The sequence below is a fragment of the Dunckerocampus dactyliophorus genome, chromosome 3 (genome assembly GCF_027744805.1).
Source record: "Dunckerocampus dactyliophorus isolate RoL2022-P2 chromosome 3, RoL_Ddac_1.1, whole genome shotgun sequence".
Lineage (NCBI taxonomy): Eukaryota > Metazoa > Chordata > Actinopteri > Syngnathiformes > Syngnathidae > Dunckerocampus > Dunckerocampus dactyliophorus.
The window spans coordinates 6,991,687-7,063,775 of record NC_072821.1 but is presented as its reverse complement, the minus strand read 5'-3'; the positions used below and the strand labels follow the sequence as shown (position 1 = coordinate 7,063,775).

General features: G+C 40.2%; 4 protein-coding genes and 1 long non-coding RNA gene across 8 annotated transcripts in view; 1 reads left to right on the top strand and 4 right to left on the bottom strand.

Annotated features, from left to right (window-relative positions):
* Positions 1-41,294: 41,294 nt before the first annotated feature.
* Positions 41,295-48,465, bottom strand: LOC129178835 (uncharacterized). The gene is made up of 3 exons (XR_008569854.1): positions 48,241-48,465; positions 45,464-45,529; positions 41,295-42,164 (listed from the first exon to the last, which is right to left on the bottom strand). It is a non-coding gene; the product is annotated as an uncharacterized LOC129178835 (long non-coding RNA).
* LOC129178831 (proline-serine-threonine phosphatase-interacting protein 1-like) lies at positions 44,140-55,098 on the top strand. Of its 3 annotated transcripts, none has more exons than XM_054771429.1 (15): positions 44,140-44,272; positions 44,583-44,683; positions 45,477-45,551; positions 45,667-45,701; positions 46,273-46,379; positions 47,384-47,446; positions 48,776-48,859; positions 49,488-49,533; positions 49,623-49,702; positions 49,848-49,946; positions 50,051-50,147; positions 51,562-51,637; positions 51,708-51,790; positions 52,093-52,175; positions 52,266-55,098. In XM_054771429.1, exons 1-15 carry the CDS (start codon positions 44,240-44,242, stop codon positions 52,395-52,397), a joined length of 1,194 nt encoding a protein of 397 aa, XP_054627404.1. In that variant the 5' UTR covers positions 44,140-44,239; the 3' UTR covers positions 52,398-55,098. The 3 variants fall into 3 exon arrangements, with proteins under 3 accessions (XP_054627404.1, XP_054627402.1, XP_054627401.1); XM_054771427.1 differs by having other exon boundaries at positions 52,093-52,184; XM_054771426.1 differs by having other exon boundaries at positions 48,758-48,859; positions 52,093-52,184.
* LOC129178834 (tetraspanin-3-like) lies at positions 53,618-61,308 on the bottom strand. Of its 2 annotated transcripts, XM_054771430.1 has the most exons (7): positions 61,149-61,308; positions 60,001-60,192; positions 59,851-59,925; positions 58,775-58,876; positions 58,507-58,659; positions 58,336-58,419; positions 53,620-56,793 (listed from the first exon to the last, which is right to left on the bottom strand). In XM_054771430.1, the coding sequence occupies exons 1-7, from the start codon at positions 61,209-61,211 to the stop codon at positions 56,701-56,703; spliced, it is 762 nt and encodes a 253-aa protein (XP_054627405.1). In that variant the 5' UTR covers positions 61,212-61,308; the 3' UTR covers positions 53,620-56,700. The 2 variants fall into 2 exon arrangements, with proteins under 2 accessions (XP_054627406.1, XP_054627405.1); XM_054771431.1 differs by lacking the exon at positions 59,851-59,925 and having other exon boundaries at positions 53,618-56,793.
* Positions 61,309-64,531: 3,223 nt separating this feature from the next.
* Positions 64,532-67,039, bottom strand: nmbb (neuromedin Bb). Its single transcript, XM_054771647.1, has 3 exons — positions 66,809-67,039; positions 65,561-65,745; positions 64,532-65,486 (listed from the first exon to the last, which is right to left on the bottom strand). Exons 1-3 carry the CDS (start codon positions 66,972-66,974, stop codon positions 65,436-65,438), a joined length of 402 nt encoding a protein of 133 aa, XP_054627622.1. The 5' UTR covers positions 66,975-67,039; the 3' UTR covers positions 64,532-65,435.
* Positions 67,040-70,252: 3,213 nt separating this feature from the next.
* The window catches only part of sec11a (SEC11 homolog A, signal peptidase complex subunit), an 8,619-nt gene continuing 6,782 nt past the window's right edge, over positions 70,253-72,089 (bottom strand). Inside the window, exons 5-6 of the mRNA XM_054771646.1 lie at positions 71,013-71,070; positions 70,253-70,937 (exon numbers count right to left, since the gene is read on the bottom strand). Of these exons, the coding sequence (XP_054627621.1) occupies positions 70,887-70,937; positions 71,013-71,070 (109 nt within the window). The 3' untranslated portion in view covers positions 70,253-70,886. The remainder of the gene's footprint in view (positions 70,938-71,012; positions 71,071-72,089) is intronic.

Sequence of the window (72,089 nt, the reverse complement as noted above, 5' to 3'; positions counted from 1 at the left end):
TCTGTTAACTTCTTTTTATACTTGGGTGACAGTCAAAACATGACCAGTGAGGCCCATCTGCAACATGAAACACCTTTACAGTACAGCCTGGGTTCCCAAAGTGGGGGGTAAAAAGTGGGGTTCCCAATTGTCATAGCGGGTACGTGAATAAAAAATGAAAAACAATTAGTGCCTAACCCTCACAATTAACGCCTCATGGCGCAAGGAGACCGGAGCAGGAAGGAGACAGAGGGTCAAATTGTTTATTGCTTTGTGTGTATCATTTGATGATTATTTTGTGCATTAAGTGTGTTTCATCTTGAAGATTTCATTTATATTGATGTTCCACTTAATCCCCGCACGGTGTAGCGGTGAAAACCTGTCACTTTAAGAGAGGATTCACACGAAAATGAGGCCTTATCGTTGGTTGTATGTATTTTTGTATTTGGGATACTATTAAGAAGGGGTAGCGGTTGGGACACCATGGAAAGATTCCGGTCATTATGCAAGTGGAGAGGCTCTTTTAGCAATATATATAGTAGATATATATGCCTAGGGGAGTATGGTTTTGTCCAAAGGAGGGGATTGTGTCCAAAGGGGTGTGTGTATCCAAAAGGTTGTGTGTGGTCTTGTTGTGTCGCAAAGCGCACACAAATGATGGACACTTCCTACTTAACAAGCAGGATCAAAACTACCAAACATCTATCAGTGCCGAGCTAGCTTTTTTCTAACAATGGCGCATTCAGGTGCATCACGTAACTCCTAGGACACAAGTTGCTGCTCCATTCATGGACAGTTGGAAGTCACAGGAAACATGGTTGCCCCCATATTGTGATTTACACCATAAATATTAGCCCTACATTTATTTTATGTACATATTTAGATTCCTTGACCATAGTTATTTCCGTAATGGTGGTTTTCTTCTGGATCTCGCTCCGTAGCTTTTGAAGATACAACAAATGCACTGGCACACTCCAGATTCCACGGTGTCTTGGCTATGTATGATGGTGTTTGTTGCATGTTTATATATTCATTTCTTGTCTTCCTATGATGACCGTTCCAAAGGTTCCCTATTTTTTCATATTCTGGATCATAGTTTACGGAATTATTACATACTGTAATCTGGATCAGTGTTTGATATTTTGTAGAACCTGTTGGAAACGTATCCTGAATTTTTTTTCTCCAAGCGCTCTGACCATTTTTTGTGGCGTTACATGCACAAATGCAGAAAATGGTCCCATCTCACAATGTTAATGAATCCTTTAAAAAAATTCCTGAACCCCAAAATGTAATCAGTTTCTTCCACATCCCGTTTCCGACAATCCCCGAAAATGTCATGCAAACCCATTCAGAACTTTTCAAGTCATTTGGAAAACAAACAAACAAGCTGATACTGTAAAAGCCGGCGAAAACGTGACCTCTGAAGGCACAGTATTACAGCAGCGTGTTAAAAAACTTTTACCAGTGTGAAATTTACACCGTTTTTTTTACGATCGCATGTAGTAGCTCAGTGCAGGCATCCATTTCCAAATTAATTAACAAATCACCTCTGATCTCATTTCTTATTATGTCACGTCTGCGCTTGCGAGTGAAGATTAAACCAAAAAAAAAAGAAAACCTATTTTTCCCCTCCAATTAAAATGACTATGTATGGATAGGGAAGCTGTATTTGCAAATCATTTTAAATACCAATGACTGAGACATAACAGTCTGACCTTGTTAACAGTGACGCTTTATCCTGCCTCAGATTACATCACCCAGCACTCATTTACCATCACTTTTTACAGCTGGCAATTACTGTCCTTTTACTATATGCAAAATAAAACCGGCTTAAACCAAACTGTTGCACTTTGTCATCTTTATTCAAGTTCACTCCACTGAAACCCCCTCAGTACTCCCGGCTTCTCCCTAATAGAACGGGTTCCGTCTATGACACCGTGACTCACACGTATCTCCGCTAAAGCTTTTGTGATCTTCATTTCATCACCACCACTGACGTGCACAGACCCTCCACCCGCCGCCTCAGTGATGAGGAGTCAAATATTCCATTAAACAGGTGTATTTTTTTTAATCATGCTGCAACCAGTGCACCTTAGCCGGGGGTCATTACAGAATCCGGGTGGGGGACCGTCATGACCCTGGTGGGCCGGCAAGGGAGGAAGTAATGAATTAGAGTGGAGTTGGGAAGACATAAGAGATTAGGCAGCAGAGAGGGCTCCAAGTCGAGGAGCGCCTGCAAGGTCAGGGGTCAGGCATATACCACAGACGATTGTCAGGCAACCTCAGCATGTTTATTCAACGGGCAGTAAGATGTGCTTACTGCTGGGGAGGGATGGAGAAGAAATGACGAAGGTTTTACTGCAAAGCCAATAGCTTGTCCACTTACAAATGTTGCCTGTCCTCCACAGATGTGATAAATCACTTCCAGCATCGGGGAAGTTGTATCGTGTTGGCGTGCGCTCTCACTGGACACAACATTAGGTACAGCTGCACAATCCAATCAGATCCAAAACTTCCATCATAAAGATAATAATTAACACTGCCAGAGCTCATCATTGAGCTCATCAATATCTTTCATACTTCTGATATCAGAATTGTTCAGATATCAGATATTTTTCCAAAAAATAACGACCTCTCTGACACCATGTATTACTTAACCAGCGCAAAGTAGTTGTGGATCAGTTCGAGCTGATTTCCTAACCCCCCCCCCCAAAAAAAATCTCCACTGATGTGTTTAACGTTTAAAAAAAAATCTGTCCACATAAAAAACGCCATCACCGAGTATCATCTGCATTTTGGCCAATCAAAAGGCTGAAAGATCAACCACAGTTGCCTTGGTTGCATATTACAACGCCTCTGTTCATCAGTGTAGTCACATATTAGATGTACAGTGACAGACATTAATTACATGTTTTTTAATCAGTGCATCACCATGAATGTTTTTTATTACCCACCCGTGCGTGTTAAAAAGGTGCACGAGTGTGAGCCTACCCATGCACAAAATGAAAACAACACCCGCAAGTCAATAACTTCATGTTCTGTTATTAAATAAGGTTTTAAAACATGACATGTTGCGCATTTCTGACAGCACAAGCCAAAAAGCTCACTTTTACTTGGCGTGAGTTTCTGAAAATCTCTACTCTGGCTGGAGTTTTCCAAAAGTTCTGTTTTAGGGGAAAAAAACCTTTGTTTGCATGTGGATGAGAGGCCAAAACGCATAAGAAAATATGCATTTTTTAATTATCCATATACAGGTAGACTTGGCCTCAGTGACATCACAACCAAACAGCGGTGCGGCTACCTTGGTTGACATGTTAGGCCATCTAGTAACTGCGTGAAGAGTAACTGAAAAGCTGGTCAAAGCACATTTCCGCAAAGTAGGATTCCTTCTTTTTAAATGGAATATTTTTGTGGTTATGGTGTAGAAAACCTGCTTACAATCTTCCAAATACGTTTTTTATTAGGCCCTCTCGACATGAAATAACAACCATGTAGTCACCTTTACATTTGTATTACCCAATATAGTAGACATCATCGGGTTTTCTCCGGGTACTCCGGCTTCCTCCCACATTCCAAAAACATGCATAATAGGTTAATTGGCGATAGGTCTGAATGTGAGTGTCAATGGTTGTTTGTCTATATGTGCCCTGTGATTGACTGGCGACCAGTCCAGGGTGTACCCCGCCTCTCACCCAAAGTCAGCTGGGTTAGGCTCCAGCATACCCCTGGAACCCTAGTGAGGACAAGCCGCGTAGAAAGTGAATGAATGAATACTGTGCCTGTTGTGAGATCACTAAAACCTCTTGTTTTTGCAATCAAGTCTGGTGCTTGTCTCACCGAACAATTACTGACACCTAGTAACGAGTGTAGAATATTACATTCACAATTTCAATGCGCCTTCTGAATGCCTGATATTTACAGTTTAGTTCATTTCTTCACTATGCTTGAAAATGCTTAATTTAGAGAAAAAATGCATACAATGTGCTTAAATATGCATTTTTTGACTAATAATCATCATGATTTATTAATTAATAAATATTTGAAAAGCTGTGATAGAGGGAAGCCGTGAAATAATCTTATACCTTTTGTCCTATACATCAGATCCACTGAACTGGAGTAGAACAGTATCGGCCTATTTAGTCAGACGGATGTTCTGGATTGTTTGGTCTTGGTGGGAGTCTGCCAATTCAAATTCTATCCATCTTTTAGGAGTGTGGCTAAATTTCTTTGCACATTTATGGGGAAATTTTGCCTGAAAAGCTTCAAAACATGATTATTCAACTTCAAACATGTCGGTCAATCAGTTAACCGATTCATTATTAAAATTTCCACCCCATTTTTAACAATCAATGAAGGAACCTGCTGCATGATCAACTCTGCTTTTCAAGGCACGACACCGGCAGCAGACTGGCATCATCTCAAAGTGTTTACTCTAAAACCAAACATTTTCTTTCTACAGCTGGCCTATCGTGCTTGTCCTTCACGTGTTGATAAGTCAGTTCCTATAAATCCGCGATCTTCAAACGATGTCGAGCTTCCAGGAATCTCAGCCGCAGACTCCGATCAGAGAGACAAACAGCATCCTGACTCATGCTCAGTCAATAACAAAAGACCTTCACCGACGGTCCACTTTGTTGCGCTGACACATCCACAGTCTTAGTCATACGGTTGAAACATGAGCCCGCGCAACCGCCTGTCAAAGTCGTAAATAACACTTGTGGAGTCTGAGTAAACTTCCCACATGAGACACATTTGCTGTGATGTCATTTTGTTCTATGATGACCACAAGTGCGTATGCTCTCGATAACCTCATCTATCCTCTTTCTGGAAGTGTTTTTTTTCCTTTCGTTTTTTGACGGAGACTCTAATAAGGGTTATTCTTCTGGATATTCAGGTCACTACAAAGATACCTTCTCCAAATATACAGTATATAAATTGTATTAACTATTTACAGTCTTCCTCTCTCAACTTGAAAGTTGTGAGTTTCAAGATCAAGATCAAGAGAGTTTTATTGTCATGTGCATAGTAAAACAGCAGTTATACCATGCAATGAAAATCTTATTCTGTTCATTCTCCCAAGAAAAGAAAGAAAACAAATGAAAGAATAAGAACATAAGAAACATAAACACATAAACATAAATACCAATAAATTAAGCAACAACAGAAGAGACATTAATACAAGTAAATAATACAAATAAATAAATAAATAAAGTGCTATGAGTGTGTGCGTGTGTTGCGTGCGGCGTGTGCGAGTGCTTCGTTGAGGAGCCTGATGGCCTGTGGGTAAAAGCTGTTTGCCAGCCTTGTGGTCCTGGACTTCAAACTCCTGTAGCGTCTGCCTGACGGTAGGAGTGTGAATAATGAGTGTTGTGGATGTGTGCTGTCCTTGATGAGGTTGTGTGTTCTGCGTAGGACTCTAGATTTATAAATGTCTTGCAGTGAGGGGAGCCCCAGTTTCCGGTTTAACTTCCTCGAAGGTAGAAAAGCACCATATATTCGGCAGAGATCAAGTGAAGGCAAAATCACACATGACAGGAAGGAGGAAGTGAGAGAGCGCGGAGGAGTGTAGTGTGCAGAAGGTTACACAGAGAAATGTTTGCGCATGCACACGCGCACACATAAATAGTTCAGTTCCAAATGTGAAAATTGTAAATAGTTCATGGTGTTATATTTGTAAATAAATTTGTATTGTGATGTAAAACAACCCCTTTTTGTGTTGTTTATGTTGGAATAGTTGTTTAGATATTTCAGCTGTCAGAAAAGCAACAAATATTTGTGTCAGAGTGAAAGTTATGCATGAAATGTATCTTTTCACAAGAAGCTGTTTTTCTCCATTTGCTAGTCGGGAACTGGTATTTTCCTGAAACGTACCTGTGTTTTACTGCTGATTACTAAAGAACAAAAAAGGGTAAAAGCAAACTTTCTTTTTCTGATGAAAGACGGGAGTTTAATCTTTCTTCTGCTAGGTTCCATGTTGATAAAGCCATAGAACACAATATTCTGTGTGCCTTGAAAAGTCCATCAGAGTCGTCTAAATTGGCCGGTACTGAAGGGTTTGTCTGTTGAAAAATGTCTGGGATTGAATGAGTTAATGAAGTGACTTTTCTTTGCACTTGTCTTTATTGTGAATACACGAATTTTGCTGTGGATTGAGTGAGTGTGCCATGTTTTTACAGCGCCTTGTGTGATGTCACTTGTTATGAAGGTTACAGCTGACAGTGGTTAACTTCTTTTTGCACTTTAAGATGGTTAAGAAATGAGAGGTCCATCTGTGACATGTATTACGTCGGTGCGCCCGCTATGTGGTTACATTTTTATAATTGTATAACAGTTGAAAAGGTTAAAATGTTTTTGTAAAAATGGCCTATCCAGTGTTCCAGATGTTTGTTGTGTAGTTGGCTAACACCTGTTGACCAAACTCTCAGGCGCTAATCACAGTACAGTCACGGTATTAGTAAAGTTAAGTCCTTTCATCCATTATTTCATTATACATTTTTACATAATAAAATAATTTTTATTCAAACGTGAGCAAAATCATGTGATTTTACTGCCTTACGGTGCAAGGTGTATTTTTTAATGTCAACTTAAGTTACCAAATACAGTTTCTGATGCAAAATAAAGCTGAAAAGGAGACATCTGTTTGCCTACTAACTCAATCTCTGCACCAGTCTTTTGTTCTCACATGGTCATTTTTCAAAAATACGAGTCAAAACGCTGGATGGCCACATCAGGAGCGGCGTGACCTCTGTGCGAGGCGGCAGCTAATGTCAATTAAACAGAGTGGCTCAATGCCTGTGACCCGTAGATGATCTCTGGTGTCGGCTGTAGGCCAAGGTCATGCCACAGTGTTAACAAGATTTGATCCTGGGAGCTCTCGATTGCACTGTCCTCGGCTCTCTGCTTATCCTATCTATATTTCACTGTCAGTTTTTTTGAACTATAGACTCTCTTTGTCTCCCCATCTTCTTCCTGTGTGTCCAGGACGGCTTTAATCAACAAAATGCCTGGTGACATTCGATCACCCATTCCATTTTACTCGCTCTTAGATAAATGCCCACCATGTTTTGATTTGTAGCCCCTTGTCTCTCTCGTATGCATGTAAACCTCATTCATTTATCATTCTGCTCGCTTCACGTTGTCTTAAATGTACTCAAATACTCATTTAAATATGTGTATGCCAAAATCCAATATATCTAACTATAAATCACACTGCTGTTAGACTATGGATTATTATGCAACGACATTGTTTACCATTCATTCCAATTATCTGTAATAGAGAACATAATACCATGACAAACCGCACCTTCTTGTTCTGAGGCAACAACATTAACTCATGAATACTTCAAGTTGCTCTTCTTATTTTGATTATTAACCAATATACCAATAATGCTTGTTACGACCGGTATAAAATGTTTAAAATTAGGGATCCTCTGATCAGGGTTTTATGCTGCTGATTCCGGTAACGGTTATCCATGAGTGAGATCAGCCGATACCGATCACATGGATTAACTGTACGTTTTTCAAATTATTTATGAGTGCTACTGAATAGTGCCGTCATTAAATAATTCCAAGGGCCCATTGCAAATAGGTAAGTATTAATTTTTGCCTTTATTTTTGTACTATTTGACACAAACCTGAATTTAATTTGGTGCATGTTTTGGAGTAATACGAATACATGGGAAATAAATGGTTCTATAACTTATTTTTTAGTTCAAGATAACAAAATGAACAGAATAAAATAATACAATAAAATAATACAAATAAATTAAAACGTCAAACTGAATAAATTCAGTGTCCAGGTTGCAGGGGTTTTCAACTTTCATCACTATTTGAGCTGTCAAATATTTGTGTTTTATTTATGACTGGCAACATTTAAACTGTACACTAGTCTATTAACCGAGAATATGTATGGTGAAAATGTCATCTGCTTTTGGTCACATATGGACAATAAATTTTAAAAAGAATGTTTTTGGAGAGTTCTTGTTTTCTTTTGATTGTAAATTCTATAATAGTTTACATTTTAGGAAACAAATGTTTTGAGAATGAGTTGGAGAAATATTTGTCTTTTCAGTGGTTAAGATAAGTCTTTCTTTTGGAACAGTGATTATTTTCCATAGCTGGCCTTTGTACCATGCCCAATGCAACCGTATTCAATTTCCTGCTGGAACTATGATAATAATGAAAATAGTAAACATAATTCATACAATTCATTTTGTTTAAAAAAAATGGCTTTATTTCCCACTGAAGTCATTTTGTTTGACTTTGGAAATCAAGAACAGTACCTGCAGTCACTGAGCCGCCGTCAGGAAAACTCATTGATTTTCATCTGATATACATCCATCTCTTGATAAGTGATGCTTAGCTTATCACTCAAGCTCGGTATAATCACTACTCAGCTTAATAAAGACATTTCTATTCTGAAGAAGATGAAAAAACACATTGGCCAATAAAGCTGCAACCTGGACTTTACATATAATAAACTAACCAGCAGAGGGAGTAAGTACAATGTTGACACAAACAGAGCAGTACTGTAAGTAAGTATAGCAGTGGTCTTATCAACAGCATCAGAATCAGAGGCTGTGCAGGTCTCACTTGGATGATGTGATTATCTGCTCCACTGGCCTTGCTATCCTGACTGGAACACATTAGTAACCTGAATATTTCTGCCTGGCATGGCTGCCACTCGGAGGCTCTCTCATATGACCGTGAATGTGTGTGTTGATGCGTCTCTTATTGTGGAAACGACTGGGTTTGGACATCACATTCAAGTTTGACTGCAAAGACTGAAGCGTTAGTACACTTGCAGGCGTTTTGTCCCCGCAGTGGTACACAGTTTTGTGTGTCAGTGAGTAAATTGGTGGTAAAGAGGTGTGAGGTGGCATGTGTAAACTGTGCGGGGTTGCGTGCCAGTGTGCAGAGAACATTTTTAAATGTTCAAAATTTTTCACACATTTTCGTGAAATAGGGCTGCACGGTGGTCTAGTGGTTAGCACGTTGGCCAATACAGGAACAGCCTGGAGATCGGGAAGACCTGGGTTCGATTCTCCCCTGGGCATTTCTGTGTGGAGTTTGCATGTTCTCCCCGTGTGCGCGTGGGTTTTTTCCGGGTACTCCGGTTTCCTCCCACATTCCAAAAACATGCAGGTGAGGTTAATCGGCGACTCTAAATTGTCCATAGATATGAATGTGAGTGTGAATGGTTGTTTGTCTATATGTGCCCTGCGATTGGCTGGCGACCAGTCCAGGGTGTACCCCGCCTGTCGCCCGAAGTCAGCTGGGATAGGCTCCAGCATGCCCCCGCGACCCTAATGAGGATGAAGCGGTATAGAAAATGGATGGATGGATGGATTTTCGTGAACTAGTCGTGAATGCAGCGTGAAAGCACTGCAACTTCTGTGCAAACAATGCGGACGGTGCGTGTCTCATTCACATGAACGGATGAACTTTTCTACCACCTCTTGACAGGGGACAAGGCAGGGGAGAATTCCTAAATAATAATAAGTTAATTGGTTCCAGGCCCGACTGCGATAAATTAATTTTTGTATATTTTAATTTTTATAAATTAATATTTTCATAGTTAAGAGCACAGAAACCCTGTTTACAACCTTCTACATATGGTTTTTAATATTATTAGAGCCCTCTAGACATACAATAACACCCCTATAGTCACCTTTACACTCATATTACTCAACATAGTAGATATAATCAGAGAAAATAAGCAATTTAAGACATAAATAAGACTCATGCTCCTGTGTGTTTCAAGAAAATAATAAAAACCCAATGGAAAAAGAAAATTATGTTCAAATAATGAATTGTGTGATCTCAGGGGCTTTTGACTTTAAAGGTTCTTGCAGAAACCAGACAACCAGTTATAATTGTGCAACATAACCCGTTGGTCTTCCTAAAATTCACAAAGTTGTTGGGGAAAGCAGGTATCGCTGTCAATGGCAGTGAGCCCAGCATCCACCTGAGCCAGCTAGCTGCTGAATGAGCACTGTGTGAGCTTCCCCCGCCAATTATACGCCACTCAAGCTCCTGGACGGCCTCCGTTTAACCGCTGCTCTGCTGCTCTCCATGCCAATACAGCCTGTCAGCCTTAGTCGCTCCTCCCTGAACTGCTTTCACTCTTATGTACCGTTAAATTTATGGAACGACCCCTCTAAGGATTTCGAGCCTTGACGAGTCTGTCAGGCGATTGCCAAGGAGCCTGTTGCCTAAGGTGAAAAGTCCACACACTCGTCTTTTTGTCTCTTTCACACGTCACTTTGGCATTGCTTCATTTGTTTTGGTTTGAACCTACAGAAAACCATGTGGAGAGCAGTGAACACCACACATAAACCTAACAATATAACCCAGACCTTCCCTAAGATAGTCCAGCACCACGTACTCTGGAATTCAGCATATGTTAGACAGCAGATGGTATGAATTATTTGCCAGAGTTTTATCCAAGGTTTCTTGACATCTTTTTTAAGGTGAAATATTTATGAGGCCGGGACTAGCCATTGCAAGCTAGACCTCACTGTGTTTTTTATGAAGAAATGAAGATAGACCACAAGGGAGCAGGACTCTCCTCTAGATGGGATCTGACTGCTCCCTCACGGGGCTATCAGAGTCTACGTGTCAGCTGTAGTTATGTTACTTGTCAGAACGCTTTGGATCAGGCCAAAATGAGAGTCCCCCCACGCACAACAAGGGTAAGAGATAGGCCGTCTCAACATGTCGCAGCCCGCCATGCCTCCTATCATCACTGATGCTGGGGGAAACCTTATGACTTCATCATAGTGGTTTAGGATGGCGGCAAGTGGCTTAGTCAGTGGGGACTTGCTCTAAGGGCTTGGTCAGGGAGTGGAAGGTCGCTCTAACCCAATATGGAGCAATAAAGCAGAAGACCCAGAAAGAACAAGACCCCATTATCTGAAAAAATAATTAATAAGTACCACATTGCTTCCAAACTATGGGTGCAACATTGTTTCCTAACCCTTCATCTTTGACAATGTGTCATTTTTTTCAAACTTTGATTGTATTTGAAATAAAACCAGCCTGAATTCACACATTTATATGAAGCGTAACTACAGGATTTCTCTTCAGTCAGTAAAGAAAAAATATTACAATATTAAAAAAACACAAACTTGTCAATTTATCGAGGCGGGCAATATTATCGACTTTGTTGTTTTTATCGTTTGATTAATCAATTTATCGATTATCGTGACAGGCCTAAATTTATTACAATGGAATATATCACTGACGTCACAATCAGGGCATATTATGAAACAATGCAGCTAAATCTGCTGGAGGGGGGTGTCTTTAAAACCACTGTCACTTTTTAATTAAAAAAACTTCCAAAGTTGAATTGGAGGCTTCCTGTCTGAGTTTTGTAGCTCTGCTTTTGAAACGCATATTATCCTCATGTTGACAGACAAGACTGGAGTTGATCTAGTGCCAACGCCAAATTTTTGACCCCCCTCAGACCACAGCCCCACCCTCTGATCGAGTGTCTGCTAACGGTCAACAACAGGACCTAACGAGGCTGAGGAGAGACTGATCTACTTCAGCACTACAACTATTGAGGGTATGGTGGGAGGTCTCCAGGTGGAACCGGATGGCATTCTTGCTTTGTTTGAAGATAAAAAATTGTGATCAACCATCCAACATATATGATCTGAAATGTGATCTCTTACCTTGAGCATCTGGCATCAGAGAATCAAATTCAGCAGCAATAACTCTATCTTGCCTCTGAGATCGATCAACATCCGTAGCAATCTTACCTTGACAATACTCAGAGGCAAAAAATAAACAAGAGAAGTAAGTGGAATCAGTGACATTTCCAATACACAATAAATCTCTTTGGAGAGTAAACATTCCTTCCTCTTATTTTATTTTATATAAGTGTACTGTGTTTGGGTGGTACTTATGAGAGAGTAGGTACTTGACTAAAGACCGCTGGTGGGCCCTGGTCACCAGATTGGGTGTCTGAGCCCACACTGAGCGCACAGGAGCCTCCTTAGATTAGCATCAATCCCTGAAGGCTATTAAAAAGCCATTTGTCTCAATACAAATGGCAGCCAGTCATAGACAGCCCAAGTGTTGTCTGTTTTATTTTAACCTTCTGGATTCTTCTATGTCTGACGCTCTTCCTGGAAAACAAACAGGCAGAAAAAACTGTCAATTATTTCTCTTACTGTCCATCCGTTCATTCGTACATGAACAAAATAGTTACAGTGGTGCCTTGGTTAATGTCAGTAATCCGTTGCAAAAGGTCCAGCTCAAACCAAAACAGACTTTAACCAAAGCAAATGTTGTCATAGAAAATAATGTAAATGTAATTAATCTGTTCCAGACGCCCAAAAATGTTAACACAAAACACATTTTATAGACAATAATTATAGTTTTACATGCAGAAACGATGACAAACAAATGTCAAACATCACTTTTACCTTATTTTGTTGGAAAAAACAACACAAACCCATCAATTAACAAAATAACACAAGATAAATTTGTTATTCTGCTGCAACCACAATTTGCGAAAATGTAAAAAAAAAATATGAAAAAGTAATGAACATTCTAGAACCAATACACATGTAAACTGCTTTAATACATACAGAAAATAAAAAAAAAAACAACCGCAACCGGAAGTGCGCGGGTGATGATACATGTGCTATGTTTGACTCCCTGCAGCAAACATGCTACGTTAGTTGAATGCTTATGTTCTGTTGTTGGAACCAGAAATGAGTGTTATGGATGTAAAATGAGACAGGCAGAAACACAGAGTGTCACTCGCAAAGCGCCGGCGAGTTGATAGACTGTTACGTGGGAAATGGAGTTGTGTACGCACGTACGTGTGTGTGCCAGTGACGGAGCCACCTCTGAGCCATACCTCTGAAATGACGACGGTGTTCTCTTTAAGCCGTAAAATTCGGAGGTCTCGCTCCCTCGTCTCGGTACTGTCCATCGCCTTTCTCTCTTGTGCGGTCCATGTATCTCTCTCTAGCGCAGCAAATCTGATATAAACAAACACTGTTGATCTAAAATGGCACCCGTGGCCCACAATGCATTGCGCGATCACGTGCAAGTATTTCGAGATTTCGTCTTCGGTACGTGATCCAAGATGGCGGTGTAAAACAACCGGACGGTATTTTTGACGCTAAACAAGGAGGCGAACAAAAGCCAAGGCAAAATTTTACAAACAATTTGGATGTTAAGCAAAAAATGCGGCAACCGAGGTACTACTGTAACTGATTACCTACCTACCGGTCAGTCTTTCTGTCTGTCTGTCAGACCAACCTACTTACTCCAACTTCTTTTATTCTAGAAGGGTCCTACATAACTACCTCCCTACCTGTCTGTGGTTCTATCTTGATACCGGTTGGTTGGTCCGACCAAACACGCTGTCTTTTCATCAGTCAGCCCAACACAGCTACGTGGCTTTCTGTACATCTGTCTCATTTCCGACCTACCCTTCTTGTCTGTCTTTTCATTCAACTGTCAGACCAACTTCCCAACCTTCCTGATCCCTTACCTGCAAGTCTGTCAATGGGTTCAATTTTAAATCTACAGAGCTACCTGTCTGTCCAAGGTCTTTCACGCTACCCACCTGTTTCTTTATTGTCCGAGGGCCTACCAACCCATTTGTCCATTGGATACCCCAATCAAGTGTACCTGTCCTCTCTGTATCTGTCTCACTTAATATATTTCTTTGTTTATCTGCCAGTCCTACCTCCAAGTTTCCCTGTCTTTCCATCTGCCGCCGCAACCTACTTACCTTCCTCTCTTCCACCCTGTCTTTCCGTGGGTTCCTCCAAGTAGTGCCCATCAACCGTGTGTCCTACCTATCCATCTGACTTTTCATCCATCTGGCCATCAGACCACCCCATCTAATAATAATGGATTGGATTGGACACCCAAAGCAATTTACACTGAACCCATTATTCATTCACTCAAAAGTCACACACTGGTGGTGGTAATCTACTGTACATCTGTAGCCACAGCTGCCCTGATGGAAATGTGGCTGCCAATTCACACCAAGGGCCTCTCCAACCACCACCAAATATCCATTGGCATTTACTGTTTATATCAGTGTGGATGACACTGGAAGCATAGTAACTGAAAGGTCTTTCCCAAAAACACAATAGCAGTGCCTGGGATGTTCAAACGCCAATCCTACTTACTGGACGACCGGCTTTAGCAATGCCACCCATTACATCTGTCCCACTGACCTATCCATATTAGCATCTGTCTGTCAGATCAACCTACCATCTCCCGCCATTGCTATCTTTCTGTTGGTCCTACCTACCTATCTACCAGTCTGTCTTTTCGTCCCTTCTGTCCACCAGACCAACCCACTTACTTCTCCGTCTGCCTGTCCATCTGACCCACCTACTTACCTGCATTTCTGTCTCTGTCTGATCAACCTAGCAGCGCCATACTTTCTGTCTGTACGAATGTCCTACCTTCTTACCTATCATCTAGCTACTCTATCTGAGCAGCCTTTGTTATGACGGAGATGAGTGATGAGAACGAGTGCAAGACGGATGGACAGATCATAGGAAGAGAGTGACAGATGGCAGCAGTGAGAGGAGAAGAAAAGGAGATAAGGAGAAAGACAAAGGGATGGTGAGAGTATCGGAGAGCGGGCGGGTTGGAGCGTGCTGGACGGGCCCCAGTGGAGCCATCGATCCAGGCTGGTCTTACATCAGAGACAGGAAACCTGAGCCGCATGCTTCATCACCTTCCCCAACGGAGTCCTCACTCTCCTATCTCTCTTTCCTTTCCTGTGTGACGACTGTCTTCTTCTCACAGTCGCACGCTGACCGTGTTTCTCTGCTGTGGTCCAGAAGCTGTCAGCTGCTGCTACAAGCTGCTGTCAATTCATCATCCCGGGCTGCTCAGGCTGAGTAGCGGCTGCACCCTGTGCTAAGTGCACACTGCCATCCATTCACAACCACTCATTCATTATGCTGCCTGCGCACGTGTGTGTGTTTGTGGCTTTCTGTGTGTGCATACATCACTGTGTCTATAATGCACAAGCTGCCCTTACACAGAGGGTGGAGGCTAGCCTCATGCAACTTGGGGGTAACAAGGTTAGCTTATCGAATTTGTTTAGGCGTCACCGTCTCCGGCGGGAGACAGTACACTCTATCTCTCGCCCAGCTTAGTCTAAAATATGTTTGTGCCAAGAACCACTGTCTTGGAGCAGCTGCGGTGTTTGCTTATATACATTTCGCTGTAAGACTCCATTTACTTCAAAAGATGCTATCATTTACGGGCTGTAATTAGCCACAGCAAACAGTGGACCGCTAAAGTAGTGCCTTTGCAGTGTCTTAAATTTCACTGCTGGGTAATTGTTTGAAAACAAATTAAACAGTTTTACTAAAGGAAACTTTGATTTGACCACAGTAAGATTGACAAATGGCTCCAGGTTACAAGTTTGCTATAAAACAATTGCTTCTTAAACGAGGCGAAGCAAACTCGGTACTGTGCTGGTTTGACTACATTTAGTGTGGCTTCAAACCCACTTTATTCTGTGTCGGCGGAAAATAAATCCTTATGTTAACTAGCAAATTGTAATATCATCTAACCTTTTTGTTCTTTTTGCGACGATGGACATGATGGCTTAATGTTGGTAATAATTTAAATTAGCTACACAAAGCAATGAAAGATTAATCTAAACTAGTAGATTAGCAGGATAAGAAGCTAGCTAACATTACTTAGTTGACAGTCATCAGCTATTTTATTTTGGTAGGAATCATTGTAGTAGAAATTACCCACTGTTTCATAATGCTTTAAATGTAGAAACACTTAAAGGGACAGTGCAACTGGCTCAACTTCACATTTTTTTTCAACCAAAACCCACGACTACCACCACCGGCTAGCTTATGTTACCAATAGTGCTTTAACAGAACTGACTGAGCAAAAAATGTCTATATTTTTCACAATTATAAAAAATTCAGGTACAAGATGACTGCCACTCATGGCTGTCTCATTGAAACGTACATGCCCATAGTGTGTGAATGTACACAAAAGCAGTCTCAGAGAAGCAACCAACAATTTGCAGTCACGTTACAATGCATTCAATGACAGCTAACGTACAACACCTTATTCCAATTACCAATTACCAATAAGGGTCATTTACCAAATATTAAAAACTGTCTTCGAACCCCTGGCATATGCCTGTATCATTCAAATATCTGAATATTCCACAGTCATGTAAAAACATAAAACAGATAATGTTAAGCCGTCTTTGCGCTTACTCTCTGCTCAGATTGCAAAGAACTTTGAGATTTGTCTAGGTCTGCCAGCAGTGGCGGCTTGAATGATGGCGGTAAAGGTTTGCGCTTCTAGGGGAAAAAGGAAACAACTTTATTGATAGATATTCTTAAATACTTATTTATTGTGGAGTGCGTAAGAACCGGAACAGTAATAAAAACATCAAGAAGCTGCTTTGGTTCTTACAGTTGATAAAGTAAAGCATAGATGGAAGCAACCTTAATCATCTGAGAGATAACGGAGCATATCATGCCACAACAGAAAAGGTAAGCACATTTTTTTACTGTCTACTTATGGACACCAAATTGATTGCCATTGATTGCCACGCCACAATACTCTGTGTAACTTGCAGGTATGTACAGCACCATGGCAACACGCATTTACAGACGGGAAACACAGAACTGCCAAAGTTTCTTTTGTTTGGACAATGTTATTACCAACAATAATGGGGAAATACACTTTGGTTTAGTTTGGTTTGGTTTATTTGAAAATGAAGGTTACAATGGAGTACATCTCATGAATCATTCTTTGACAGTTTCACATGTCCAAAAGGAGTAGGAAGAAGCAAAGCTCATTTAATCCTACCCCCCGTCTATTCCACATCTATTACAACACTTGATATTCACTTCCTGCGTTCCATGTCATGTTTTCTGTGATAATCAGGATACTAATACATAAAGGATGACAGTAAGACCAAAAAAAAAAAATAAATAAATATATAAGTTAAATATGAATAAAGAAAGAGTTTTTTCCTTTTTTATTTTTTTTCCTTCCCTTCCCCCTTTTTTTCTCTTTTCTTTTTCCCCTCCCCTTTCCTTAAAAAAACTAAAGCAAAAAAAAAATATATATATATATATATATATATATATATATATATATAAAAATTCCTATTGCTTGTGGGTGCAAATTTTTGGAACGTTTAGAATATTGCGGTTAATACCGGAATATTACGTGCATGTAGAAGTAGTCAATTAGATTTTCCAGTTCCGTCCTTTGTCCCAAATTTAAATTTTTGAAAATCAAATGATCTCAATGACAACTCTTAGTTAAGTTTTGTTTATTTATTTTCTCATGACACTGAGTAGATGGTCACATAAAATGGTGCAATGTGCCTAATGCCCCATTTTCCTTTCAGTATTAATTTTAGTCCTTTCTATCAACCTTCCATGGGTTTTCATTGTAATATCAACATACATTTTTTATTTAATACAATATTTTATACATTTTAATGGTCATAAAGGATGTCTTGTGTTATTGTGATCCTCCTGTGCAGACATTTCCATGGTTACATTTGCCGTAAGTCGAATACAAGTCTTACCAAATGGTCTACAAATGGAATACGTGTATTTTCTACAATGAAATACCCTGGGAAACCCCCACTCAGATCCATTCTTGTCTTCTATGGCGACACTCAGACCACACACAGACACACTCTCAGCTTTCAGTAGGAGATGTGAGCCAAATGAAGAACCCAAACAGGACAAACACACACTTTTTCCCCCTCCTCTGCTTTATTGATTTGCACCTTTGATATCATACTCTCACGTCTACGCTCTTTCTGTCTCACACATCGCCGCCATCAGGTCTTCAAATCTAAACGTTTAGTTGTATTAACCGAGACAAATCCTCTTAAATTCCCTGCTTTCTTCTTTGTATCCTGCACATCCTACACGTCTGCTGTCTGGATCAATATGCTGGATGGAATTCCCTAAATGGGACTGGTGCAAAAAAAAAAAAAAAAACAACAAACCCTCCCCCCCCCAGAAAAAACATACATTTTTTCTATGAATAATACATAAGAGTATGAACTGCACAATGACATCAGTATGTCTTGGTGAGGCAATCAACCTAAAGCTACAGTGAGTTGGTTTGAACGACTCGTGATTTATACAGTAGATAAGAAATAACCAATGAATGGTGCCAAAACTTGACAAAACTTAAGAACAATTTGTGTTGGTAAGTTAGCAGACCACTTTCTGGTTTCTAGAGAATGATGATGCAGTGTTCCCCAAGGTTAACAGCTCTGGAGGCTGCGGGGAAGATCACAGACTTGCAATCGGGCAACGTGCAGTTACAGTACAGCTCCTGGTTTATAGAGGATGGTGTATGATGACGGGATTGTACCATTTTTGAGTGCAAGCTGGAGGAATGCATGCAAGTGGCAAAAAAATAATAAAAATATAAAGATAATTTTTGTCTGCGTGTTAGCAGCTTACTTCCTGCTTTATGAATGATGACATAAGATGACGCAACTGAACCTTTTCTGATTCTGGCCTTTTTTGGGAACAGTTCAGAAAAGGCACTAAGAGAAGATAAATTCTGAGAAAGTCATTCTTTTGCTCTCTGCTTTTCAGGTAGGAGTCTAATTCCTGGTTCATGGAGGATAACGTGAGACAACAGGACCATACCATTTCTGGAAGGACGGTTCCAAGGTGACCTTCCGGTGGCAAAAAATGTTTATCCTTTCATTGGTAAGCAGGCCACTTCCTGGTTCATGGAGAGTGACATAAAACATAAGGATTAGATGGACAGGACTCTACCATTTGTATTCTGGGGTGGCGGGAAAGTGTACCGAAAAAGAAAAAATACTCTAACTGCATTTGTATCCAGAATTGCCCCATTGGGTATTGGGTTCTTCCTCACCACGTGACACTGCACCAAACATTTTCTGGAAATTAAGTATAGATGGAAACAATACTTCTCGCCTTTGCACTTTGGCAATTTCACCCAAGTGGACGGCAAGTGGAGGCGGATGTTGACAGGAGAAACTTTAACATTAAACAAGAAGCCAGGTTGGCTATTGTGCAAGGGCATGAAGCTATCTTTTTCTTTTTTTACATGAATGACATCTCTGCATTTGGACCCTGTAATGCATTTTTCAACATTTCAGGTAAGATACGGACCAAAAAAAAATTGTAGCCGGTGACAGAAGTTGAAAGCTTTGCCCTTCCAGTAGAGACAGAAAGCTTTCTGTGACATAAATGATGTAAAACCCAGAAGACTGAAGAGTGAAGTGTGAATAGCACAGAGTTGGTATTATATCTAAAGATCGACTGACCTGGTGGAGTTGGGCCTAGCTCTAGTATGACTACTACTCAGGCTGGGATTTCATTAGCTCTGCCTGCATTTGGCTTTGACTTTTGGTAGTATAACTTCACGGAAAAATCAAAAGGTGCAAGCTCAGTCAGCTCAATTTGGTGTGACTCACCATTATGCTTAAGTTCCACCTTCCTGCCAGTCGGACTATTTTGTGATTGGACAGCTTTTCAGTCTTTGTTCATGCATTCGTGTAGGTCTGTCACGATAATAAATCAATTAACCGCAGCCTCGATAAATTGACATGTGCACACAGAGTTCTGCAAGTGAGTGTCGTAACAAGGAAGCAAATGCAACTGGGGGATTCTCTTGGAAGGGGTATCAACAAACGATGGTATTCACAGGCGTACCAGCTAGTTACTTGGAGGGTCATGACGCACAGGCTACAGTGATTTGAAGCCATGTGAAAATATACTGCAGAAATATTGAGTAAACAGAGGAAAGTGTTGAATACTTTCTTTGTACCTTTTGTGTAGAAAAAACAATCTGATGTCAATTTCAGCCTGTTTGCGCTGTTTGCGTTCATTTTGTGACATGAAAAGAAGAACACAACAAAATAAATAATACAAAAGTGTGGAAATTATGTTATATTATTAACACCTCATTGTGCACTGAACGCATTTTGCTGCATCCAAAATATGTACTTTCACCAAACTCCGACAAAGCATTACACCTCATTAAAACGTAAACCATACGGAATTGTATATGCAAATGAGCTGATGTCTGCGTTGCGACACGGTGTGAACATAAGAGTGTTTCCGTGTTACTTCTCCATTTTCAGACAATAATGAAAGTGAAACTGATTCAAAATCAGACAGATTGTGATTGATTTTTGACAGAGTCCATTTCATTGGGATATTTCATTCTTGTCTTTTTTTGCTTATTTATTGTTTGTTTAATTTATTTTATTTGAAAGCTCTTGATATTCCAATTACAATGTTAAATACTCTTGAGAAATTCAAGTTTATTGCTTTTGATACTGTGTACTCACATTATTATGCCGTATATTATCTTTACACGAATGAAAAAATGGTCTCGAAATAATGTTGACAATAATATCGTTTATCAGCAATAATTTGTAGGATAATTATCGTCCAGTTACCATTCCACACACTACTTTTACTCAACAGACAAAAGGCTACCAACAAATAATGCAGAATAACTGACAATTATGTGAGCTCTAAACATGTAACTTAGCGGCTGTTTACAACATTACAGCAAAGCAAACTGGGAAACAGGAAGCTGGGAAGCTATTCATCAACCTACGTATTACTCCATCACATGCGCTTACTGTAATGAGTTCTCTTTTTCTTTTTGTACAGTATTAATAACAAATGGCAGTGCGAACGTAACCACAAAATGGCGATACACCTGTATTTTGCCTGTATTTTTTGGTTGAAATTGAACTCAGACTTTCAGGTTGTGCATTCAATCATTAATTTCCTACCTCCTGGTACCCCTGTTCAGGGTCACATGTGAACTGGACTCTAATCCATCTGTGTTTGGGCGAGAGGCAGGGTACACCCTGGATGAGTCACCAGTCAATCACAGGGCAGATTTTGAAACGTTCCACAGTAAAACAGAATTTACTTATTTAGTTTTTAGTTACTATACTGTATACAGTAAGAGCAATCACCAGCCTCAACAATAATCATGCCACCTCTTCTCATCTAAGCCTCTTTCTGAGAGATCTTGCTTGCCCCCCCCACACCACCACAGAGTGAGTAAATGGTCATCGTGATCAATATCTATTTCCTGTAGTGTCAGGTTTCAGAATAATGTCCATATTGAACCAATGTTTCAGCAGACTCCCATCACACTCCCCCCTCCTGGCCGCCTTACCGTTTCCATTGCCAAAAGGAGAGAAAATCCCTACAAATCAGATTAAACAAACGATTTTTGGCCAAGCCATCGATCATCCATCTTGCTCTAGAGGTCTAACTGGGAGATCCTAACAGTGCAGGCGGGGCATCTGAGAAGGGAATGTGCTTTTAATCTGGTTTGCCATTCCTGTTTATCCTGCACAGATCAGCAGTGTTAACTTAATAGGTGGAAACTCTTGATCTCAGTGCCACTCTGAGCCCAAGAAAATGCACAGCAACAATAGTCTTTGATGCGCATGCTGATTTTGTGAAATCTACAAAAGGTCGGGGTCCTTATGGGTCGCGTTTCCAACAATGGGAAAATAAATTCTGCAACGTTAACCACGTGTTGCGCTGAGGAAGAATTCAATTCCATCAAGTCTAAAAGGTAAACTCATTTGTGAGCAGCCTCATTTGCGCCATTGCGAGTTCCCGCTTCCTCCCCTCAGGGATTCTTTGCACTACTACACTACACAGCAGCTCATGTAAAATACATTTTACATCTGTAAACTGAGTTATTGCTCTTATGGGAAGTAAAAAAAGGCCAGACGTGATGCCAAGCGCTCGTGAGCGCAATCAATGTTTGGTTTGTGCTAAAAGCACCGATTGGGGGAGGGCCTAGCTACTTAAAAGCTTGCACTTTTATGACTTAATCAATTTATTGGTGTACTGGTCATTCTGTTTAAGCCAATAAACGGGTGAATTACTTTGAAATACTACTTAGCCCACTGAGCTGCCATGTTTATGAAGCAGGTCACAGTATGTGTGCACATACATACAAGAGAGAGTTAATGGTGACTGGTACCCGTCAGACTCTAAACTGTCCCACTGTGACATACTGTATTACCAAAAAATACTATGCATTTCTATCCATCCATCCATCTTCTATGCCGCTTATCCTCACCAGGGTCGCAGGTATGCTGGAGCCTATCCCAGCTGAGAGGCGGGGTACACCCCGGACTGGTTGCCAGCCAATCGCAGGGCACATATAGACAAACAACCATTCACACTCATATTCATACCTATGGACAATTCAGAGTCACCAATTAACCTAACATGCATGTTTTTGGAATGTGGGAGGAAACCGGAGTACCCGGAGAAAACCCACGCACACACGGGGAGAACATGCAAACTCCACACAGAGATGCCCAACGGAGATTCAAACTCAGATCTTACCGATGTCCTGACCGTGTGGCCAACATGCTAACCACTAGGCCACCGTGCGGCCCCACTGTGCATTTCTATGCATTTTAAAACCATGTCTATTCCTGTCATTATAAACCAAGAAGACTAAAAACTGAATAAAATGTAATTAAAGTTAGTCATCATAGGTGGCAGTTTAGGGGCAGGTAGGGCAGTGCTCCATCAGATTCAGCAGCAGGCGACCTGGCAAAAAAGCCTGTTAATATTTCTGAGAGAAGTGATCGGTTTAGCTGAAAAAATAATGCGAAAGTGAAACTTCTTTAATGCACAGTAAGCCCTTGTTTATCGGGGGTAATTGGTTCCAGACCCAACTGTGATACGTGAATTTCCACAAAGTAGGATTACTTATTTATAAATGGAATATTTTCGTAGTTAGAGCCTAAAAAAACAGTTTCTGACATAATAACAGAAAATAAGACATATTAGACATAAATAAAACATAACATAGACTCACAAGTTAGCATTGGGAGAGCTCCTTGTTGTTTCTTTCTGGACAGCATACTTCCTGCAGAGGCTATTGTCTCATCAATGTATGGTAATGTGATGCCAATGGTATGACACTGTGGCAGAATGGCTGTAAATTACTGAGCCATTTTATTTGAAATAGACACAGGGAGAACTACATCTTACAGACAAAATGCTCAAAACACAGCATGAACAGTTCAGCACTTATTACCTAAAAGCTAGCGCTAACCCAGCATGCAGAACATCACTGCATCACTGCCCAGGGGTCCACAGCCCGGTACCGATCTGTGGGCAGGGCCGAACCGGGCTGCGGGAAACTTTCAGACGCAATGATAAAAAAAAAAGTAAATAACTACAACAAATTTATGAAAATGCTCATCAATTTTGGAAATATGGTCAATTATTCTATTAAAAAAATAATATACCGTTAGAAATCCCAAAGTTTTTGCATGTTTATGTTGTGTGCAGCAAGTGGTGACCCATCGCACTTTGTTCGACGGTGCTTGAACGCACCATTGTGCTAACTTTTTCCCAGGCTACACAGATAGACTACTATACTGTATTTTTCTTGTTGCCGTCTCAGGCAACAACTTTTTTCTCGTCAATGTAAGGCTTTTTTCTAATATTTTTTATTTATTCTAATATTCGTAACAGGCATTCGCTGAGACAGCTATGAAAAGGTGGGACTTTGGCCTTGGGCAATGGTAATATTACAACCTTTTTTTTCTCGTAAATTTCCGACTTTTAGTCTCGTAAATTTATGACTTTTTTTCTCATGAATTTATGACTTTATTCTCGAAATGTCAATTTTTTTTTTCAGTGTGGCCCTAATGCTCTGTCATAGGGTGGAAATGTGCAACCTCTAAAAGAATGTTGCAGCATTTGCTCAAAAGCAAAATTATCACTACTAGTAACTACTACTAGTTTTATAATAAACCCGTTAGTACACTGTCGTTTTAGGTAGCCCACCTTGGCGATTGGAAAACAGCCTTTTGTTTTTTCATTCACTTTTCTACAGAAAGCCAAAGAAAACGAACCGAAGAACTGACATTTTGCAAAGTCTTGCGGTTGAATGCGCTGACATTTTATGCGACTTTAGAAATACTTTGGCTGCATTCCAGACTGTACTGCCTTGTCTATTTTACAGAGCTTGGTCATCACATTTACCTTCAGTCAGTTTCATTTTAACCTTTTACACTCATCCTGCTCTCGCCCCAATCTCCCTGGTATCTTGCAACATAGGAAGTGTCAGGTGAGGCCAGGTTATTTCAGGCATAATTGAGAGATTGATGTTCCTCCAGAAACCTGGCACCTTAACACGCCTTTCAGCCTTCCTCGACGTGAGCCAGACATGTTGACGGCTGGCTGAAAACAGAGAGAGCTGCTTGACATTTTGAGACAAGACGGGGATGACACCGGAGGTCATAAAGAGGCAAAAGGTCGCAACTGTTACCGGTTACCTTTCCAAAGCTACAGAGATACTAGAAGAAGGTATCCTTGATTGGCCGAGAAGAATAGGGCACATTAGTACGAGCTAATGGGCCTATTTGTGGGGAATGTCTTGAGGAGAATGGTAAGAGGCTCTTTTGCATGGAGCGCGTCGTAATGCGAACCTCACCTCTGGACACTTCTTACAACATCGGCAACAAGTTCACTGACGCATGAACAAGCCAGTGAAGTCCCTTTGAAGACATTTTCCCAGGCCCCAATCAGTGACAGCTGACGAATCACTGGCTTTTTCTCAATGCCCTTTCAGTGGCAAAAAGAAGACAAGTGTTGAATAAATACTTACAGTGATACTACAATGATAAAAACGGAAAACAGTCTCCAGAGTGAACAGAAGGTGACCCAACATAACGTAGCTGCTACTATTTGTGTATATTGGTAATACCATCATTACAGTGGATTCACGCATATTTGTCATTTAGCATTTCAGACTCAACAAATTCGCTGATTTTCGGTCAAAAAAATTATTTTTACACTTTTATGCAAAAATTGGTAATTTTTTCTGTAGAAATCACATCTCATTCAACCTACTGTAAGTCTGTCATAATTTATACTGTAAATGGTGGCCTAGTGGTTAGCATGTTGGCCACACAGTCAGGAGATCGGGAAGATCTGGGTTCGAATCTACATTGGGCATCTCCGTGTGGAGTCTACATGTTCCCACCCTGTGCGTTCGTGGGTTTTCTCCAAAAACATGCATGTTAACAGGCAATTCTAAATTGTCCAAAGGTGTGAATGTTGTTTGTCTATATGTGCCCAGAGTGTACCCCGCCGAAGTCAGCTGGGATAGGCTCCAGCCCGTGATCCTAGTGAGGATAAACGGCATAGAAAATGGGTGGATGGATGGAGTACCCTTACATTTTATACTCTAAAATGTGTTTTTTTATGTTTGTGTGGCGTATTCAAGGGAGACAGGGGAGGGTTCTGGAATCTAATCTAACAATTACATTAGTCACTTTTATTGCAAATGTTGATCCGAATTTGGAGGAGAATGTTAACATCAAGCTAACAAGATGGTTTGGGGGGAGGGAGTGAGCCGAGTGTTAAAAATACACATTTGTATGGATGTCTCAATAACATAATATAATAATATGTCTACAGTATCTCAGCAACCTTTAGTGATGCAATACCCACTTTTACCTTCTTAGTATTGGTTGCAAAACATCTAAACATCCTAGAAATTGGTCTACCACAAAAGAATTATTGCAGTTTTAAAGCTCTGCATGTAAAAATTCCAGTAATTGAGTTTATTTTAATGCCATCAACAAAGCACCACGTGACTAGTTCTCTCCCACACCCACCAGAGCGAGATAACGTGATAACCGACGGTGACTAGATGGTCAGCTGAAATTACCAATTAGTTTGCCAATTGGCTGCAGCAGATTCGATTGGTTTGTAATTAATTCTAGTTACTGGCCCGTAGAGCAGGACGGATGGCGCCATGTCTTTGTCCCACTGACACACTATCCCGCCGATCTGGGCCTCGAGGGGGAGGCAGCGGACATCAATCCATGGGCCCAGCAGCTACTGAGACCTGCACTCACACACACACACAAAGAAAACACAGAAACGGGCTCCTCAGTCTTGAACACACACACTCAGACACACAATATCTTCTATACACACAAACACTCGCAGACAGACCCCTTTGCAGGAGGCAGGGCTGATTTACTGTAGGCGAAACCTCCATAGTCTGAGATGATGCTGACGACAAAGGTGAACCCTGTGTCTGGTGTGAGTGTAAGGCTGTTGGACGGTCGGTATGTAAATGACTAATACTTTACTACTACATTTAAAAAATAATCTTACCTCTAATGTCAAAAACAAAAAGGATGCTTTTTTCCCCCTGTAAGTTTCCTGTGTGATGACAAATTTTGCTGCACGGCAATTGCAGTACAAATTATCGCCGATAAACAATAATATTGTCAACACTATTTTGAGACAATTTTTCATTGTGGAAATGATAATGTATGGCAAAATAATGTCAGTACACCATATCAAAAGCAATGAACTTTAGTTTCTCAAGCGCTTTTAAATGAAATAAAATAAACGCACGCAGAACCATGATGTAAAACATTAGTTCCCCAAAGTGTATTCATTAGAACAAATAGATCAGTAGAAAACTGAAACGCGTATCTTGGACACTGCGCCATATTTCTGATATTGAATCAGTGTTACCGGCTGCACGGTGGCGTAGTGGTTAGCATGCGGGCCACACAGTCAGGTGATTGGGAAGATCTGGGTTCAAATCTCCATTTGGGCATCTCTGTGTGGAGTTTGCATGTTCTCCGTGTGGGTTTTCTCCGAGTACCCTGGTGTCCTCCCACATTCCAAAAAAATGCATGTTAGGTTAATCGGAGACACTAAATTGCCTGTAGGGATGAATGTGAGTGTGAATGGCTGTTTATCTATGGGGCTATCCACACTGAAAGGTTTTCAGGTCAAAACGGCTAACTATTTTATCGTTTCAGTCTCTCATCCACACGGGAATGCCGTGGGTGACCTGAAACTTTCTTGAAAACAGCTCCCAGAGTGGGAAAATCTGAGAACGCCGGCTTGTCATTGCGGTGTATACAGGCAATACGTTTACTACTGTAATCATAATTCATAATAATTTAAACACTCAATAATGGTAATAAGTGACATGTGTGGACACGGGACTCTTACTCCTTTGAATGTGGAATAAGTGTGGCAAAAAAGGTAAAAAAAAAAAAAAACAAAGAAAAAGTTCCCGTGAGGCTTGCTGAACTTACTGAGTTATGTTGACGTCTCGAAGTTTCAACTGAAGTTTTGTGTGACTTTAGAGAAGATTATGGTCAAATTCCAGATTGTAAAACATAATTAGCGGGACACTGGACAATAGGGCTTCTACCGTGTGTGCGTGTGTGTGCATGTGAGTAATAGTTTGCATGTCAAGGAATCGTAACACGCAAGATACAAATATTTTCTCCTAATATTCCAGATCTGTATGTTTATGTATGCAAGTGTATGTATTAGTGTGTGTGTGTGTGTGTGTGTGTGTGTGTGTGTGTGTGAGTGTGACACGGCTGAGTGCTACCTCCCACACTGAAGGTCAAGGCTTCCACAGCCAGAAAAACAGAAAGAGGGGAGGATGAAACAGATCGATGCTCCAGATAAAAATACACTGCACCTCAGCCAGCGTCTTTTATAAACACACACATAAACATACACACAAACACACACTCAGCAAATGACTTATATTCGCCACTGCGAGCCATCCGCCTTTTAATGAAAGTGATATCAAAAAGGGGAGACTGCAACAGTGTGGCTTTTAGGATAACGACGCAGTAATGGAAGACCATTAAAAGATCATAACAGCTTGAATAAGCAGGTGGCTATTGTTGCTCTCTGACTGCGACTTCCTGCAATCAAAGCGGCGATTACGCTCGATATGAAACAGGACAGGTCGGCAGGTAAAGTTACTCCATTTCCACGAGAAGACGAGGAGCGAGTAGGCACCGCTGAGGCTGGCCAGAGAGTAAATCAGGTGTGACAACAATGTGTGATTTATGTGAGCGCTGAGGGGAGTGGTAATTGGGGGTAAAGCTCCACAATGCTCTTTACTTAATGACAAGTGGGCTACTGAAAGATGTACACACTACATTATGGATGCTGGTTAACACGTTATGAACAATGCCACCACTAGATGGTGCTATTTTTATTACGTCACAATATTTTACATCTAATACAGAGCAGTGATTCTGTTGTGAAATTGATGTAATTGATGTAAAGACATAATGTACACTTCTGATCCAAATTTTAAGACTAGTTGAAAAGTTGCAAGAATGTACATTTAAATTTTTCACTGTTGGATCTTACGGAGGTTCTAAGTAGAGCTTCAAAATGCAAAAAGAAGAAATAGGAGTGAGACAAATAAACAATAAACACAATTTATTGAAAACAACTATTAAACTGAAATAGGCTGTTAATAAACTGATCAAAAATGGAACACCACAGCATAATAACATTTTCAAAAAAGGACTCAGTAATGCTTGCACACCAGTGTTGGAACTGATGTCCATTAGCCTCCCTTGTCATTCATTCTTCAATGTTTTCAGTTGGATTTAGATAAGGGGAACATGCATGTCGGTCCAAAAGAGTGATGTTATTCCTCTGGAAGAAGTCCTTTGTCAGGCGGGCATTGTGAAGTGCAGCATTGTCCTGTTGAAAAAGCCAGTCATTACCACACAGAGAGATGCCCCCTGCAACATCTCCACATAGTCAGCTGCCATTTGATGCCCCCACACATTGTTGCACTGAAAGAAAAAGCAGGCCATATCATGATGCCGCCCCGTCGACTGTGCCGTGTGGAAAACATCTCAGGTGGGATCTTCTTGTCATGCCAGTAACTTTGGAAGCCTTCAGGACCATCAAGGTTACATGTTTTCTCACCAGAGAATAAAACCTTCTTCCACCTTTCAATGCCCCACGTTTGGTGCTCTCGTGCAAACTCCAAATGGGCTGTTTTGTGGCATTGAAGAAGACGAGGCCTTTGAAGACGTTTTTTGTTCTTAAAACCCTTCTCCGCAGATGCAGTCTGATGGTTATTGGACTGCATTCAAGTAACAACCTTCATTTGGGCCGAGGATCGTCCTGTGTCTTGACGGACAACCAATGAGATCCCTGGGCTCAGGGCCAGTGAGAAAGCTTTTTTGCCTTTCCCATCAAGAGATCATGAATACCTGACAGAAAATAACATTGAATCTGCATTTTTGCCAAGATTTTGACTTTTAAAGGCTTTGGTCTTAAACTTTTGATCAGCTTATGAACAATCTATTTCACTTTAATGCTTGTTTGCATTAAATTCCTTCTGCAAAAGAATTTTCTTTTTGCATTTTGAAGCTCTACGTAGAACCTCTTTAAGATCCAACAGTGCAGTGTAAATTCTTGCAATTTTTTCACTGGAATTAAATTTTGATCAGCAGTGTATGGTAAATACAAATAAACTGAATGCATTTTTAAAAATGCAAAGCAGCATTTTCTCATTTTAAATGATAGCTAGTAATTAGGTTTCATTTCCAGAACCCATTATTTTTATTAGTCTGATGTGTTCATTTGATATTTTTCCCCGATGTCAATGTTGTAAGTCACACATTTTTAGTCATTATTAAATTTCGCAACTATTCATTTTATTTATCTAAATTCAACAACCTTGATCAAAATAATTGCTTCATTTCTTTTCTAGTCCCACGTTTGCCCTCCTGCTTGATGCTTGGCAGAGTTTGTGGAGTACCATCATCTATTTAAAAATGTTTCTTTACATAAACATCATTTTGCAACAGAAACACTACTCTGCATCAAATGTAAAATATCACATACACGACTGGAAAGAACGGAAAACAGTAATTCTGACGTGAGTGCGGTGGTATGGTGGTGGTGAGATGGATTAAGTCGGTTCAGGCCCCACTGAGGGCCCCGGTACCAAATGCAGCGCCCGCCAATGGGTTGATTAATATTAAAACAATAAAAAGCATTATAATATTAGGACAACATGCAACATTTCCTAATACTACATTTGATAACAAAAAACATGGAATGTCTTTATTACTTAAATATCAAATTAGTTCTGATGCTAATTAACTCATATTTGACATTAAATTGGTCAATTTGTACAGCGGGGTAAGCAAGGAATAGAATCTGGGGCTCTCCACTTTACGAATTAATATAATAGAATCACATATTTCAATATGCTGTGTTGCACAATGCATATTTTTGTTAATGCATGGATATTCTTTTATTATTATTATTATTATTATTATTATTATTATTTATTCCTTTTTTATACTGGAAATAGTCCTGGCCATTATAGTTAAAAGTAAAACTGATTTCCAATTGGATAAGCAGCAGGATTTCGTAAATCAAAAGCAACAAACAAGCTTGATACCACAAAATGGTAACGCTTATCGTTTTGAGATTGCTCCAAAAGAATAAAAGCCCAAAGAATCAATAGTGGCATGTCCTGACAAGAGTCAAGCTCAGCCAAGGTTAAATACATCGCATCAGACACTCCACTTGATGTCGAATGCGATGTCCTCGTTCCTGCGGCCGCTGTATGGGAACCAGTGGAGCTTGCCAAACATAGTGCGATAGTACACAGGGAGAGGAGGTTTAGGGCGCTCGAGGCTTGCCTGTGGCAAAACCTCCGTCAGATATTGTTTGTGTTTAGTAGCTGGGGCCCATGAAGAATTGATGAAGCTCTCAGGAAGGCTTCTATCGTCAGGCAAAGGAGGGAAGAGGAGGGGGGATCAGGGCATGGCAAAAGTGCATCTCAGCATCTCAAAGCGTTTATAAGGTGTCCATTAGCTCCATATGCTCTTCTGTGTATGTGGTCACTATGCAGGAGGAGGATGCTAATAGGAATGCAATCATACAATAAAGAGGGAGACGGTAAGGAATCATAAGAAGTGAGCTGCATGTTTGACAAGTACAGCCTGTCACGCAGCACGGCCATTAGCACTCAGGCTAGGCCTAAGGCATTTCCAAAAGGGTGTAACGTGAAAAAGTGTTGCTTTATATCATATGTGTGCAGAAATACATGTGCAAAAGTATTGGGACACTTGGCCATTCCACCTACAGGAAGGGAAAATTGACATAAATATGTTGGAAGTCGGTCCCGTTTTTGCAGCTACAGTGGTAGCACAACATTTCAACGGTCGTGCAAAACTTATTTTTACACTTATGTGACAGTTCATGTGAAGAAAACATAGATGCATGAGGCACTTTTTATTTAAGGGAACAGTTTCTTAATAATAATCGTGACAGTCGTAGTCTAGTTTGTTTCAAACATGTGGAACAAAAGGAACATACTGTAATATGATTACACGTTCACAAATCAACGTGCCTAAAAAGGAGTACACTACATGTATAATAACACGGTGGTTAACTTCTTTTTACACTTTACTAGAAATAGACAGATAAATATAAATAATGTATTAATCCTGTGAGGGAACATTATGAGAGTTGAGAATGTTCAAACGTTACTTTGCGCAGGCGGTTTACCTAGAGTTAAAAAAAGGTTTTATGATGGCAACAGTTTGACCCTGGTACAAAAATGTTCCATTACGTCTTATGAGAAAGATGATTTTGAAATGTAAACACATACTGAAATGGACAGAGTTTGGCCTTTAAGGTTCGACTGTAATTTACCAAGAGGTGCCTTCCATTACAAGGAACAGAGACAATATGAAAGCAGACAGAGATGGCACAGAGCAAGAACACACACACACGCAGCTGCTCCTCTTACACATCCTGGGCTGCGTGCAGGCTAACCACAGTGCCTGCCTCCCTGCAGCGCTGACCGCAAAGCAGTCAACAGAGGCACACTGGGCCTTATCCTGCATGACACGCTGGTCGATAATCATGCACGCAGCCACGCAGCACAACACCAGTGTAACGGCGATACCTGGGGGCCGGCATGGCCTGCATAAACAAACACGCCTGCCTGGAGCCGCACGTGCACTTACAGTAATTAATCGTTCGGAAATAGAGATTAGATAGAGATTTGGGGTGTTTACGTCCTTGTAACTGTGAGGTTCAAGTGGTTTGGTAGCCTGGATAGTCACGTTTTAGAGGCAGCGTGCTCAAGAAAACAGGAATGTTTTATTCTAATTTGAGACTTAATTATCCTAACTGTACAAACTATCCCACCTTTCACAAATGACTGTTTAATACTTACATATAGAATGTGGTGTTGCAGATACATGATGATGGATGTTGAAGTTGGACATTCAAGTGAAGACACTGCATAACTTATGTGATCACCTAAACTACGCAACCCATTGTCATTAATTGCCAATTTTTTAAAGGGATTTTAGTTTACTTTTTTGAAATGTCTAGCATGTACGTTCAGTACATCAAATCACATCTGTAGCCCAAAAAATTCTGTCAAATTGTACTGCATATACAGCATAAATACATACACTGGGTGATCATTTAATTAGGTACGCCTGCACAACCTAATCATCGCCAATACGACCACTTACAATAGTAAATATGAAACGATGAACATTTTTATTGGATACAGTTTTTTTGGGGTGGGGGAGGGAGGGAGAGGGGGGGTGCCAACATATGTATACATTTAGATTAATGTCTAATTTATTTATTCTTTAAAACTTATATATATATGTGTATATATATATATATATATATATATATATATATATATTTACATATATATACAGTAGCCTACTGTGCAGAATGTTTAGGCAAACACTTGCTTTGTTGTTTTAATGCCTCCAATATTAAAACAGTACGCAGCAGAACACATAGCGGTAGCAACAAACAGGTAGCGAAAAAATACAAAACATTTTGTTGGAAACACATTTGTCCAGCAGATAGCAACATATGTTAGCCAAAAACAAACAACGCAGCACCAAACGGATGTGGGACACGGCGCTGCTGCGTGTTGGTTACATACCTCTAAAATGATGCTGTTCTTCTCTCTAAGCCGTAAAATTCGGGGGCCTTGCACCCTTGCCTCGGTACGGCCCATCACCTTTCTCTTTTGTGCGGTTCCATGTTTTTGTTTACGTTGTGGATGTGGAACAAACGCTGTTGCCCTAACAATGGCTCCTGCGGCCCACAATGCATTGTGCAATCACGTGCACGTATCGCAAGATTTCGTCTCGGGCTTGTGATCCAAGACGGCGGCGTGAACAAACCGCGCGCCATATTGGACACTCACCAAGCGGGCGAATGCAAACCAAGGCAAAATTTTAGCAAAAAGTTTGGATGTTAAATGAGAAACAAGCGGGGTGGATGTTAACTGAAGCACCACTGTATTTATTAAAAAAAAACACACACACAAGTGTATAAGTTCATCCAGCAACAAAAACGATTAATTATTTTCATAGCGCCAGTTCACAACAGATGTAACCAAGCCATCTCAATGCTCTTTACACATGGAGCAGTCTAGAACCAAGCTCCTCATACATTAAAAAAAAGAACCCCACGTGAGCAAGCGCTTTGGCAACGGAGGCAAGGAAAAACTCCCTCAAACAGGAACCTAGGCTCATCTCTCCCTGTCTTTACTACTACAAAACACAACCTGTGCTGTCCTCAGCTTCAACATGGCAATAAAATGTCGGCTAGATTGCTTAACATCAAAGATGCACTGCCACATAAAACATGCGCGCACCACTAAATTACCTCTGCACCGCAGGTTCAGTCTAGGTTGAAGGCTTTGGTGCAAAATATTTGATAGATAGTCTTTTATTGGGAGAGCGAAAACATATGTACACACTTTAACATAACGTCAGCAATAAAGAATGTGAGCTGACCTCTCTAACATGCATCGAAATGTAGAATTTCCATGTAAAACTGTTTACTTAAACAGTCTTCTCTGAGTGGGGGCACATGTGATCCTCTACGCCGCAAAGGCAGCGCACGGTTCATAAAAGGAACCTTCCAGAAAGTTTGACTTCCACAGTACGAACCCAGAGCGACAGAAATGAACAGCTTCAAAGAAGAACTCTACTTGAGATGTCACCACTACTTTTCCAGCGTGTGTGTGTGTGTGGCGGACATTTACCTGTAGCTCGGTGATAATTGTGTCAGAGGGCCTCATCAGTTTGAGTGAGACTGAACAGAAAACAACAGCAATGTGCATGTAGAGATGCAGAAGGCAGGATGCTCTGGAAACTCAACAGCACCACCTGCTGTTGGATAAGTGTCTTGATCTAGGGTGCTGATGCAGGTGGCAAGAAAGTCAGGCTGGTGAAATGATGCAAAATGTGAATTCTCTCTTATCCAATTTGTAACTATTAGAATAATAATGATACTAAAATATATTTCAATACATAGACTATAGTATTTATTAATATTATAATAATATGAATAATTATAATAATTATTATGTTCTCAAAACATGCACAAGTCACTTATTTGTGAGTGAGAATCAAATCAAATGTAAACAATTCCTAACATGCACGTTAACTGGCAAGGCGACTAAATGAACCTAATGTCTTCTCAATGCCAAATCACAGGCCACTCTACACTTGAATAGCGATAGATGCCCACACAAATACATCGCAAATCTATTAAATTAAAAAAAGGAAAACAACAGAAAAATAAATCAATGATCAACTCTTTGAAGAGAAACAACAAAGCAGCGCCACACCTCGAGGCCACGTGTGCTGACCTCTCATCTGGGCACCACTTTGACTCCCCTTGTGGGGGGCCGGATCACAGGAGTGAAGCCAAGCAGAATCTTTGTCCTCTGTCAGATGGATGAATCCACTTAGCAAATTAGCAGGCCTTCTTTCCTTTCTGGCTTTACAACACACCCACAGACTGTGCAAACACACACACACACACACACATACAAATTGTGCATGGAGGCACACTAGCAAGCTGCATGAGGTGGTAAAGGCCCGGTCACAGGAGACTTGCAGAACCAGAAAGAAATATGAAGATGTTAGAGAGGCAACCAGTTCGAGGAAAAATGGAGTGGATGGGAAGAGAAAAATAGGAAAGCAATATGGAAAATGTAATGAAAATATCAGGAGTAGCATTTGTAGGGCTCTATAAAAATGTTGTTTTATTTTTTTTCCCACATTCCATTTTTTCAGTTTTAATTTTTTAGAATTCCGCTTTGACACTTATTTTACCAGCATAGATTGTGTGCTTTTTAAGTTCGTGAATAAAATGTCCATTAACTAAATGCAAAAATGCTTACACTCACTGATGGTATCCATCAGTGGTTCCCAAACTTTTAACAGTGGCGTACCCCTTCAGACATTTCACCTGAAGCCATGTGCCCTCGACTCCTGCACACTTAAGAAACAAACGTTTTTATCTTAACTATCTTGAAATATTGAACATAATTAATTGGTTAACTCATTTTAGAGTATTTCTGGGCAAAAGTTTGTATTTTTCACGGTCACATTTTAATAAAGTTTCACATGAGCACTGATAAATAGATAAGTAATCATTAGGGATGTTCGATATTGGGTTTTTTGACGATACCTTCCTACTCTCAATTTCCGATTCCAATATCAACCGATACCGATACAGTTATGTGTAACATCACATATCTACTGTCATGGAGCACATTGTGGTGACCCACAATATTGCTGAGGAATTCAGAAATGGATGTAGCCTTGCTAACTTTTCTAATGGGATGTCAGCCTCTGCTATAAAATCTTCAACAAGCTGTAATGCTTGTGCTTGTGGTTAAGGACGCAATTACAATTGCGTTATTAATGTTTTTTATGACACCCTGATTTTGTTTTCACAATTAGACAAAATGTGGCAAGCAGCGCTGTTATTATGAAGGCCGGCAGTGTATTGAGAATGTTTGTTGACGGTTAAGACTAAGCTAACCCAGCTAGATTCCATTCACGCGCCGTAAGAGTCCATTTGGACATGTTTACTTCGAGAGGGGGCGGGTTCGTCTTTGTGATGAGAGTCCACCATGATTGAGCTGTCCACAGGGGAAATATGAACGTTCCTTCTCATGATGAAAGAATTTGTCAATTTCCATGAGATTCCGCCTTCAACAGTAAATTCCAGTTTTATTGGCCAATTCCGTGATTCCGTCCGCCATCACGTTAACGTGGAAATCAATGGGACCTACATTTATTGGTGGGTACTATACTGTGCAGCAGCGTTTCGATACTTGTGGCAGCCCAGCACTAATTTGAGCTGCCTGAATGGGTTTGGCGCGACCTGTTAGGGGGCGGTATGCATCATAATGTCTCCCCGAATTCCTATGCTGCAAGTGTTTCTTGCATCATGCATTTACTCAGTAATCCAATACAAGTGGTCACGAAGCGGACCTCCACAAACCCGGTATGTGTGAATTAGCACCACCGTAAAAGGTCAGGCGTGGAAGCATGCAGCTCCACAAACGTGCGGCCCGGCCTTTGACGAGCAGGAGTCATGACTAGCGATAGTGCTAAGAAGACAGAGCATGGAGACATCGTTTGATAACACTTCGCCTTCCCGGTGAAATACGTAAACCGGGGTATCCAAAGTGCGGCCCAGCGGCCATTTGCAGACCACGGCTCGTTTTTTTTTAAGGGCCAGTGGCACAGTGTAGAAATAAATTTCTCTAAAAAAAACCCCAGCAAAACTGGAAAAATCAAGCAAAAAGGCTTAATGTAACAAGAAAAGGCTAAAATGTATAATATTAAACAATCTTATCAGTAAGTTACGATTATTTTAAGTGAAAACTGAAGTTGACAAAAATTGTTTTCGAAATATTATGCAGAAACACAGGAACACACCAACAACAGAGCCAGACTGGGTGGAACTAATAAGGCACATGGATCCAAACAATACCGACGCACACAACTTCGGAGGGAGGCCACCTGTCAGTCTAATGCTAATGCTAACCACCAGAACACAAGCTGTCTCCAAGGTCATCTTACTTTTACAACATTTGGAAAGACTCCACATGTTAATTGAGCTTTGAGAATGTTTGCATGTCTTGGTAGGTACTGCTGTTTTGATTAGCAATGTCATTTATTTTTTTTAAACTGACAATATGGACAGTTTCTAGCATTATTAAGGGGAAAAGGGAGGTATCCATTTGAAGGAGGCAGTTTTTGGGATGATGTCCGGCAATTAATTGTGGCAGAGCATCTATTAGAGGAATAATTTCCGGAAATGTGTATTCCGTGTGAGTGTGTGTGTGGACAATACAAACATAAGGATGAAATGTAGCACTGCACTAATACGGATGATTAAGGTAGCTAATAAATATTTCATTTTAGAGCCAAGCCTGGATCAAACATGAGGAAGGCCCCGGACCTGCTCCCTGGTCATAGCGGTACTCCTCCTCTTCCTTCAGCTGTTGCCTTTCAGCTGTATTATGACAGCGACTACAGATGGCCTCAGCAGCAAGTACGCATCATTAGACGGCCATCTTTCAACTTTCAAGCAGGTTCTCACTAAGTGTGGCCAAGGTCGCGCTGCAAAGAATCCTTGCCCAAATGTCAGAGGCAGTTAAAGGGTTATTCTGTTCCGATTTAACCTGCGCTATATCCTTCCAACCTACTCTTTCTCATGCTCTTCCTCCCCTCCCTCACAGACCCTTTAAAGTGTCTGGTGAGATTTGGGCTGGTGCCGTGGGTCTACAGGGGATTAGCAGGACTTGAAGATGGAGAGAGTGTGAAAAAACACACACACTCATGTGCACAGACCGTCTCCATCATCACATTCAACAGTGGCCTCACATACACACATGGTAGTGCACAAAAATCAATAGGACAGCATGGTTTGTGCAGGCTACTACGTGAAATAACTCAAGTAAAATAAAGTTTGTGGAAGAATGGCAGTGCTTCTGACACTGGTCCTGGTAAATGGGCTGTGTGTGTAACTCTATCTGGGGAAGGCTTGGGCGGGGAGCTTTACAGCAGTGGTTTGGTAATGGAAAGGTCATCTAGCCAATTCTCCAGGTGGGGGGGCTGCTCTGACACGGCTCGTTTGTCACAGTTCAATAACTGCCACTCCAGGGAGTGTGAGGGGGGATACAACCATGAAGCATGTGTGTGTGTGTGTGTGAGTGTGTATGCACTCAGGCGCTTGGGGTACACCGCTGATTCCCAAAGCTTGTCTCTCCATTAGAGGCCTCAAACATGGTCACGGCGAAGGCCAAGGAGTCGCAGCAGAACTTCCGTGTGGAAACCTGCAAGGCGACTCGTCGGGCTTGTGAGGACAAGCCTCACACTGTTAGATATTTACTTTGAACACAAATGTATAGGAAAAATGGTTCACAAACCTTCTTACGGCAAGTGCAACCTCAAAAATATTTTGCTTTGCAATTATCGGCGTTCTTACAATCAATTAGCTCTGAATACGTCGCTTGTACTCGCATGCGCCTTGTATGAAGCGGGAAGAATCAGAAATACATGGAAACAAAAAAAAAAATGTATCAAACTCAGTTACTACAAATTGACAAATGAATATTCAACATCGCTTTTGAGTTGTGGTTAAGGAGAACTTTTAAAAATCCAAGCTAATGAAAAAGTCCAGGACAAAAAGGATGGTACCCTAAAACGAACCTATTTTGTTGCACAACAAAGCAACTCCTCAATTACTCAAAACAACTGGAGGTCTTTTGACTGCTCCAAGTATTTTGTGTCACTCCTCATGGGCAAACTACTTCAACTCTCTCAGGTTTGATGGGTGCCTTCTCCAGACGACATGCATCAGTTTTTTCCATACATGTTCAAATGAATTTAAAACAGGACTCATAGAAGGCCACTTCAGAAGTCCAAACTTTCGCCCTGAGCCATTCTATGTTTTTGGCTGTGTGTGACCCATGACCTGTGATTTCAAAATGCACCTGCATTGTTTTGCGACTCAGTTAAATTAAAATGTCTGTTTGTCCAGTCGTATATATTTTTTTCATTGGACTTTTCTTGAAAATAACGGGGCCTAATTGACGGAACGTTCCCAGGAACAAATTTGTTCTTAAGTCCTGCTTACCGAGTTCTTACGAAGATTGTGGCATTGATGAATATTTTCTTATCTAGGATTTGTTCTTAGGTAGGAACAAATCCTACGAACACTCAGGAGTACTCTTAGGCACATTTCAGCGTCGACGTGTTAGCACATTGGCTGTGTAGTCCGTTTCTGTAATAGGATTTTACAGAGCTATGGCATGTTTGTTCTTTGTTTGTTTGGTACTTAACATAGCACTTCTCATTTAAAAATAAACTAAAAGCACCAACACTTCAACATTAATCAAGCTACTGCACAACATCGCTATGAAGCGTGGTGTGCCACGTCCCCCTCAGCCACTACACCATGAGGATGTGCGTCCTGACGCAATGTTTGGACCAGACTGCAGGCTCACTGTTCAAGTTCAGGTGCAATTAATTGCCTATTTGTGAATAAAGTTAAGAATAAAGTTGCTTTATTACAATTTGAATCTAACAGTCTGATGTCTTAAACTAAGTGTTTCACTTCAAAAATGAGGACAGACGGGTTTCAGTGCACATCTTTTATTTGTATTTTTTAATTCTCATTCATTTCTTTAAGCGTATCGAATTTCGTTACGAGTGTTGAGGCAACACTGCTTCTGAGATCAGGCGTGGAAGGGCACAGGACCGAGTATGCATGTAGGTACTGTTGGAGGGCTCAGTTTCTGGCCTTTAGAACACACGTTGTTAATAAAAAGGCATTCAAAAAACAACACACCTCTGGAGTAGAAGCCGCATGAGGAGGGGATGGAAGCGTTGCCTTGGGCCCAGGTCTGTATCTAGACTTTCAGTTGATGATACTCCAAAAAGTAAGTTGGGGAAAATATTTAGATTTTTCCCATTGCCTGTACCTGAAAGTGTCGTCTCCCCAATGATGACCTCAACGGGCTTTCAGTTAACAAGGAGATGGGATTAATCAATTTAAGAACACAGCTGCGAATTCTGCGGTTTAAGAACACGGTGAATCCCACGTAATGTTAAGAACCCTCTTAAAAACAGATTACAAAATAATCTACAGAGATTCTTGGGAAGATATTGGTGATTGAGGCCCATTGTGAAAATCTCGTCTCGTCTCATTCCCACAGACCCAATGTTGCGTATCGTCCGGTCTCATGAACTGAGTGTCTCGTGACATCTGTAGTTGTTACTGTGCTAACCTTCATCTCCATAAGGAATTAGATTTAATCTAGTTAAAGTCAGTACAATGTAATTGTATACAAAAAATAATGACAGGGGAAAAAGGTGAACATTGACTTTAACCTAAGTCGGCCTTGAACAGTTTGCACTGCTTTGTGGACATGTCCTGAGGTGTGCGTGATGCCTCAGACTTTCACACTTCACTATTGAGTGGCTGCTGAGAGACACCTCAGTTAGTTCCTCTACTCAATTTGAAAATCAATAAAAAGCTTCAGCATGCTCAGTCATGTGTCCTCTCATGGAGACGCCTCAGGCACACTGCACTATTCGTCCCAAATAGGTGCACTGATTTGGGCTAATACAAGTACCAACCCGACCCTCTCACCAACCACACAGCCACTGATGACCTCATTAGAGCTTCGTGAATTTCCTTATACAGGACAATGCCTCCCTCTTGTGTCCACAAATGGAACATAACCTTTTAGCTGTATTCATTACTGATACAGAAATATTGTTGCACCAAGAAATATAAAATAACAAAAGATGACAGGCTAATAACAAAATATCTCTTGGAACCTGTTCCAAGGCATTATATTTACATAAAAGTGCAGACATTAAGAATTAAATATTTTCTGGGATCCCTTTACTGTTGTGAAGCACAGATTACTTTTAAAACAGTATTATTATTACAATATTATTATAATGGCAAAGCTTTCAATTTTGCAGTCAATATACGTTCCTACCCTCACCTACGGTTATGAGCTTTGAGTAGTGACCGAAATGAGTTTTCACGGTAGGGTGGCTGGGCTCTCCCTTACAGAGAAACTCAAGAGTAGAACCGCTGCTCCTCTGCATTTAGAGGAGTCAGATGAGGTGGCTCCTGCATCTGGTCAGGATACCTCCCGAACGCCTCCCTGGCGCATGATTGGGAAAGCACTACAGTACGCCACAGAAAGCAGCGATCGTTCCAGCAGCGCTCCAGTATCCATCTGATAACACATCCATCTGTTGCAGCTTGTACGGTTGAGATGTCATGACACATCAACGCGAGTTGCCGATGTGAGCCAAGAGAAGTTGTAGGACACTTGTAGATTTCTATACAGATGCGCCAAAATGTTACTCTACTTTGATTCACTTTCTATGGAGTTATTTCAGGAGCAAAATACGAATGAAAGGGTTGAGAAACGTAGCCGTACGTGTGCTGCCTTTTTTTTGTACTCGCAGTCTATTTCTAGGTGCATAAGCGAGTGAAATGCTGGCAATGTACAGCCGCTTCTTCATTTGAACCATCAGCCGTTCCCTCATCTTGTTTCCCTTCTTGTTCAGGCTGGCTGGGTGGAGTCACGTGACTACACAAGCTGTACCGCGTCTTAAAGGGGAATGAACACAGCATACCAGCACACACAGTCAAAACAGACAAAAAAGACTTTTCTTTTTTATTAAAATACCGAATTTATCTACATGGGCAAAATGACGTCGGATATCGTAGTAAATTTTCGGTTTATCACCCAGGACTGCCTAATACTAATGCTGCTCATTAATACAATTGAAAAGCCAGCATATCAAGAAATGCTGCAAACATTTTATAGACAGTACAAATTGCCTGTAAGAAAATACATGTCATTAACAGCAATTCCACAACTTTACAGAGTGAAAGATGACATATTAAAGGAAATGTTGCATTATGATGATACATTATCATATATTATAACATTTGTGATTTATTTGGTCTCAAAAAATGCTGAGAATGATGTTTAGCATCAACTTGTAGGACAATAAACATTTCAAAACACACCTGCATTGTTTTGTGATTAAATTGTTAAATTAAACAAAGCTTGTTTGTCTAGTCATATTTTCTGATTGTACTTCTTAAAATTAATGTTAAAATCCTGTCTCGTCCCGTGGAACTAATCTCGTCTTGTGAGTTTAATATCAGCTGTTGATGTTATGTTCGGCGGGCGTTGGACCCCAAATGCAGAGGCGGGAGGCAGGTGGACAGGTAAGCAAGTCTTTAATTAAATACAGGCTGAACTAAAGGCGATGGTGCGGGAGTCAAGGGGCTCAACAAAAGGGCACCATGAAGGAAGCACTTGAAAGTGAGCTGAGGGAGTTCTTGCCTGGAGAGCCGGGAGTACTGGGCACACCTCCTGGGAGACGCAGAGCACGCTGGACTTCAGGTTTGGGAATAAGGAGTCTGCCAGAACTGTAACAAGAAGATAAAGTATAAAGAGCCTAAATGACTGTCCATGTACATGGCACAAACCATTTGGGAATAATCCAGTGTCTCCCAGGTGCAATTAAAATTGCAATTAAAAGAATGTGCTGGCTCATCAGAGACAGGTGCGCCCAGTAGTCCCGCCTCCAGCCGGAGAAAGGGCTCCTGAAATGGGAAAGGACACGCCAAGGAGAAGGCAGGGAAAAACAGGCGGCAGGGACAGGACGTGAACGCTGACAGTTGTAGTGGAATGTGCATCTTAGTAGTGACGGTGAGATGAAGCCTCATGAGGCATCGAACCACGTGAGCCAACTGGTTCGAGAAAGGGTTCATTTCTCAAAGCTTCATGTGCACACGAAACCACCTACTGGCCAGGTGTATAATACAGGCAGCTGTATCTGAACGATACTGCGTAGGATTCATTGAATTGTTGTGTCCATGAATAACAAAAACCGTATGACCAAATCATGTCTCTACATAAATGACACGTGTGTAGAATAAAACATGTTTTGAATGTATTGTGTTTGTATACATTTTCCTCAAATGGTACTATCATATGACATGGCGGGTTGTGTAATCATGTTTCTTTGCCACTGTAGAAAGATGGCATGGGCTTTTGCAGGCAGAGGACGGTGGAAGTGCTTGTGGAACTATGAAGGCACTAAATATGCGTGTGTAACTACGACAATGATGTGCGGGACAGGGCACATTTTATTCAGAAATAACACTTTCTCAACAGTTTTTGGTTTTAAACGATTTCTTTTTTTTAAACAACTTCTCCAGTCTTTGAAAACACTCTTTCAAAGGGGGCAGAAGACGCTGGCGTGCACAAAAATTTAATTGCCAGTTTATATAAATCAAAACAATCTCATGTAAACCTGCCCGCACCGGGGCTCGAACACTGCACCATCGTAATGGGAGGCGTGAGCGTTGACCACACGACTAAAAGCCCGGGCTGTCGACCGCGTGTTCAGCGCAGCTCCTAAGGCAGAGGGACTGAGGTTTACCAACGTACACTCTTGCAGCCTCACAGGCTGGCATCCCTTACACTCACACAGGGGAAATTCTCCTCTCCCTCACCGGCTCCATCCTCTCTCCAAACTATGCTATCCAAACTCTAGTATCCAAACTCTATAACTTTTATCCAAATGCTGAAATGACTACAACTCCTCATCAAAAACCCACATTTTGAATGGAGTCTGAGGGGTTTATATTGCTGTCAAACCTCGTGCCAAAATCTGAACCACTGCCCGAAACAGTCACGTGGTACAGTCGGGCAGCAAGGCTTCAGACGTCATCATTTTCAGCTCCTCCCCTAAATGAACCAAGCCTCGATACGCGCTTCGTGGAAATGCCCCCTCCATTACTCGACACAAGCTTCGAAGCCTCGGCACATCTCGTAACATCACTACATCTTAGTTATCATTTAATTGTCATACTTGAAGGTGTTAAAAAAAACGCATGTAAAACACAGGTAGTACCACTGATGCAACTGGAGACCGAAAGCATATTTGGTTTATTATGCAGTAAGCATGTCATCACTTATTCTGACACAGCATAATTTGCTTCCTCTTAAAGTGCACTCCTCTATTTGCTGATGTATACTGTCTAAATTGCCCGTATAGTTATTTAAATTATCAAACTACATTTGCTACTGCAACTGCAACTGCATTTGCTTCCTGTTTACGTTCTTGTGATCACCGCTGACCGATGGGAGAAGACAGCGATGTCACACTTCAAATTTGTACTGTGGGTAAAACACACATTTACAAACCACAAACAATTTAGACATGGCATCTACTGGAGCAGAGGTCACTAGTTGTAAAATGTATGGCACACTGTAGCGTTTATCTACAGGAGTGTTAATATTTGCTCCAAGTGTGGATGCTGAAAACACGTGGTCAGTGACATCATGGGACAGAAGCGCTTCCTTATTCAAAATGACTCACTGGTAGTCAGGGAGTTTAGTTCAGACGGAGAGCCCGCTGACCGCTTAAATCATCATCACTTGGAGCTGCAAATTTGTTAATTTTATTTACATCCTACTCCACGAACTATAGAAGATGACATGTTTGATGTTCAGAGATGCTTTCTGGGTAAGTCACTGCTGTGTTTCATGCTGGGAAGTATTGAGAATTAAAGGTGGTAGCCACACGTTTGAAACAAAAAGCAAACAACTGCTTTATTAATGCAAGGTGTAAAATAACCTGGATTGTCTAAGAGGTGAAAAGCAATTAGCTATATTGTCTTGTAATGTCTCTCATTGTTACTCTAAAGTCAAGTTCTGCATTTTTTAACCCAATGGAGGGTGCAGAATTGGCTCAAGAACATGTTGCAATAGTTGCTGAGCAATGCTTGTCATTGCATGGTCCTTAAGCAAGTGCATATGTCTTATTCTCCATGCAGGGGTCAGATTTTACCTGCCATGCTGGCTATGAGGCTTTGGTACAACGTTTACGAGATGGAAGACAAATGTGCAAAGATGTGGAAGAACTTTTAAGGATGAGGTATGCAATCATATATATAACAAAACATATAACAAAAGCTGATGTATTCATTTAACACCATGCTTATCATTGTGGTTGCAGTGCAGTGATACAAAGTACATCATACTGTTTCTAATACACAATTTTCCCCCCGCATGTTGATGGATAAACTAATAGAAAATATTAAAATTCCCTGATATAATGCACACTAATAAACATGGCAATCAAAACAGAGCATTATCATCACTGTAAAGGCAGAATTTTTGCTAGAGCTCTTGCATTGGATATTATTAGATCATACATGTGTACCTAATAGGGGTGTCATGAGACACTCAGGTCACGAGGAGAAAATACACAAGATTGGGTCTACGAGACGAGACGAGACTTCAACATTAATTTTAAGAAAGTCTCTTCAAGCGGCCGAAATGAGTTTTCTCCGTAGGGTGGCTGGGCTCTCACTTAGAGATAAGGTGAGAAACATTGTCATCCGAGAGAGACTCGGAGTAGAACCGCTACTCCTCTGCATTGAGAGGAGCCTCCCTGCTTAGGCTGCTGCCCCTGCAACCCGATCTCGGATAAGCGGTAGAAGATGGATGGATAGACAAAATTATCGCATTAATTTTCGTTTATTGTTTGATTAATTAATTTATTTATTATCGTGCCAGGCCTAGTGCCCACAAGACATATTTTTCTTAACAAGAAATCTTGTCACGTTTTAATCTCAAGAGATCTTGTGACACCCCTAGTACTTAATAATAAAAAGTGTTGCACGCTTTTTCCACTGTAGTGTTTTATAATTACCTGTAATGCACAGGGCGGCAGCAGAGGAAAAGTATGGCAGGGAAATGGTGACCATTGCCCGTAAAGCTGGAGGACAAGCAGAAATCAGGTAAGTATCGTTCTAACTGATTTAGCAGAACATTTCCAAAACATAATAGTGTTTTTGACTGTGACAACTAACTATATATATATATGTATATATATACTGTATATGCCCAATGCAGCACTTTGAAAGCCTCCTTCCAGCAATTGAAAACACGTAAGTGCATTGAACTGCAGAATGCTGTATTTTCCCAAAGGTTGCAACTTGCTGAAATGTGTGGGTAGCACTCACTTTTGTGAGATACTGTATGTGACATCACAGGACCAAGTAGCATGTAGCACGTTCTATGTGACATATGGCTGTATGTGGATGTTATCTTGAAAAAAGTTTGTCAGTATTATCTCTGTTGTAACACACATCTACTGCATGTGACGGTGCAGAAACTATTACTTCCGCCTCTAACTACAGGAAACAAGAAGGACACAAGAAACTGTCAATGTGAGGTGGTTACACGTGCTATCCCGTGTAGACTTACACTTCTGCAATACAGAAGAAGAAATCCTCCATCAGCCAATCAACACAGCACACTTACACATTTGTACCGATAAGCATTTCCCTGCTCAAATAAGCACTTTATATCAAATCAGCGCCTGGTACCTGATACTCTGCAGCTAAGTACTATAAATAAACTGATACTATTTGAGGTAATATTTTAGTGAAGCTTCTTTGATCTCATTTTATTCAAGAATCCGCTATGATACACAGCATGTGATGTTTATGACTGCAGAGATCGAGAACATGGGAAATTTTCACATCCAAATGTCAGAGGCAATTAAAGAGGAGGTGAAAAAGATCGAGGCATTCAGGGAGCGACAGAAAGAGCAGAGAAAGAAGGTACATTACTAAAATCTATGTGAAATGGCATCATTATTCATTTCTATTTATATTAGGGCTGTCTAAAATAACGCTTTAACGGCAGTAACTAATTTATTTCATCAATCATGTTAATTTTTTTGTGTAATTAACATGCGCACCAGAGGAAGCACGCCTCTCTTGCTATGACGGCAGATGGAATCACAGTGGCGCGTCCCCACACAGTCACACAGAATTTGACGCTCTTTTCTAACTTCATTTTGACCTGAACACATCAACAGCAGTGCAATTCCAACACCATACACTGTATGTGTCTTCAACTCCCAAGCGTCTCTAGTCCATCCTGGGAACGACACTTCCTCATTCTCATTCCAAGAACGCGAGATGTATTCAGGGACACTCAGAACATAACAAAAACGGCTTTATAATGTGTATGCGCGTGTGTGTGTGTGTGTGTGTGTGTGTGTGTGTATACAAACAGGAAGATAAAGAAAAACATGAAGTGGATATTCTTATCACTCACTTCATAACTCTTAATTCGGATGTACAATTTGCTACATTTAGGTATGCTGGAAAATACACTGAAAACAAGTACATTTACCTTAAATTACATGATGTCTTTGAACGCAACCCCTCGTTGCTCATAATAACACGGTTTAAAGTGTGATTCAAATGTTCTGCTACTATTAAAGAGACTAGTGTTAGACAAATAGGTCTGTTTCAATTGTAATACATTTTTTCACTTCCTGTACTCCAAATGTACTCTTTGCTAGTTTAAAATGCACAGGAAAATGATACGGTAATATGATAATATGATAAGGTAATATCAGGTAACATTGTGTGACATGGTGATCAATCATGATTAATTCATTTGAAAACCGTGATTAATCTGATTAAAATTTGTAATCACTTAACAGCCCTAATATGTATACAGTACATATAATATTATAATATATATTAATATCTAGTACAAATGTGCTCACTCGCATGCTCTTATCAAGCTCTTCAAATGTTTCTCCTCACAGTTTGAAAGCATCATGGAGAAGGTGCAGAAGAAAAAATTGTCTATGTTCAGGAAAACCATGGAGGTATTAATGAAACAATGACCACAACTGTTATGATGCTGAAGCCGTGTCAAATGACTACATCATTTTGTGATATTGGCTACTACTTTTCACACCACATTTTATTTTTTATTATGCACAGAAATGTCACTGCGTCGCCAAAGCATCAAAAGATTTTGCCCCATTACAGAAAAACTAGGTCTAGGATGTCACACATGTCCACTAAGAGACTATGGCAACTGTCATCGCCATACACTGCTGTGTTTTATCTGTAGAACGCTATCTGGAAAATATTGTTACAATGATCAAAGGTTGCCATAAAATACAGCAGTGCTGAAATTCTATATTGACAAGACAAAAAGGTCAGAGCTCTTGAAGTGCAAGTATATTTTCAAGTATATATTTCCAACTTTCCAGTAGTCTTGAATGCAACATAATGCATTTTGATAGATTGTACTGATGGCATGCTTATGCTGCACTATGCTATGATATGCAATGGTGTTGAACCACCTGTTAAACCCAACGGGTGCTATGACTGTGTACAAAAACATGCTGTGCTAGAAAAGATCTCCCTTCTGCCACCAAAACTAATTCCAAGCGTATTTGTCAGCACAGTAGCCTATAGTATATATTGTATGTAATTTTTCTTTGCTAACATACTGTTATTCTTGTCTCCCACTGTTAGCTAGCAAAATACTCTTTCGTAACTTTGCTAACACACTTTAGACCCACAACAGCCATCAACGTTTATTATTGTCACAGTTTTCCACTAACACCCAAGCTTTGATGATTGTAAACACCATATATTGTTTTCTTACCGTTTCATCGTCATTTTGGGACGATCGAACTTCCGCTAGAACTCACGTATGGGACCGTCATAGATTTTGCTAATATCTTGTAAACGTACAAAAAGCTTCACTGAACAAAACATAATAAAGTCGTCCTAGGGTACGAAATAATACAATTTGTTCATTTAATTAATCCAACAAATTCTTCTTCTTCTGCTTTACGCATTTTCGAACCAATGTGCGCGACCAAACCGGAAACTCCCAGCAAACTACTTCCGGTTCGCGCGTAAAGGTAAAACTTAAAGATGGACGAAATTCATAATTATTATACTATTTGAACGTAATATAATGCAGAATAATACTGATAGCATATACAGTATTTGTTTGATTTAAACACAAACAGACAGAATATACTTTAGTACAGTTCTGGTCAAGGTCTGTATACTTTGTTACATCTTATGTTCAGAATCATTGCTACCATGGTGTTTTCCATAGCCTTAAAAAATATATGCTAAATTGGATATAAATGTATGGTTTTTCTACCCAGTCCTTCGTCTTTCTACAGTCAAAGAAGAACTATGAGGCGAGATGCAAGGAGGCGGATGAGGCTGAACATACGACAGCTGTTGCAGCCAAACATGGGGAAAAGGTACAAAGAAAAAAATAATTTTTAACCAATAATCAAATACATTTTCTTCAGAAGTAAACAATAAAACAAAATGTTAGGATATATTCATTTCACTGAAATGCATATGTCAAAGCAAACAGGCAGGCTCCCAACCAAACAAGTAACTTTCCAAACGGATAGTTAATAATCTGACCTCAAGTAATATAATTTTAAGGGTACACTTGCTTGAAATGAGTGAATATTTGTCACTGCTGTTGCCACAGTGATCCGTGATCACATGCTTTTGTGGTCTATACATGTGTTAGGGATGGGAATTTGACTGAAGTTCCTTGAAAAAGTTAACGCTCCATTAACCTATTGACATTCTTTCAATACTTTTAATGGGAGAATCTTCCTCTGAATGTTCGAACTCCTGTTTCCTTGCCGGTGTTGAGAAGAATAGGGCAAGAGTTATGTCTGCATGGATGTAGCTCAGTTTCCCATAGCTACAGCAAAGTAGCTGAGACTGAAAGATGAACAATTGATTATGGCCATCATTATGGCCATGTTACTGTTCAGTATGAAATAAAATGCACTTTAGAAGCTAGAAAGATAAGTCATATAATCCATTTATAGTACATACAGTGAAATGTGAGCATCTATTTGACAGGTACGCCACAGGGCCAAACAATGCAGACAGGCAGCGTGTGAGGCAGGTAAAATCCAGCGTTATACTGCAACGATTTCTGTTTTAATGTACAGTACTCGTATATACATCTCAATGACTTCCTGACCCTTTTGACAGAGAGGTTATACTTAACCAACATCACCCTGCTGGAAAGCGTTCGCCAGGACTGGGAGGAAACACACAGAAGCACGTGTGAGGTAACACAACTCTTACACACAGTCATAAGAAGTCACACCACTTCCTCTTTGCAGACACAATTCCGCCTACAGGAGGGGAAATACGAGTCATGTGCAGTCAGTAAGCTAAAAGTGGAACGCAACCTTTTATGCTGATATGTTGCAGGTGTTCCAGCAGCTGGAAGCCGATCGAATCAGCGTGCTCAGGTGCACCCTGTGGGACCACTGCAATGACGTCTCCATGCAGTGTGTCAAAGACGACGAGGCAACCTTACAATCTCCTTGTTTGTTTGTAGTTGTGTGTGTGTGATTTCATCGATGTAACACATCCTGGATATTCTAATGGATGGTCTCCCTCTATCAAATCAGTTCTATGAGGAGGTGAGGAAGCGCCTGGAGCACTGTGACATCGCCACTGACAACAATTGTTTTATTGAGATGAAAAGGACGGGTTCGCATCCACCAGGTGAACCTTCCTACCTTTATTTCTTACAGAAACTAAATAAATGTTAGTCCTCCACCGAGGCCAAACAATCCTAAACATGTTCATATGCCTGGGTGGCAGTCATGTGCCTTATAAAGCGGGTGCACAGCAAGCTTTTTTTCACACTGCAGCTCCATCTGCAAGAACCAGTGGGTTTCTGCACCACTTGTCCCCAATGCAAGCAGACTGTAATGAGAAAAAGTGAATATAATCGATATGCACCAAAATAAAAATGAGTTTTTCCCGCAACAAACAAAGTGATTCCATGAAAACTGAAAATAAAGTTCTTGATTTGAACAATTATACAAATTGGCGCCTAGAAAATAATCAGCTCCTGCCCTGACCTCTCCAAACAACAAGGTTCATGTGTGAATTCACTCAATGCTTAACACTCTCGACTCTCATGCCGAAGGTCTTTGGTTCGAGCCCAGCGCGGGGCTGGCTGAACACGGCGGGTTACAGTGGTGCCATGACCCGGATAAGAGTGGGGTTTGGGTGGGGGTGAGTGTAACGGAGGCCAGCTGGTGTGGCTGTGCATTGAGTTGACTGTCCGGGCTTTTAGTTCAATGCATGACTCTCATGATGACGGACTTGGGTTCGAGCCCAGCGTGGGCTGTCTTTGAACCAGGCGGGTTACATAAGCAAACTAACCAACAACAAATGGTGATTAAAAACATAAACTCTCATTACTGCAATAAAGTACAGTAAACGCAAACCTTTATTCTGATCTGCACCTATTTTGTATCGTTTCATAAACAAATGAAATAAGAATTGGCAATCCAAACATTGTGCATTCATGGAATAGGTACGGTAAGGAAATTATTTGATTAGCACCTTTATCCAGATCTGCACCAAAGTTGAATGTGTACTTCTTTAGCCCATGGACAACACCTCTATAAAGTTTTGTGGAAACCCTTATGCCAAAAAATATAACCTTTAGTTACCAAAAATAAATTTCTTTATCCCGATCTGCACCAACAAATTAAGTGTTTTTACCTATTTACCATTTTGCGTAAACAACCTTAAACAACCAAAAAACACCCATCAAAACATTAGCTTTCATTCCAGCATCTAACTGTTTCAGACGGTGAAAAAAAAAAAATCCTACAACTGCACCAGATCTGCACCAACATTTCACACGTTCTTCCTTGGATAATGCACCACCCTTCTATAAAATGTAAGGTACAGTCAATCAGTTTTGTAGTTGTTGAAGCAGTCAAAACAAAACCTCGTGCAATAGTGACTTAGAACTGTGAAAAGTGAAAAGAAACTCCTTGCTTGGATCCTTTATACAGATCAGGATTTCAGGTTGTATCGTCCCCAAGTCATGTACAGTACAAATGAATGATGTAGTTATTGTGAAGTCCTTGTAACTAAAGAACATTTCCCCTGACAGAGCCTATTGTATTTGAGAGCTATTACCCAAGGGGTGGAAATGGCCACGCCCATCCAGCAGAGGACGTCCTGAGGAGGTGTGTCCCAAACAAATTGATTGTTAACATACTGTATTCTTAACTTGCTTTGTCTTCTGGTCTATTCCAGGTGCTCTGATCCTCTCCTGGGAGGCTCTGTGGAGAGAAACGGTCCAGAAAAACAGCCATCAATACTGCCATCTAGTGGGGAAAGTAAGACAAATGCTGTTTAAATGTGCAGTAGTGCCAGCTGTTTATCTGAACACTAGGGCTGTCAAGTGATTAAACATTTTTAATCAAGATTAATCATTTTAAATTAATTGATCATGATTAATCACAATTCACAACTGTGTCTGAAATATGCCCATTTTTACTCTATTAGCAGAAAAGATAAATGACAGGACAGGATTATATACGGTATACATTTGTATGTATTAACAGCTCCAAATGAACTCAGTGCTGTTGATTAAATCTTTGCTATGTGATCTTTGCTGTCCAACCTTCTCTGACTTCAGTTGAGACGTCAGATGGGTCATACGCATCACTGCCAACATTGGATATGGACACCTACATTGTGCTTTATAACTACACTGCACAGGTCATCACTGTAAGATGTATTTGTTAGAGAAGATGATTTTGAATCTTGTTGGTCTCAACCTTGTGTCACCATCTTACATGGAATACTCAGGTGGAAGATGAGCTGACCATCTGCAGAGGTGACGTGGTTCAGGTCCTGGAGAGAGGAGAGGATGGCTGGTGGACAGTGGAGGGACACGGGCAGACTGGAATCGTGCCTGGGAACTATCTGGGACAACTGTGAATAAACTCATAGAAAGGGTGAAGTGAAACAAAACCATTGGTGTGATACGATACAAGAAAACAGACTTAGCGTAAGGAAAGATATTATTTATGCTTAACTTCATAATTACATGTCCCCTTTAAAGAAAAATGCACTTTTTTGTTAATTCTGCCCATCATCCACAATCCTGAACATGTTTCTTTCCTTTTTCTGTGCGTGCGTTCTAACGAGAGAAAACAAATTAGTATGAGCCAGCTAACAATGCACGTCATGGGAGGAACAGTGCCTATTCCGACTATGAAGCCCTTTAAAAAAAACCTCTAAGAACATTTTATACACATGGTGTGATCATGCATTACCAAGTACATTGATGATAACATGTACTACTTACAGATAACATGTAATACTTACAGTCTCTTGCTGTATTTTGATTTAAAACATCAACGCAACTTCTTTCCAGTCCACAGGTAAAAAATGCTGACAGCAAACGAGCATCTTGTTGAGTCTTCGTAGCGAAATTGAGAGCCAGTAGTATCCACTCTTCCATCTGTCCTGTTGCAGTGGCTTGAGGCTTTGTGACGCTGAGACTACCGGCTAGCGAGGCGTCGTGTTACTCCGCCAGATAAATTTAGTTTTTGTGTTAGCTGCTACAATAACAATATCGCTGTAGCTTGGTTAATATGCAGGTCAATTATGTAAATGGAACACTGTTGCCGTTTTTTTTAGGGTTTCTTTTGTTAGGGCTTTAGCATCAAAATAGGTACCTTCCATGACGTGCATTGTTAGCTGGCTCATGCTAAATAATTTCCCCCCCTTAGAACGCACAGAAAAGGAAAGAAATATGTGTTCATGTTTCACATAAGGATTGTGAATGAGTACAATTTTCCTTTAAAGGAACAATATGCTGTCATTTTATATTGATTAGGTTTACACGGTCATGCTGCGCCTACTTCAGTGGTTTACACTACTGATGGCGGATCAACCAAAAAACTTGCTGTGTTGCGTTAGCGTCAGCATTGGTGCTAATTATTGTTATTGTTTCAGAGTTATGTGCAGTCTTTGTACAATCTTTGCTGCACACATACACGGCCAATTTCTAAAGTACTTCCTTCCTAACAGACACCGCCCCCTAAATAATCCCTAATCAGATCGGCTGAGGCCCACACCTCTGAGACTCCTTTTTTTTCCCCCCCTCAGGAAGAAACAGCAGGTGGCAAGTACCTTTATTGTGACGTCTTTACTACATAACACACCAATGGCAAAGCAGACGTGGCATCTGTAAAGCTGCAGTTTACACTGGAGTTTAAAGAGAAACATAAAGCTAACAAACTTTTTGAGCCATAAAGAATTAGGGATTGAAAAAAATTAAAGGAATTAGAGCATCACTGTATAAGGAAATACAGTCGGCCCTCGCCACTTAGCCGTTCAAACATCACGTCCTCACTATGGCAGTATTTAAAAAATGTATAAATGAATAAATGGCCGCTGTTTCGCCCTATTATTAGACAAAAATATGCATTTCTATGTATTATTTGCCTAAATTAAGCATTTTCAACCATAAAAATGGCTAAACGAACGAAAATACAAATACAGTTTAAGAGATTAAAAGACTGTGATGAACTGTAGTGTACACTGTCCACAAAGTGTCACGAGTAACACACACCAGACTTAATAATAATCCTAATAATAACAACAACATGGGGTACTGTTGTGGCCATACAGCTAAAACGCAACTCTGAACCACCAATGTCACTTCCAGTACATACTGTATGTCTAGAAAAAAATGTATTCAAACACACACAAGCACAAGTCTTATTTATGTCTTGAATTGCTTATTTTCTCTGACTATATCTACTATATCGGGTAATATGAGTGTAAAAGTGACTATAGGTGTGTTATTCTATGTCTAGGTGGCTCTAATAATGCTAAAAAAAAAAAAAAAAAGGGTATATAGAAGGCTGTAAACCGGTTTTCTATAACTACGAAAATATTTTATTTATAAATAAGGAATCCTACTTGGCGGAAATTCATCTATCACGGTAAGGTACGGAACTAATGAACCGCAACAAGCGAGGGACGACTGTATAGTGTTTGAAGACGACATACTGTACAGGTAAATTACACTCCACAACCACAGGGTGGTGCACAGGAGCAGAATAACATTGCTGTTCCTTACTGTATCTTTAAGTCCTGGTAGTTTTCAAAGCGTGGCACTGAGAATATATTACAATTAGGGCCTCATCTACACCTCTGTTTATATTTTGTTATGTTTTCTGCTCACTCAGACTCTGTTTACTCTCTCAGTGTAAGGAATTAAAAAATACATCCATTTTGACCTTTGGACTGAAATCAGCTTAGCAGGTTTGAAGAAGACGTTTTCTTTATTTTTCTCAAGCTGCTGCATCTCCCCTGGCGTCTCCTGGCGCCTCCCAGAGGAGGACTGCCTCACCCTTTGAAAACCCCTGTGCTTTAAATACGCATTAAAAAATAAAGTACACAGTGTCAAATGAGGAGCAGTCACGTTGAAATGCATGACTTTATTTGTTTGCTATTCAAATCAAATTTATAATTTTATTCATCTCCCCTTTCCTCACAGCTCCCACGGAAATATTTTGGGGTCCATATATGTAACAGGTCAAATTAAAGAACGAAAACATCACAATTTCACACACCCACAATATATATATATATATATATATATATATATATATATATATATATATATATATATATAAAAAAGAAGTCATTCTTCCTAGTGGGCATATGACTCAACAGACGAAATGGACCCAATGGTGCACATAACACTGATAATACACCCACTGACAACACTGGTGACTGGCTCACACGGCCTCGTATATTCACAGTGCTTCAACAGTGAAGCGAATTCAGAAGGAAATTCACAGCAGGAAAATCAAATGGAAAAAAGAGTTGAAATGTGACTTCTTGGGAAGGGTGGGTGACATTTTTCTATAGCTTTGCCTCAAAACAACCAAAGCTGAATCACGGTACAAAGTATCATATAAGGAAATACATTCCACACAAAGCCTCTTCTCACCAGCACTTAGTAGGATTTTGTTTCTGTATGAAATGTAACGTACTGCAATTAGTAGAATAGACACCATTTCATTTAACCTAATCAAACGTTTTATTATGAATGTTTGCCTTCATGGTCAAATTCAGTGAAACCTCTCAATTCGAATGCTACATCATATCAGTAATTTCACAATTTGTCGCCAGTATTTGTGATATAACGTCAAGACGAGACGTGAACAAATCTCGCGAGACCTCAACTAGGCTAGCGTCCTGGCTTTTATTTTTTAATCAACGCCTTTTTACCATTGTAGGATAGTTAATGTAACAATTTTAAACAGTTATTGAAAGTTTTATGGCGACAGTGTGACCCTGGATTGGATTATTTCTATTTCCATTACTTCTAGGGCTGCAACTAACAATTATTTTCTTGGTCGATTAATCTGAATCTTGTTTCGATTAATTGAGTAATCAGTTAGGCCCTAGACGGACCTGGTCAAAATGAACCAAACATAAACAAGTTAGTGGTTTGGTCCGCAACATTTCAGAAAAAAGGCAAAAATGTGGATCACTGTTTTCCAAAGTCAAAGCTGATGTGTGTGAATATCTTGTTTTGCCTAAAACACAAAGATAAACAGGTCTGCTTTCTTGGATGACTAAGGAAATAAAAAAATACAAAAAATCATCAAAAGGATATTTAAATTTTTGAAACAAAAAATTCAATCATCAAATACCAAAATAGTCGTTGATTAACTGGATAATAGATTAATCAATGTTGATTAATTGTTGTAGCTGTAATTACTTCCTATGGGAATAAATGTTTGTAAAATAGGCCTCCAACAACAGATTTTTTAAAATGCAATTTCTTCTAGTAAAAATAGTCCAGCAACTTTTTGGTCAAGTTCCTACTAAATTCTCGTAAGAGCACAACATTGTCATACAACACTTCCAACCATGACTTAACACATACGCGTCTTGGTCATTCTGACTGAATGAGCCTATTTTATAAGCCACAATTTAAAAAAAACAAAACAAAACAAAGCCATTAATACTTTGGCTTTTAAAGTGTTGCAGAAGAAGGGAAAAGAAAACACATTAAAAAGAACTTACAAAACATGACGTCAATAATAATAAATAGGTGGTTCTTCCTGTTCGAGCCCCACTCGTTGCCAGTGTTCGCTACTTTATCGGATTGTGCAAGGTGTGCTTGAGCTTATATGCTTTAAATATATTATACAACTACAGCGGAAATCTACCGTGAAGTGGTGTGACCCTCCCTTTCCCGATGTTGGCTTCAAGCGTAGCTGTTGGTGGTGACCAGCAGCTCGTACGCCGGGTCGTGACTTCGCCTGCAGAGCACCACGCAGGCGCAGAGCATGCCCAGCATCTGTTTGCAGACAAGGGAAGTGGTTTGGAATTCTTCGTGGTATCATCTTTATACAACATATTGGTAACAATGTAAACAGCTACCAGATAACGAAACCTAAGCACATTTCAAGAAGTACTATACACCAACATACTGGAAGGAAAGAGTCATAGAAATGTGACAAAAAGTGTAACTATTACAAGAATATTGTTGCAATTTTACAAGAGTAAAGTTGTAATATTCCTAGAATAAATATATTCTTGTTTTATAATTAATATATGGGGGCTATCTATAGAGAAACAGCAGTGGCATGTCTCAGAACGTTGCATTTAGGTTTGTGTGAGACGATCACTTGTTAAATTACAGCTTTATTCTCCTAATATTTCAGCTTTATTTTCGTACTACTGTCTTTCTCAAAATGTTTACATAAATCAAAAATGTTATGTGCAAAATCCATTAAGTGTGTGTTTTGACAGCTGTACAAGCCAGATCTGTGGTCTCTTTTCATTTGGTAAATCAATTACTTCAATGCTGGGACAAAACACATTAAAAAATCCAAACGTTAAACACGGAGACTTTAAGACATAAGAAAACACAAAATGCTGTTTCTATAGAATTAAACTTTGCATAAACCTTTTGACTGCCTTACAGTCGTTCCTCACCACTTTGCACTTCAAAATTTCACGGCTTCACTATCACAGTTTTTCAAAAATATATTTGTTAATTAATCGTGCTGTTTTGAGGTTGAATATGGCCTATTATTATTAAAAGTTATATACATATTGAAGCAAACTGCATGTAATTTTTTTTCTAAATTGAGCATTTTCAAGCATAAAAATGACTAAATGAAGTAAAATACAAATGAGGCATTCAGACCCATTCAGAAACGCTGGGATAATATGTAGTATTCTACAATGGTCACTAGGTGTCAGTAATTTCACTGTAATGTTCGGTGAGACACACAAGTACCAGACTTGAGTGCCGGAACAGCAGGCTTTTATTGCAGGTTTGAATGATCTCACAACAGGCACAATAATCCCTTACAAAGACCAAGCTAAATGTCAACTGTGAACCCCGACGTCATTTCCTGTCCACGCCACAGGACGCATTTACAGAAATACACACTTATTTTGAGTCTTATTCATGTATTAAATTGCTTATTTGCTCTTATGTCTGCTATATTGGGTAATACAAGTGTAAAGGTGACTATAGGGGTGTTATTTCATGTCTAGAGGTCTCTAATAACGTAAAAAAACGATTTAGAAGGTCGTAAACATGTTTTCTATGCTCTATCTACGAAAATATTAAATTTATAGATAAGGAATCCTACTTCGAAGAAATTTATTTATCAGGGCCAGGTCTGGAACCAGTTAACTGCAATAAACCAGGGATTACTGTATTCACGATTATATCACCAATTTAAATATGAAAAATGTGGTTACAAAGCTAAAAAAAAAAAAAAATGTCACAGTGATGCACACTGTGAAAATAAGTTACTTTGCCATCTGTCTACAAAGTTTTGTGTATTCCTGTTAACTGTTTGCATCCTTCCGTCCTCCTCACCTGTATTGACGCAAACGTTAGTGCGGCCCAGATGACGTACATCATGATCTCCTTTAACTTCTTCACAACCAGAGCTTCACAACCCTACCAAAAAGAATAAAACAGCTTTGTGAAAACAAAAGAATACACCTTCATAAATGACACAATTGTCGTTGTAGTTGGTGTGTGCACCTCTTGGTAAAGGTCGCCCGGTCGGGTCAGGGTGCCGGTGCAATTGCTGATGTTGGGCTGGCAGCAGCTGACGGGGACACTGTTATTTTTGGACTCTTTGAACCAGCGAGTGTTCCTCCAATCCGAGTAGTTATGAATGCCGCAGCAGTGGAGCTGACGATGATGAGAAAGACATTTATGGATATGAGTTAGGCAGTGTCACGGTCATTTGATGTAAGTAAATCAACTGAGGAAGAACAGGGCAGATAGGCTGCTTCTTTTTCCTCACCTGCCTCTGCACGTAGTCTATAGCGCGACTGGGAGCGTCCGTGTTGGTGCCGTTGTATTCATTGTAAACCTTCTGGATAGAGTGGTTCACCTCGTCCTCTACCTGGAACAAGTTCAACAGACTTCACCGTTCAAAACATATAACACTCTTCCCCATTTTTCACTGGTGTGCCCCAGGGCCCTGTTATGGGGCTCGTCATTATAATGTATTTCTTAGTAAAATTTTCCACCATTCTTCCAACCTCTTCTCTCTCATCCTTATCATAAATCACCCTTATTGGTAGGTATGTCACGATAACAAATTTTGCTGGTCGATAATTGTGCTACGTATTATCGTAGATATTCGATACCATCAGCTAAATTTTTGGAGAATTATTTTCATTCATTTTAATCATGAGAGGCGTCATTCACATTTGAACCACTAGATGGTACTCAAGTATAATCTATGGTGTATCTGTATGAGACATTAGCTTGACACAGAAGGTGCCTGTATATATGTTTTTTTATGTCATGAGAGGCGTCATTCACATTTGAACCACTAGATGGTATTCAAGTATAATCTATGGTGTATCTGTATGAGACATTAGCTTGACACAGAAGGTGCCTGTATATATGTTTTTGCAATGTAGCCAAACACCTCAGTAAGCATTGACTGTAGGGACAAAGGCTCCATCGGTATTTTTTTTTCCCAGTTGAGAAAACTGTCCACGTCGGTCTTTGGTGTTCATTCTGTTTAAAAACAAAATATTCCCACACTGTGGCATTCGCCTTAAAAACTATCGCTTTTGTGATGTCATTCATGTTAGCGTAGGCTGGCTCACAAAGCTAACTGCTGCTAGTGTAGTAGGTTACTAGCTAGTAGCCCCGCCTCCACAAAGAGGCTGAATGAGATGACAGCCCACTCTCTCTGTTCATTCCACTATAGAACCAATGCGCACAGACAGATGCAGAGATGAACCGTCTTGTCATACAGCCTGTTGTGGTTGATTAATCGTCATGACAGGCCTACTTATTGGTAACAAGTACACCCTTTTCCAATCCCATATTACAACCTCTAAGTTTTAAAAAGAAGCCTACCTTTGCCCTGTATATGTAGCCGAGCACCACCACCACACACTCTGTTACAAATACCAGCAGCAGAATGGCAGCAAACTGGAACAAGAAGACAGCTGCCAATAATTCAATTTTACTGCACTCGGATAACATTGTAGTCAGGTGTGCACTCACGGTGGCCAGGCCGCAGGAGCTCTCGCGTATCGTGGCGCAGCAGCCGATCAGACCGATGATGAAGAGCAGCGTCCCGACGGCGATTATAATGATGGCTGGAATCAAAGTGTACACGTCCTCAAAGAAGTGGTCGTAGTCATCGTATGTGATGAACACGTAGGCGCCGATGTAGCACAAAATGCCCGCGGCGGCCTGCAGTCAAAGAGAGTCAAAAAAGGCTATTATGAAGATTCTCAATTGGCAATTTCTTAGGCACATCTAAATTCTTGGGTCAAGAATTTTTTTTTAATAACATACAATATCACAATATTACATATATAAACTATCTTACATTGTTATATATAGCATTTGTATGCAGTATCATTGTTATTGTATGTTGTATATGTATGATATTGTATATTATTATTATTGCCAAAAAAACATATTTGTACACAAAAAGCTTCCTCTCTAATATATGCTTTACATATACAGGTAATATTTCTATAATATTTGTATCTTGTGTCTCATATATAATATGTATGCAATATTATGTCTTATACTGTCTATACAATATATAATATCCATAAGGTGCCGCCTTACATATAATGCATATTTGAATCATTAAGCATGCACCAAGTTAACATCTATTTATCTATCGATCTTCTGTTACACTTATATTTCTAATATTTTGGTTACCTTATTAGGTACATAATTGGGTCATAATATTAGGAACAGTCCTTCAACATAATGCAGTGCAGTTCTATAATAACCGTATTGTTAAATGTATACATCTCTGTGCATTATTATCTTTGTAAAGGCAGACTGTTTGTAGTGTTTACATTACGGGATGTTCTGACCGGCTGTCACTATACAAGCTAAAATAGCACAGCAGGTCAACAGATGCTGCATTACGTCATGGAGGCTGCTGGCGACATAGTTTAGCATGCTGCAGTACACGTTATTCAGTTTCTTTATTAATACATCTTATTGAAAATACGTATACATTTGTATAATTATGCAAAGTAATGACGTTTTATGTGACTAGCTCGTCGTTAAACGTTGAATACTGCAGAGCATCCTTGGCGCAGTCTGCTAGCTTGCTTAAAACAGCCGTCCATCGTCAAAGGGTTTGCCGTACATTGCTCAACCTTAAGATGCAGCTTGCTTACCCAAAATATGAGATTGAGGAAAACCAAGACGGTCTTGGATGACGTGATTCCACACTGGCCCATCGTTGTCTCACAAAGCCGAGAACGTAGCTATTGCAAATAGTGATGCACCTGCTGCACTTCGTAACGTTATGATAATAAAATGGCTTCGGTCGCCCCGCCCCTCTGTGCGGCCTCTTAAAATCTCCACCAATCGAAAAGCGGCAGAGGGAAATCAACGGTCACATGGTCTTTTGACGTCATAACCATGCCGGATAGACAAGCAAGACTCCACGCAATATCATAACCTCTGTGTACCGTCACATTTTGTTACTTAGCCTTCTTTAAATGCTAGTTTAGTTTGTTGTGCTTTGTACGGCGTTATCAATAATGTATATAAATCGTAATCAAAACTGGGGGGGATCAACAAAAATGGCCTCCTGGTTTTATTCTGTGTGAGGATTGTGGTCACAAGGTGGCAGTATATGATTACAAGTTCTGCAAAGTGGTGTGACGCTCCCCCACTTACACTGCAGTGTTCAGATATTATTCATGGTATAAAAAACACACAATAAGTGAATTAATATAACATAAGTCGGTCTTTTCATTGGAAAATTCATGATTATCGTCACACTGCTCAAGTGAGAATTCATGAAGCACATTTTATTTTCCTGGTACACTAAGTCCCAAACTAACGAACACAATTTGTTCCAGACGACCGTTCTTATGTCGAATCGTTCTTAAGTAGGGGAAAAGGTAATATTACCAATGATATAGGTACTACATGTACGTGTATACATATACAGTATATGCGTATGTATGTAAATATGAGTTTGGATGCAATAGTAATATTAAACGAGGATAATTAATGAAAAAAGCATACGTCGTTGTGGTGGTGGAGGAGGAGATATTGAAAAAAAGGACAAATTGTCGTCGTTGTTAGACTCTTCTAAAAGAAGTAGTGTTCTGTGGGTGGTGTACAATTAAGCAGGCCTATTAACTCTTCATAAACTTTAATCACACGCTCTGTCCGGGTTGTACAATTTAGCTTTTCATTTAGTTTTATCTCCCCAGCGTCTAACTCTTCCTCTGTGGGTCTCATTAGTCCAATGGCTTCCTCTGTTGGTCCCATTAGCAGTGTAACAGTGCCCTCTACTGGTCAAGCATGTACAGTAGCAGTATAAATACTGATCGAGCGACTACAAGGCAAAATAAAATAAAATACAGACCAGTTGGCTTGTGCTCGTATCCACGAGTGTTCCCTAGTCGGGTGTTCGTAAGTTGGGGACCTAGTGTATTGTAATTCAAATGGCTTGTTAGCAAGACGCTAAGGAGTGGTGGTGTACAGTCACGAGGGTTGATAGATCGCCACAATAATCTAATAAACATATGAGAGCAAGAGGGCGGTTTATGGCTAATGAAGCAAATGTAAAAGTCACCAGACGACATCCAGATACTAAAATAGATCCAGGAGGGGTGTGTATGTGTTTTGTGGGGCGAGGAAACCAACGGGACATGTGTGTAGAGACATACGGGTCCAGCACAATTAACACTCTGCAACATGTCTGGATTTGTATTTCCAATGTCAGGATGGGACAACAATAATTGCCCATGCAGCCACATTAATTAATTAAAGAGATAGTTCTGATTTTTTGACATGAAGTTGTATGACGTCCCCATCAGCAGCGTAGTGCATCGACGGTGACTCCCCCGTGAGCCAATTGGGGGGAGTCACCGTCTGATTTCGGTGATGAGGAACGTAGTTCATGTTAGTTGGTGGGGCCACTGAAAGGAAAACTGCACTTTTTTGGAATTTTGCCCATCATTCACAATCCTAATGTGAAACATGAACACATATTTCTTTCTGTGTGTTCTAATCGGGGGAAATGATTTAGCATGACCCAGCTAACAATGCACGTCATGGAAGGTACCTATTTTGACGCTAAAGCCCTAAAAAAAAAAAAAAAAACACCAACAGTGTTCCATTTACATAATTGACCTGTATATTAACCAAGCTACAGCGATATTGTTATTGTAGCAGCTAACACAAAAAACTATATCTATCTGGCGGAGTAACACGACGCCTCGCTAGCCGGCAGTCTCAGCGTCGCTCACAACGCCTCAAGCGACTGCAACAGGACAGACGGAAGAGTGGATACTACTGGCTCTCAATTTCGCTTAGAAGACTCAAAGACTCCGTTTTACCTGAGGTCGGGTAAAAAGTCTTGTCCAGTCTTGTGCTGGAAGACACAGCCATCCCAATGAGAGCGGACATTGTAAGTGTTGTCGCTGTGTCTATGCTGCTGTTGTTGATGGAAGTAGCGTTAGCTATATGGGCTATGTCAAATCAATGCATCAATGCACCGAAGTTTCGGTCATGTTTTAAATCATCAAAATACGGTAAGATACTGTAAGTATTACATGTTATCATCAATGTACTTGTTAATGCATGATCACAGCGTGTATATAAAACAATAAAACATTGTTAGAGTTTTTTTAGAGGGCTTTATAGTCAAAATAGGTACCTCCCGTATCACTGCACGTTCATTGTTGTGTATGTGGTCCACAGCAGCTGAAGACGTCGCATCCGCATGTAAACACTGTGGAACACATGCACAACAATGGACTCGCAGTGATACGACAGGAGAGAAAGCAACGGCAGAAAGCAGCATTTTTGTGATGCAAATGTATCGCTCTTTTGAACGCATACTGCTTTGAGAAGCCAAACTCTCACACCAACTAACTGGAAGTACGTTCTCCGTCACCGAAATCCGACCACAACTCGGCTCACGGGACGAGGGGGGGGGGGGGCTAAGTCACTGTTGATGCACTACAATGCTGATGGGGATATCATACGACTTCATGTCAAAACATCGGAACTATTCCTTCAATACAAGTCCTGTATCAACATATTATGGCGTGACACTCATTTTGCACAAAACACTTATACTTATACTATACTTGTCCAGAGTTAAATCATATAAGAGTTCAAGACAGAATAGGCCTTCCAAAATGACCAATAACAATTTAAAAAGTCATTTTGTCATTTAAAAGTCAAGGACGTTGGAGTAGTTTGACTTAATTTTAGTTATATTATACAGTTGGTAAGTCTTTTTACATTTGTCTGATAGTTAAGTATGTTTGAGTAGTTTAACTTTTACTTTTATACAGTCGTTCAGTCTCTTTACCTCTGTATCTTTGTATGACAGTGAAGGATGTCTGAGTAGTTTTACTTTATTTTAGTTGTATTATTTGTTCATTTCTTGTAAAAACATTTCTCTCAAGCTGCTGCCTTTCCCTGCTGTGGCCCCTGGTCACTCTCCGGCCACCCCAATGGCCATCTAGATGTTTCAGGTATCAGCTTATTGCCACCCCTGTGTGGGTAATGGTCTCACTGATATTTTTTTCCCATTACTCTCACACACAGTACGGTACCAGTCAAAAGTTTGCATACACATGCTCATTCAATAGCATGAAGAACTGTCTCCGAACTTGTGACTGGTAATGTACAGTATATACATGAGATAAACATGTTGGCTGCATTAACAACAGCCTCCAAAATGAACATTAAGGTGAATAAAAGTGCACATTTGTGTATTGGATTTACTGTAGGATAAGCCAAACATTAGCAATCATTCCTCCTCGTAGCCACAGCAGCAGCACCCACACATTTAAGGTTCCATATTCAAACTATATTTAAATAAAATCCCCGGGATTAGCTCGAGGCTGTAGCACTTCACCATTATCGATCGGGAGTGCAATCTCATCACTTTTTACTCTGAGCAGAAATAGCTTGAAAGTTCACATTGACATCACATCGACTTGTTCATGCAACCAGAAACATGATTTATATAATCTGCCTATTTTCATTTATATAAGTGCTATTTTGGACATGATATTGCAGGCAACGGAAGAAAGTTTTCACTCTGCTTAAGTTCACAGGAATAGGCAGAGCCTCACACAAGAGCGGAACACAAATATGATGACGTCACAATCCACGAGCCATCCTAATTGAACTTAAGAGTGACATCATAAGGTTGTTATGCAACCACACACGTCGGGTCTGCTTACTCGTGATTGGATGACACGTCTACCAAAGAAATGTTTTCTTCCTCTCAGGTCAGAGTGACAGCAGTGGAAATCATCATTTTATTGACTATAAATACGCAAACAAGAGCATTTGGTAAACAACAAAAAAGAAGAGCAAATGGCACCAAATGAGCCGAAAATGAGAGTAGTGGATTACAATCATGAACAGCGGACTGTGCAATGTGACGACGGCCATCATGGTTTCATCCATCCTCTGCGTTACTTTCTCTGCATGGAGCTCTCTAAAATCCTCATCAGGATGTCCGCCTCCTGCCCCGCGCCCCCACACACACAAACAACACCATGGTTACATTCGAACGTGTAAATCTAACAGCAAGCCTCACCTGAGTTTTCAAACGGCTTTCTTGCGAGTCCACCTGTGTTTGCATCGCCACCCGCAGGAAGTCCTGGAAAAGCTCACTGAGCGAGCCGTGCCCCCCCGGCAGGGCGACCTCCACACCCCCCTCACCTTGGCCCTCAGCAGGGAGCAGAGGATTGTCCATCACACTCTTCTTGCCCATGAAATGTCCTGACAGGTAATATCAAAAATATATAAATATATAAATGTAAGATGAAATCTAATAAATACCAGAAACAGAAGTAAAACATCAGGTATTATTATTATTATTTGAATTATGTAAATGTGTAAAAACAATACAATCAATTTAAGAGGCACTGTACATTTACTTCAAATATAAAAGCACAAGATAAATTGCAATAAAAAGCGTGTATACAAACTGTGCTGGTGATTTTATTTACAATGCAATGAATATAGACTACTTTGTTTATTTTTAGCGCTTAAAGGCTGTTGGAAAGACACTATCATATAAACTATACAAGATGAAAAAACTAAGAAAACAAAAAAGATACAAAAATAATTTAAAATCAATTATAAAAAAATGAATCATTTACTTTATTGCATGATAAAAGATATTTTTCAAAAGCAGCTGCATGCATTTTGGTATATTTTGTGTGATATGGCTTAAAGTATACATTATGTAATGTAAAAAAGATAAGATCAGATACAAAAATAATGTTAAAAAAAGTGTTTTCTTAACAGTGGCAATAAACAGCACAGCGCAGTAAAGTAGTTTTTGCCTACTTGATGTGCAGAAGTAACTGTATTTGCCTCTTTTCTTTCAATAAAAATGATCCAATATAAAAAAAAAAGCGAATTTACAAAAATGGATGCTATCCATGCATCCGTTTTTATACCGCTTATCCTCATTAGGGTCGCAGGGGTATGCTGGAGCCTATCCCAGCTGACCTTGGGGTGAGAGGCTGGGTACACCCTGGACTGGTCACCAGCCAATCACAGAAATAAATATGAATAAATATTTCAAATAATTGTTACAACAAGTGGTAATATAATTCCAGTACAGTGCATGAGATGTTACGAGATAATGCAGCATTGGACTGAAAAACATTTTTAAAAAACATTGAAAAAAAGAATTATAACAAAACAATTTTACCTTTAAGCTCAACAGGATAAACGCTAGCAAATGAATGAACGTATGCTAGCAGTAAACATTTTGCTTCACTGGCACAGAATGCAAAAAAATGACTTAAAAAAAACAAACGATGTTTCTTACCTGTTGCCCACAGATTCCCTCTGGGGTTGACTTTAATTTTGGCCACTTTATTCCGAAGCTCGGTCAGGTCGAAGCTGACTGCTGAGGTGAAAGAAGTGAGAGAGAAGAAGAGAAGGTAAGTCAATAAGCCACACCGGCACGCGTTACTCACTGTGAGACCCTTCATGTTGTACTATGAAGCACGGTGTGTGAGTGTGTGTGTGGCTACGTGTGTAGCATCCTTCCTGCTTTTATAGGCGCTCCTGGCCTGGGCCCGCCTCCCCTCGCCCACTTCACTTATGATGCCTGTTACGCACCGTGCATGACATTAGCGTTTTTAAACCGCATACCAGCATTAATACAAGCTGTATCTTTAGAAGTGATCCACACTTGACAGTACAGAGCTATACTATACACTCACTGGACATTTTACTAGGTACACTTGCATTTGCACCTGAAAAATTTAACCAAAGTATTAGAAACACCACTGAAACATTGCAGCAAATTATAACAACAATATTAAACCTACCGTAAATTCCGGTGTATAAGTCGCTAGTGTTGTCAAAAACATTAAACCCTGCGGCTTATACAACGGTGCGGCTAGTTTATGGCCTAATTCTAATTTTGTGACATCCGCTTTACTTCAGAACGACTACTAATTGTTTAAATTCTGTGCCGCTCGCAAGTCAGTGAGAAAACGGTAGCTCTTTCTTTAGCAGGAGCCAATCACGAGCAATCGGTGCGCTCACAACGAGCTTGTCAACCCGCTGGAAATCGCAGGAGGTCATTTTAAATAACAGTATAAGAACATAACAGTCTGACTCACGTTCATCTGACTTAGAACACTTTACTAAGAACACTAAACTCATCACACAGCAACAACACTCAAAAAGTATACCCGACAAATATACAACATGTACCAATATGAGTTTGAAATGGAAAAAAACAACTTTTAAAGTTTTCCCATAATGCATTGCATCTGAGAAAGGGATTCATTGGGGCGCTGCAATGACGTCAGCCTTCCCGTGAGCTCTGAGCTCCTCTGGCTTCCTCTGGTGGACAGAGGTAATGTTTCACATAAGGATTGTGGATGATGGGCAAAATTAAAAAAAAAAAAAAAAAAAGCGGTTTTCATTACAAAACAAAAAACTGCTAAGCTAACTTTTTGCTACATTGAAGGCAAAAAGAAATCATTCAGTACAATCTCACTAGATACTTCATTAGGCAGTTTCCAAGCTGTGAGCTGCAGCAGCTTGATAAAAATAAAGAAAAAAGTGCAAGGCTAACTTTTTGCTATGCTAAAAGCAACATTTTTTTTTTTTTAGTATCTACGGTGACAAAAGCATGCAGAATATACATTTACTGGCTACTTCATCGGGTAGTTTTCAAGCTGTGATGCGCAGCAGCTTAACAAAAATAAAGAAAACCTGTTGCAAACAAACATTATGTTAAAGGCAAAATTGGTTGTTGGTTTTTTTAATACAGCGAGAAAGGCATACAGTATACATGCTTACCGGAGACTTCAACGGGCAGTTTTCAAGCTCTGAAGCGAAGCAGCTTGACGAAAATAAAGAAAATCTGATCGCCTATCGTTATGTTATCGTTTTATGTTATCAGGCAATCGCTGAATGTTATCAGGCAATCAGAAAAGGCTGATTGTTTATTATTGTGGTTGTACAGTAGTTTGCAATGGTGTACAAGAGAGTGCAGTTGTACACCCCTGCAAATGACAACCATAATAATAACCATTAAGTCCTATTAAAAATCCCCAAAAGTTTAGTTTGGAAGTTGTCAACTCATGTCCGTAAATGGGCACCATCCATTACTAATTTGTATCCCCCCCCCCCAACCACTCCTCCTGGGTATTTGTTGTCCACTTGCAAGGTGACATTTGGCCAGTTGCAACACGCTGCTCTTCATCACCACGGTTCTCTGGGGACATGACAAACCCGCTATAGCGCCTCCAAGTTGCAGAGACAGACACTGCTGATAAACTCGCATGTTTTGGCGCTTCAGCGCAGTTCCTTGCTCTTTCCATAACCTTTGCCATTCACACACACTGCTGAATGTCAGTGTGATTAAAAGACTGTCGGAGGCATCGGGTTATCATTAGCGACAAGTTCACAGTTTAGATGAACTGCTTATTTGGTCTTCATTTAGCTGTTAAATGTGTGACGCTCAGGTGAACGTATTTAGCGATGCAGCGGGTGTAAAGGTCACTCGGCCCCGGGTTTTTTGGTAGCATGTTATTAGCCACGGGGACCACAAGCAAAACGGAAAACAAACAATGGTAAAGGGGCCTCATGAGGACCACTGCTAATCACTTTCCATCAAAGTTCAAGTGCCTCAAATCATGTCTAGTGGCTGTCATGTATTGTACTTCCATGGCTGTCTCCAGGTAGACACTTAAAGTGGACACATACTGTGTGATTGCCCTCTAGGCAGAAATCATAATACAAATGCGCATCAAGCTTACAACAATGGACCAGTTGACACCCTGTGCAGAATCCGTCACACGCTATTGACCTCATGAGATTAAGGCCCTGTCCACACAGGAACGTTCCTGACATTTGTTTTTTGAAAATGTGGACATGTGGCAATCAAAATTAACCCTTTTTTTTTTTTAACCACAGACACAATCTCTTTTAGGCAAATTATTAGACATTACTGTAATTAACTTTACAAAAAGCAGGCCAAAAATGTTTTTGATCATTGCGGTTTTTCGGAAACCCCATCTGAAATTCCAGTGGTCTCTGCGAACAAACAGGGTACCTTAAGCCAGCAGTATTAAACACAGTGGAAGCTCTGTTTTCAAATGCTCCAGTATTCGTATGATTCCGTTTTCGGACAAAATTTAGCCTTGTGAGGCAGACTGGCTTTATTAATTGCCTAACAAAAATGTTTTATTTTACCCATTTCGACTCTTGCGGTATTAATGAAGATGTGGACGGAATACTCCGCATTATTCAGCCATCTTGGTCCACATACCCAAAACCTTATTTCAACACGCTTAAGTTTACGCGATACTACGGGATCCTGTAAGGCTCATTCATTAGTTCGTTTGCCCACGTACGCGTTGGTGACTTAGTCTTGTCGTGTTCAGACGCTGCCACGTCTTTATTACAAAATGTGCCTGTCAGCATGCTCTCAACTCAGTATACCTGAATGCCTGCTTTATTTCATATTGAGCGCAGCTGCAAAGTAACACCCCGTGGGGCCCCACCACTTTGATAAAGAAGTTGAAAACAATTACTGATCAACTGATCATCAGTTATGAACAATTCTAATTGTTCTTTATTAATAGTGTTAACATTTTTTGGTGCCTGGAACGGATTCATTGGACATGTGCGGTTTCCTATGTGAAAAACTGTCAAGTTATCATACGATTCGTTTTCAGAGTGACCCTTTGGAAGGCATTACTGTAACAAAAACGAGGTAACATCGTATTCACAAATTTGGACATCAAGTTAACATGAAAAAACCCCCCCACAAACTTTACTGAACACTGAAGTGATGAAACACATAAAGTTCTGTCCTGTTACAGACAAGGCCCACAAGAAAAGCTGAAAATACTACAAAATGATTTGACAATAATTTCAAAAGCATTTGTGTCACAAAAATTCAGTTTGATTTCAATTTAAGTGCATTTCTTTTTGTATAAAATCCTACTACATAACTCAAGAAACTGTCAGCAACAATGTGATAGTAGTAGTAGTAGAGTCCCAATGCTTTATGAGTTCATTTATGTTAAAATGGAAAAGACATGAAAGAATCCATAATGGATGGTAACCAGATTCCATATTTAATAATGTTCATATTTAGTCATCATAAAATACTTCTTCAAAGACAGACTGGACAAAAAAAAAACAAAACGGGGCTTACATCCATTTTTATGTATGCTGTTTATGAACACACATACAAATAACAGCCTTGTTCCCTCACAAAAATATTTGTAAAGCTTGTATTTATGCCACTTATTCCCCCCATTTTTACGAAATGTTCTAAACAAAAAATGGAAAATACAAAAACAAAAAGCTGGTCGAGTTGGACAGAACTTGCGCGTTAACTCGTTGAGGTTTCCTGGACGTGGTTTTCATCGTCACTCCCGGTGGACCAACACAAAAAGACCCAGCACGAAGAGAACGGCGTACTGCGGAGGGACAACGCACACAAAGATTAGGTAACGCTCGACACATTGATGCCAATTAAGTGCAGGCAACCCTACTTTGAACTTGGGGTAATCGTTCATGAGAATGGTGACGATTCCGATGTATGGCACAAAGCTGGAGGAAAAAGAAAACAGGACAATTTAGGACAGGGCTCCACAGTGCATCAATGACCTGAATGGCGTACACTTGGAGAACAGACAAAACAAGGGTATGACTCCTTGACAGGTGAATATGGGTCAGTCTCCTGAAAGGGTTAACACAGAGTAACTGAAGGGCTTGAAGACTAGTGATTTGCAGCTATAACAAAATAAAAATATACTGCACACACATGGATTAAATAGGGGAAACTGATTATTTACTTTGGGTCTGTTGTAGGGGTGGGAATCTCTGGCGACCTCACGATTTAATACGATTACTATTCAGAGGCCCGTGATGCGATGATAAACGATTATCGATGCATCTGTCAATTTTTTCTATATGTAATTTTTTACTCACTGTGTACTACTAAAACAAAGCACATTTGTAATGATCCACAATTAAAATAAGCAACAGATTCATTTACTTCCATTATGTTACATCTACCGACATATTTCCCATTGCACAGAACCAGCAGGAGGGGTAAAGTACGCCAGTAGCAGCATGTATAAAATGAACTAACTTCAGCATATTCTGAGTAACCAACATAACAATTCTGCCATTATTCACAACTAATAAGACTTGTGAATTCAAACTAAAATCCTGGGCATAGACTCTGACAAAATAGTTTTTGCTGTATAGCCAAGTCAAAAACAGCTTTCATTCAAAGTAAGTTTTCTGTACCAGCGGCTCTCATATCTGCACAATAAAAAAGTGTTTCAAGCAGAAACACTTTTCCGAGTTGGGTGGAGCTTGTACGCTTGCATATTGTCTGGCTCTTGTCCAGCTCATTTTTACCTTCAACAACGTGAAAGCCCAAGTGCTTCCAGACGCTTGCTTTAAATCCAGCAGGTGCGTGTTGGAATTTACACTCAGCCATTCTGGTAGCGTCTTACACTTAGGTGCACCACCATAAACTCTCCGGGCGGCACTTCCGCTTTCCATCTTTTTGTTAGTTTTTTTTGTTCCGTCAGCATCGATGATTGACATTTATGAAT

Coding starts and splice junctions, on each gene's coding strand:
- nmbb (XM_054771647.1), bottom strand. CDS start 66,974: ATGAAGGGTCTCACAGTGAGTAACGCGTGCCGGTGTGGCTTATTGACT. Junction 65,746..66,808: donor AGGGAATCTGTGGGCAACAG/GTAAGAAACATC, acceptor ATTACCTGTCAG/GACATTTCATGGGCAAGAAG. Junction 65,487..65,560: donor AAAGCCGTTTGAAAACTCAG/GTGAGGCTTGCT, acceptor GGCGCGGGGCAG/GAGGCGGACATCCTGATGAG.
- LOC129178831 (XM_054771426.1), top strand. CDS start 44,240: ATGACATGTTTGATGTTCAGAGATGCTTTCTGG. Junction 44,273..44,582: donor TGTTCAGAGATGCTTTCTGG/GTAAGTCACTGC, acceptor TTCTCCATGCAG/GGGTCAGATTTTACCTGCCA. Junction 51,638..51,707: donor GCAGAGGACGTCCTGAGGAG/GTGTGTCCCAAA, acceptor GGTCTATTCCAG/GTGCTCTGATCCTCTCCTGG.
- LOC129178834 (XM_054771430.1), bottom strand. CDS start 61,211: ATGGGCCAGTGTGGAATCACGTCATCCAAGACCGTCTTGGTTTTCCTC. Junction 58,660..58,774: donor TAGACTACGTGCAGAGGCAG/GTGAGGAAAAAG, acceptor CATCATCGTCAG/CTCCACTGCTGCGGCATTCA. Junction 56,794..58,335: donor TAACGTTTGCGTCAATACAG/GTGAGGAGGACG, acceptor GTCTGCAAACAG/ATGCTGGGCATGCTCTGCGC.